Source organism: Pelodiscus sinensis, chromosome 8 (genome assembly GCF_052426305.1).
Source record: "Pelodiscus sinensis isolate ZL-2025 chromosome 8, ASM5242630v1, whole genome shotgun sequence".
NCBI classification, from domain to species: Eukaryota; Metazoa; Chordata; order Testudines; family Trionychidae; genus Pelodiscus; species Pelodiscus sinensis.
In genome coordinates, this window is record NC_143059.1 from 28,281,968 (window position 1) to 28,353,606 (window position 71,639).

The window sequence follows — 71,639 nt, forward strand, 5'->3', positions numbered from 1 at the left end:
TAAAGTCATTGGGATAATGTTATACTTCAAGGTCTAACTTGAAGTTCTGGCTGGAGAGAGGGAGATTGTTGTTCTTTTCATTTGCATTCCTTGTTTGTTTTGGTGTATAAATGTAAAGGTCTGGCATTGGAACAGGAGAAGAAAGCATCAGTGGGAGATTAGTTCTGCAAAGCCAGCAGAAATAAGTGATGTTTGAGGAGGGCTGGAAGCTAAGTCAGTAGGGTAGTTTGGTGAAAGAGAAGAGAGAGAGGCTGTTGGGGAGCCAATATGAAAAAAGATCAGCAAGAAGTGAGGAGTGGGCACAGTGCACCACAGAGAGAGAGTCTCCTTCCAGAATTGTTTAAAGCCCTGAGTCAAAGACAAGAAATTTGAACTTACCATAAAAAGTTACAGGAAGGCTGTGAGAAGGGACTTTAGGGGTGGTGAGGTGATTGAAAGGGTAGGCGAGGAAGATGATTTTGGCTGTAATGGTTTGTCTAGACTGGAGAGCTGGGACAGACCCGGCTGTACATACTTGTATTTGATAATATCTCTTCCTACCCCTCCTTTGCTATCATTCCAACCTAAGCATTGTTGACTCGAGTCCCATGACTTGAACTGAAGTCTGACTTAAGTCGCCTAGGTGACTCGGCTTGAGACTCAACTCGGGTTCATTGTTTGTGACTTGAGACTCGACTTGAGACTTGCTAAGTTTGTTAAATCGACTTGGTGAAAAAATTGTCCGAAAATGCCGATATTGATGACTTGTACAAAAGTGACTTGACATTTTTTAAATTAAGACTTGAGACTCGACTTGGGACTTGAACTGTAGTGACTTGAGACTCAACTTGGACTTGACAATGACAACTTGACAACAACACTGCTAACCTGTGTGTGAAATGTGCCTGTTATATGGGGGGCCCATAAGGGTCTGAATGGGACTCATGACATCCCACTCTGGTGAATCCCATTGACCACCCCGGATGTCCTGGGAATCTGCTGCTGGGAAGCATTGGTTTTATTTGCTCTGGGATAACAGAAATCACACCAAGACCTCAACCTTCCTGTCTGACCCCTTTACCTGATTGTCTATAACATCATGTTCTGATACTTAATTTATTCCTGGTTGACAATATTAGTAATTGCACAAAGGCCAGGTTTTCCCTAATGTGGATCAAACATGGGAAGTATTGGCCATACATAACTGCAATTGAAGTTAATGGGAATTGAATGCCCCCAACTTCTTGTGGGCTCAGGATCATTGAAGTGTATACTCCATCTGCTAAAGAACCCATCACTAGAGCCCTTCAAATCTACAAATATCTGCTTTATAGCCACAGGTATCCGCATTCGCAGGTGTGGTTGCAGATATCCAAGGCTCATTTCGAAGATATGGAGGTGGGTCCAAATTTCTTACCTAGAACCCAGTACAAATTTCATATCTAGAGCCTGGAAATTTTGTGGCTATCAGCTTTATATCCGTGGTGTGGCTGCGGATACCAATGGATCATTTTTGCAGATGTGGATGCAGATACCAATTGTGTGTCCACGCAGAGCTCTACCCATTACCTCCAGTTTTCATCCACTACCTTGTTCCTTGGCTCCTCGGAAAACATTGAAAGGTGATTGTACCACAGATTCATTAACATTCCGCTCTTTCTCTTTGTTCAGGGCTTCTGTGAAATTCCACTCTTCAACTGGACTTCAGTACACATTTAGCTGAAGCTACGCCACAGAGCTTGCCAGAGGACTGAAACTATAAACCTTTTCCATATGCAGTGAACTTCTCCCACCATCAGGCCTGATAATGTATTTTTGTCAAGTGCTAAGCCCATTTCCTGTTCAAAGACTCTAGTTAGAGTTTTTCTCAGTTCAGGTAACAACTGCTTTCTCCAAGTGGGTCCTAATTAAATATATTCCCAGAGATTAAAACAGTTTTCTGTTTTCTATGCATATAACTATGTGTCCTGTCCAAATCTGAAATGGTTTGCAATGGTACTCATATATATCTTTATTAAAGGCAAGGGTAGTGGGACACCTATTATTAAGTTTGCCTGATACTTTCCATTGTAAGACCCCATTTTCAGTTACTTATGATTTTGCCAAACTTTAACCACTTGAGCTGAAATTTGCCATGCCTGGTGTTTGTGTGGTTTTTTTTTTTTAATTTCAGTCAAAGCAGCTCAGTCAATGCCAAGAACTAGGGGAAACACATTGATAAAATACACTGCTAGGAAAAAGACATTGTTTTGCCAAGTTAAAAAATTTTGGTGAGCTTTTAATTTAATAGTTTCAGTGCCCCCATACTTTGGAGCAGGGACTTGAATTTTGGCCTTTGGGTCAGGGATACGCCATTTAACATACCCATGAAAAAATCTGTCTAAATTTGCGCATGCTATAAACCTTTAAAAATAAATAATCCCTAGATTCATCTTAGACTTTAACAGCAAAACACCCCAAAGATTCTGGTTTCACTGGGCATGCTCAGCTTGGGGCTAAGAAGGCCTTTCTCTACAATTGCAGCTCTGTGCTGCTATGGACTGGTCCAGTCCAAACATCTGGACTGAGAGCAAAGAAACAATGTTTTCTGTGCTCTCAGTGACTCCTCTCCTGGGCCCAGGCAGTGTACAGGAGGAAGCCCCTTGATTTGATTGGAGAGGTGACAAAAGCCAGACATTTGTGGAGAGGAAGGGGAGTAGATTGGGTCAAGAAGCGTTAGAAGAGAGAACAGAAAGACTGGATTCTAGAAGAGAGAAGGGGGGCAACTGGGGCTGGGAGTTGGGGTGCAGGCCTGGCCAAAGTGTTTGCGGGGCCCAAGGGAGGAGGCTGGGAGCGGGGCCCTAGGCTCGGCCAGTGGATGGTGAATACTTAGCAGCACAGGACCCCGAAAGCATGGGACTCAAGGCATTAGTCTTGCTCACCTTGCCCTAGGACTGGGCCTGTTGGGGTGGGAGGAGATTGGTTAAGAGTCAGAGTGGAGATTAGGGCGGGAAAGTCCGGGCAAGGGAAATGAGACTGGAAATCAGGGAAGGAAATGGGTAGGGGAGATTGGGCTCCATTTGGTGGATGAGAAACTGAAACTGGTTGGGGAGACTGGCACTGATCATCAGTGTGGCTTGGGGGAGGAGTGGGGAGACAGATCAGATGAGAGGAATAGAGGTTCAGAGACAAAATTGGGACTGGCTAGAGAGACAGACTGGAAAAAGGAGGTAGCATCCTACAAGCATTTCAATAAGTCTAAACACATGCTTATCTACTTAACCTCTGTTTTAACAATGCTAACTCAGGTGAGCCAAATTGGTTTCCAGCTGAGCATTTGTTGATGTTCAGTGAGGCTTAGGGCTTGGTAGAAGCTGGTAGTTGGTCTGCCATCATCATCTACACTACATCGGGAAGGGCCGCTAACATTTGGAGGACAGGGTTAAAATTCAAAACAACCACAACGAACTGGAGAATTGGTCTGAAATCAAAAGGATGAAATTTGATGAAGATAAGTGCAAAGTACTTCAATTAGGAAGGAAAAATTAAATGTACGGCCACAAGATGGGAAACAACCGATTGGTGGAAGTACTGTTGAAAAGGACTTGGAGTTATAGCAGATCACATATTGACTGAGTCAACAATGTGATGTAATTGTGGAAAAAAGTTAATGTCAATCTTGGGTGTATTAACAGGTGTGTCATATATAAGACATGGCAGGTAACTGTCCCACACTACATATCACTGGTATGCTTAGCTGACATATTGTGTCCAGTTCTGGGTGTCACTGTTTAGGAAAGATGTGGACAAATAAGAGAGAGACCTGAGAAGAGTAACACAAATGTTATAAGGTTTGGAAAACCGGACCTGTGAGGAATGGTTTAAAAAAAATGGGCATGTTTAGTTCTGAGAAAAGAAAACTGAGTGGAGCCTTATAAATCTTCAAATATGTTAAGGGGTTTTACAAAGAGAATAGGAATCAATTGTTCTCCATGTCCACTGAAGGTAAGACAAGAAGTAATAGCCTTGAGGCATGTCTACAGGAGGGAGAAGATCGGCCCTCCAGAGGTCGATATTCGAGTGTTCAGTGGGTCTAATGTTCAGTGGGTCTAATGTTCAGTGGGTCTAATGTAGACCCATAAATCGAACGCTGAAGGCAGCTTCTGCCGGCGTCTGGTACTCCTTGTTCTGTGAGGAGTAAGGGAAACTGACGGGCGCATGTGCTCCTATTGGCCTCCTGCTGTGTGGATGCCACCATGGCTCGGTTCAAGGTATGCCAACTCGACCTGTGAATTTTGCATAGCTGGAGTTGTGTACCTTAAATCAACCCATCTGGTCTAGTATAGGCCAGGCCTTAATTTGTAGCAAGAGAGATTTAGATTAGATATTAGAGAAACAAAATTCTATCTATCAGGGTAACTGAGCTCTGGAATTGGCTTCAAAGATGGTTGTGGAATTCCTGTCATTGGAGATTTTATAAGAACAGGTGGAGAACATGAGAATGTAAGAACAGCCATACTGGGTTGGACCAAAGGTCCATCTAACCCAGTATTCTGTCTCCTGACAGTGGCCAATGCCAGGTGCTCGAGAGGCAACGAACAGACAAGGAATGGGCAACAGGAAAAAGTGGCATGGGAGCATATTATTAAAGATTGCCATATGCACAAGGGAGGAAAGGTTGAATGAAGGTTGCACAGGCAACTTTAGTTATGTCATTTCCTATCTTTTTTGTGCTTGACTTTGTGACTCTAATAATGCTATTTTACCTGAACGGTTTCTGTGTGTGGTTATAAAAATGCTAGATGCTCCTCTGCATGTTATATTTGTATTAGATTCTTAAGCCTTTTTGTCTTTCAAGTTACACTCATGTTTAGTGTCTTCATTTTACATGTATGTAAAAGCACAGCTAAAGGGCTAATTTTCACATCCCGGTTCTTTCTCTTCCTCCTCTATGACTTATGAAATGGCATTTTCATATCTTAAGAGATTCCCTTGATACTATCTAATAATTCACAAAGGAGTTTCAGCTTTGTCTCTATATCTTCTGGCAGTGTTTTACTCTGGGATTTGGAGAGGATATTATCCTTGGACAGATCTATGTATTCACTAGATAGGGAAAAATCAGTGTTATAGACTACAGCTTTTAGTAATTCATTGCCAAGCCTTGCCAATTCTCATGTGCTCTGGTGTGTTTAACCTTTGATCTGTGGTGCTTTCCTGTCAGAATAGAAGCCATTCCTTTGATTATTTTCAGAGGTCAGAAAGAATTGTGAATCTTTTTGAATGACACTTAGAAGCAGGTGAAGAGTTTAACAGCTTGTAGGAGTACCAGTTGGAGCCAATTATAACTTGATTGACCTGTTAGGACTTCAAAATGCCTAGAAAACATGGCTTTGTCCAGGATGGAGATTTTGTTTAGAAAGCTGATAGTTTGCTATATGTAAATACCCATGTAGTGCTCATTTAGAAATAATGACAAAAGGAGGGCTTACCCACATTTATCCTTACATCAGAATTCAGTATTTCACACCAGGCTGCACAAGGAAATTGGGGCAGCCAAACAGTTCACCTGGTGGTAAAAGGCTCCTTTGCCTAAATTGTATCTGTATCTGCCATTTTTAATTACAATTGCTCTTTAAGGCCCCAAATCAGCAAGATACTTAAGTACATAGCTAACTTTAAGCAAGTGATGTCAAGTAAATGGAACTACTGGCAGGCTTCAAGTTAGCCACATGCTTCAGTATGTCTACACAGCATGCTAAAGTAGAATTAAGCTATGCAGCTTCAGCTACATGATTTACATAGCTGAATTTGAAATAGCTTATTTTGGCTTTTGGCACTGTCTACACAGCGGGAAGTAAAAGGAAGAACACTCTTCCTTTGACTGCCCTTACTCCTCATGAAATGAGGGTTACCATGAGTTGGAGTAAGAAGTCCTCCAGCTCATTATTTTGGAATAAAGGCTTGTAGTGTAGATGCTCACTATGTTATTTCAGAATAACATCAGTTATTCCGAAATAATGCTGCAGTGTAGACCTATTTTCAGTGACAGGATAAACTGGGGGCCTAAAGGCCTGGTCCTCATGTACTGAAAACTTCCTGTACTTTCAATGGGAGTTTTGCTTTACTAAATTCTTCAAGATTAAGCCAGACATTTGTCTTGCCATTTAAAAGCATGACCCTTTGAAAACCATGGGGGTAGAGTATCTGATTTAAATAGGAACCCTAGCTCTTTGCCTGGAGTTTCACACAGCAGTACATCCATGCCCACACATCTATTCTCTATATACTGTGCTTTGGGGTTGGATCCTGCTGCCATTCAACTCCTACTGACTCATGTGATGGAAGGATGGGCACCTTCACCTGACAGCCGCATCTGTCACAGATGTACCCTCCCTCTTCTTGCATGGCCATGTTTTGCAAACAGTTGGGAAAGTGCCATGGTTAAATGGTTAAAGCCATTGAGGCCTCATCCTGCATTTCACACTCAGGCCTGACTCCAGTGTCTTCCCTCCAGCTTTTGCCTGTTAATAACATAGCAACTGCCCAGCCCATCCTGATACCCTTCCTAGGGCAGGTTGTCGTACTCAGCCCAGGGGTTACTCCCCGAGTAAGACTGGGCAGGATCGGGTCCTTTCCCATTGCCCTGACTCAGGCGGCGAAGCGGGGCCGGCTGCCTGTTGCTAGCTAACCTTAGTCTATGGAGCCAGAGCTGTTTTCTCCTGCGCGCCCCCTGGGCTCCTTGCGCAAAAGACGCGGGCGAACAGCAGGAAGCTTGACTGTGCTCACTGGCACTGGCTAGGGGGTTGCAACACGCTTTGCTGCTTCCCCCATTCACTGCTCGGAGGCGGGTTGCTGCCCCGCGCTTGACGCTTAGCCGAGTGCTGGGTGGTTTCCCGGGAAGCCAGCACGTTGGTCAGCGCGCTCGCCCGGGCTGGAGAAGCGCTGGGGCCCGGGCGCTGGCCTGGGGGAGGGGGTAGAGGAGGGGAGTCCCACCGACTTCCATTGCTCGGCGGCGGCTGGGTGAGAGAGGGAGCTGTCCCCTTTCCCGCCCCGCTCCTGGTAAAGTGCAAGGGGGAGGGGAGTGCGCTGGCCCCCCGATCTCTGCCAGTCTGTTTGGGGGGAGTAGAGGGCACGTTGGAGCGGCCAGAGGTGCCCTGGAGAGGCCGGTGCTGAACTGGGCGTTGGAGCCAAAGGCAAATCAGACTGATCTGGCTGGCCAGTCTCTGGGTTGAACAATGAGCGACGAGTGGAAGAGCGTTTGGAGGAGACGAGAAACCCTTCGCCAGCTCCGGCCCGGGCTAGCTGCGGGCCGGTATCTGGGCTCTTCTTGGTCATTCCCTGGCCGATGCATGACCCTCAGCACACGCTGGTGTTGAGTGTGAACGCGATCGGACTGGCATGTCAGTGTAGTGGCCTGTGGAGGAAAAGTCTCACTCACTGCTGAGCGCTTGGCTTGGGCAGGGCTGCCCTTGGAAAGGACGAGGCAGCAATGAACGCGCCTGCCCTGAGCAAATAATCCCACCAACCGGCTTCTCACGGACGCTGCCCTTCCTTCCCTGCCCCTCCAGCTGCGGGCGCTCCTCCGGGAAGCCCCGGGGCTCGGAAGGCGAGATGTGCCCAGAGTCTGTGTTCGAGCGTCTCCTCCCTCGTCCAGGGTGCGATAGAGACGGTGCCCGTTTGGTTACAGGGTCCCCAAGGCTCGCGCCAGCCCCCGCAGTTTAATGTCCGATTCCAGCACCTGTCAGTAAAAGCCCCTTTGAATGAACCGGCTCCCAGGCGGGGCCAAGTCTCCGGTCCCATCCTCTGCCTCTTCCTCCCCCACTGACTTGTTGGCCCGATGTGCCAAGCCCGGCCAGAGCGCTGCCTCTGGGGCAAAGCTACCGGGTTCTCTCCCGACCGCCCTCCGGGGATGTGGCTCAGCTTTCCCGGTGGAGAGGTCGGAGAAGGGGGCGCACGGAGCTGAGGGGACGAACTGATTTCTCAGCAGCGGCGGGGCCCGGACCAGAGAGGGCTTTTAAACCCGCTGTTAGCGCGGACACGTGCCATGCTCCTGGAGTGAGCGCTAAGAACCAGGCCTCCCGCTCTCCCAGCCGGCCTGCCCTTGTCTCAGCTCCGGGGGCGCAGCCTGGCACCGCAGAAGGGAATCGGCCCTTCATGGCACCTGCACATCTCCGCTTGGTGCTGGTTGGTTTTTTTCCTCGGGAAAACGCTGCTTGGATGAGCTGCCTTGCACAAAGGGGGGCATATGTGCACCTCTCGCCTGGCATATGTGGCCCTTGTGTCCTAACGGCGCGTTTGTGTATGTGTGTGGGTGGTGGTGGGGGGGGGGGGGGGGGAGAGGACGTACATCTGTTGAACTTGACAATAAAGTCACATAACAGAGCCGTTGTCAGCAAGATTAGTGGGTCTGTCATCTCAAAAGAAGGCGCAAAGATGCCGGCCACAGGTATTATATTATGGGTAGGTATGTTAGCAAGAGCAGCTGCTCTCCCCGGCGCTCTGAAGTGTGCACATATTCGCTAAACATATGTCACCACAAATCACAGTATCTTTGTAATAGTCTCGCACGTCCTGGCTGGGGTGGGGAGGGGAAGGAAGGGGAAGCAAGGCTCTGGGACGCCTCCGCTCCCACAACAGGTGGTACGGTGCGCACTGCACCTTTTCACGCGTTGAGCGCTGCCCGGCTCCTTGGTTTCCGCTAAAACGATCTCGAGAGTTTGTTTGTCATTTGCTGAATAAGGGAGTCGGGGGGGGGGGGTGCCAATAAAGGCTCTGGCCACTTTGGAGAGCCCCCATCGCTTGTGTTTCCCCTCCCATGTGCTCCCCGCGCGCCTTGGGCTCGTCTGGAAAAAGGCATATGGTGAGCCTTTCACCTATCCAAAAAGGCTCCCAGAGCGCATGGGGGCTGCCACTGGTGCAGACGGTTAATTTTATTTTATTAAATTGTATTTACCTTCCCAGTTTGTGGAGGGGGGGAGAGACCCAGACCAGCCAAGTGTTATCTCAACTCCCTTCCTTAAATTAAACAGCACCAGTTGGTCAGAGCAGACTGCAGGCAAGTCCCAGATTGCAAAACATCCCCAACGCCTGACAGATGAAAGATGGGATGGAGCTCAACTGGTTACCATATGTTTTCAATAAAATAAGACAAATAGGACAGGGAGATAGGGATTGCAGTAAACCTGTTATAAAGTAGCATAAAATAGTCTAATGTAAACGACATAAGGGCCCCTCCTGGAAGGGCCATTTAATGCCAGCTCTGTAGTGAAGCTGCCCAGACAGGTGTGAGTAGGAACCTAATGCAGTCCCCCCCCTAGATTTTTATCACGTTTGTGGTAATATTGTGCTTGTTATGCTAACTATGAGTAAACAGAACCGAGCAGTCATTGTGGCACTAGGAGAGAGTTATCAGAAAGTGGCAGTGTAGAGGTGATTTAACAATAAACTTGCCTTGTTTCCCAGCAGGTGATGGCTGCCCCCAGCCTCATGATTAATGTTTCCCAAAGCACTTCACTTTACAATCTCTTGTAATTATTTATTAAACGAAATCTATTTATTATTATTTTAGCAAACAGTGGTACCAGGTGGGGCTTTCTTTTCCTCTTCAGCTTTTGTTTGAAGGACGTTTGAAGTGGGCAGTCTAAGGGTTGGAAACTCGCTCACCAGATTTTTGTCAACCATTTGCACAAGCACAAAAATCTGCCAGGGCCTTGCTATTCATTTTCCCCTTGTTGCAAATCTAAAAGGGCACACAAAATTCGAGAGGCAAGAAAAGTGCCCCCTCCCAGTCCCCCCTGAAAAATGAACGAACAAGGCTTTCAGACCCCAAGCAGCCTCCCTTTTTAAAGGACTCACAGACACTCACCAGATGCACATGCCTTTGGGAGGCTCATGTTAACCCTGCCTCTTTCCTGCGCTTCTGGAGACGGCAGTGCGCAAAGGGGCGCCATGTGCCTGGGTTGGGGGGAGCCCACAGATCCCTGCTGACGGGGGAAAGCAGTAAGGGGCCAGGGACACATTTCCAGCCCTAGAGAAGGAGCTGTTTCAGCACCACCGCTTTACACATAGATATCCGTTACAACTCCCAGCTCGAATCCCCACGGCCATACTGGAGCGATGTCAGAAGTGTTTTGGTGAAGGAGAGTGAACTTTTAAAGGCTTCCAAACCACACCGTGTGTGCTTTACAAGCACTCTTGTCTCTTCCCCTCTCTGGTCGATAAGTGGCTTCAGGACAGTTAGAAATGTCATAGCCTTTCAAATCGAAACCTCGGGGAACTAAATGTGCCCCCCGCAGAGATAATTCCCGCTGACCAGTATAGCTATTGCGCAAAAACCCTGGGCACGTTTTGCGCACAGCAGTGACTGCTCCTGTTCCTTGGTGCTGCGCGAGTTCTGCAAAGGAAAAAGAGTTCAGGTCTCAAAATTGGTGACATCGCCTTTCCCCGGGGATTCTGGCCTCAGCCAGGCTCCAAACCATTCCCTGCATGTGCGGGAAGAAGTTCCATCCACTTCCTCCGTGGGAAAGCAAACGTGCAGCTGTGCTCACCGGACGCCTCCTCACTTCTCCCGGACCGCTTGCAGGGAGCACGCCCCCCGGCAGCGCTCCTGTTCACTGGGTTCCCCAAAAGCTAGACACGAGCTATTTGATTAGTGCAGCTGAGTCTCCAGGGGAAAACTTTATGCTCATCTTAATGGGGGATATTTTTTTCTCATGCACAGTCTGGAACGCCAGCCTTCTACAATGCAGAGAAAACCAAATCGTCCCACTACTGGGTTAATGTCTAAATGCCACTCCTGGGTTTCCATCATCACTGCACAAATCCTGTCTGCTGTCTCTTCCTTCGGGCTCCTTCCTAATTTTTAGAAGCCTGCCTAGCATTCTAGTCCCGAGCGTTTGTTGTGCTCTCCGCTCTATATAAGGTTAGGCTCTCACCCATCTAGGGATGCTCATTCAAGCTAGATACAGGCGTTGATTTACTTTTTCCTGGTTCGCATTATATATTAAATGAGGGGATGGGTGCTGAAGGGCAGAGACAAATTTGAAAGATGGTGCCTTGAGTCCTGGAGCTGCAATATCACACGTTGGGGCCTAGAAAAGAGCTTAGCGATAGATACAGAGCTTTTCTTTGGGGATGTGGAATGGCCAGGGAGAGGCCTCCCTATCTCGCTTTTCTTTATGGGGAGTAGGAGAGCACATTTCGGAAGATTCTCCCTGCTTTGCAGTCTGCTGCACAAGGAGATGAGGATGAAGTTCACAGGTGGCTTCCGTCCTTGCCTCTTCTTCAGTGGAGAGTTGGGAAAGGAGGCCAAAGGGACCACGGAGGAATGTGCTTTAGGAGGTCAACATAGTGGGCCAAGTGCCCCGTGGGCAAGGGGATGTGAACGGGAGGTAGTTAGGAAGTAGAGCTCTATCTTGGCCAAAGCTAATCACATTGCGCCTTTCCACAGGCTTAGGAACAGGGAACGAAACCATTCTCTTCTCTGCCCTGCGTAGGCTTCTTAGACTCCTTGTGCTGGGGTCAACAAAGAGAAAGTGAGTACACAAGGGACTGTGTTGGATGCCAGTGATGCATCTACACACATGGAACCAATTAGAAGCCAGCATGGGAACACTTGCAGAATTTTCTGGGTGCCCGTACACTGGCTGTCTTGCTGGACCACTCTATGTGTCTTGAGCCTTAGTCCAGCCAACTGATGGGTTCATATGGATTTGCTAGAAAGCTGAATATATCGGAGTGGGAGCCCTACATGAGGAAGCCCCCCCCTTAATAGAAGGGGGACATATAGGAAGTCGGATGTCCCAAACGAGAAGCCTACCTAGACCTGGTAGATGTCTCACAGAAGCAGCCTGCATGAGAGAGGTATGGCTCTCTCCGGGCGTATAGCTGTATACCCAGGGCATCCCGTTACTAACGTGCATTTCTTGAGGAACAAAGCGTGGGCTACATATAGGGTGCGATCTTGTAGGCTAGGCCACTGAGAGCTTCCCTATAGATTTCAGTAGGCACAGGATCTATCCCAAAAGAGCAAGAAGAACCGCATGGCCCTATTTTTGTCCGAGAAGGGAAGAAAAGCTAACCGGCAGTAACCTCCCACAAACACCCTCTGGAGCAGCCTCCCCCCCTAGAGCAGGGATGTCTTCTACTGCGGCAGAGATATTGGGAACCTTTCCCGCAGCTGCTCTGGCACACGCGGCCGTCTTTGGCATCTAGAAGTGAAACTGCCCAATCAGAGTGCCCAGGTGAGGGAGTCTTTGAACCCCTCCGTGTGACAGCGCGGGCCAGTCTGTACAGAAGTCACGGGAAGTGCGGTGCTTGGTGATCGCGGCAGTCTCGCTCCCCTAGCCGGCCCGCGAGCTACACACAAAGCGCTTGCTTCAGTTCGCCTCCGGATGCGCCTGTTCTCCTCCAAAGCCTGGCAAAGAGCCCCTGTGACCGTTGGCCCTCCCTCCTGCAGGGTCACCAGCTGAGAGGGGACTAGTAAGTCACAGTGGGCGGTATCCATGGCCTGTCCTCAGGGGATGCGCAGCGTTGCTGTAGGGTGTTAAGGGCTTTCCCCCTTTCACCCCAGAGATGGCTGCCGTCCAGTACTGTGGGGGAGTCCCAGCCTGCACATAGTCCTGCGAGTCTAAGGCTGTTTAGCTTGTTGGCTCTCCATGTAAGCTGTTAGTATTATTGCCAGTAATTAAGATGTAACAGAGGCATCGAATCCTTGCTAGTCAGTGCCAGTTAAGCTACCGAGATATTTCCCAACGCTCCCTGGACAGTACAAGTGTAGCAACCACAGGGATTCTCGCTTCTCCAGGCTACGTCTTTCCTTTGAAGTCTCTCCTTGCCTGTTTTCTCCGTGTTGGGGCTCCTTGATGTATTTGGCAAATATGGCACCTACATTTTCTAACATCTACGGACAGAGGGGCATGTCATTTTAATATAAACAATGTAAATACCCCTGTTCACTCTTGACCCATGATACGGATATTAAGAGCTGCAGAAAGGGCACTTTGGTGTCAGTGGAAGGAACTGATGGGAATTCTCTGTGATAAGACCGCGCCAAATAAACTAAAGAGCCACGTGTAGGAAATGATGCTGAGGCCCGCCAGGAGATGAGGGTCGGAATGCTGGCCACTGAGGAAGAGGAGGACCACGGCTCCTTCACACTGCTCACATGAGCGTGCTCAGGCGGAGGCTGGGTGCGAAGAGACGCCATGGGCTATGCAGTGAAATGGCACGAGCCATGATGCAGGTTGGCCCCATCACAGAAAAGCTGAAGCGTATCCGCTGAACTGGCTGGGTCATGGGAGATGCCTGGCGGGGGTCGTGCTGGCCAGAGAGTACAAGGGCTGATAGTCAGGGGAAAAAGGCCACCAGCCAGATCTAGAGAAAGGTGGGTCAAGGCACTGAAGAAGGCTGATGTCAGCTTGGAGGATGCACTTGTCAGGAACGCTTGGCAATGAAGAACAAGAGCTACCACGCAGGTCTGGCATGGCGAGGCAAAGGCCACTGTTATTTTTCTCATGGCATTTTTGTCTTCCTGTATTTTGTGGTGGAAACTCAATATTTCGTATGAGTCCATATTTTAAAAAAGGAGCCAGTTTCAAGTATTCATCTGTGGGAGCCGCTAGGGTTTGTGCTTGGTCCTAAAACAAATCATGAAGCCGCTTATTCTTTTGGGACTTACGTGTATAGTATAAGCTATTGCTTAAGTAACTGTGAGCATCTATCACGTTTCACCATCCTTAAAATTAGGCCGGCCTGTACGATGTAAAGAGTTTCCAAAGCCATTTACTAAAGAAAAGAAGCGGCGAGGGTGTTGTTTGTTGGTCCTCCCACCATTTCTTCCCCCCCAACCTCCTCGTGACTGGGCTGCGCCAAAGGGTCATATAGATGCCCAATTCTCGGTACGTGTTGATCCCAGCAAGAGCTGTTTTGCCCCCCTGCCAAACCTGAGAGCAAGGGATCAAGTGCGCTTAAGAATTTTGCGCCCTTCTTGTGTAGCTCTGAGTGCCTGTCGGGGTTTATAGAGGGGATCAGGGGCTGCTAGGACTTAGCTTGGATTGCAGGGCTCAGGGTGCCCCTGGGCCCCTTGGCTCAGGAGGAAAGAAGTGAATGAAGTGTGCCCTGGTGAGAAGCTGGCGTCGCAGCGAGGGGGCCGATTTACTTTGGCGATCTCTGTTGGCTCAGGCAGGGCTGGCAGCCCCGCGTCTGGGGACGCTAGTAAGTGGGTCACGGTGCCCTAGCCTCGGGCTGGTGGAGAGGCGAACCGACTCCCGGGGCTGCCGGCGCAGAGAGCGCTCAGAGCCGCGCCCTGCAGGAGCGGGGGCGGCGAAGGGACCTTTCCCAGCTGAAGGGCGTGTTCCCTGCTGACCCGAGCGCTGCGGCAATGACCCGTCCAGGCCTATTGCCGAGGCAGAATGGGGCTGGAGCCTCCCTTCTTCCTGCTCCTCCTCCCCCCGCCGGCCTGTGCGGGAGCAGCTAGAGGGACTCGCGTGGCTCTGCCCCAGGCCGCCGCTCTGATTGGCCGGCGGCGGGCAGCAATGAGCCAGGCACGCTCCGGACCGGGCCGATAAGATAAAGCGTGCCAAGGGGGCACACGCTGCATTGATCGGAAATCCCCATTGTCTCAGGCCTGCATATATAGGCGCTCAAAGGCAGTCGTGTGCCTGACGCGAAGCCTCCACTCCCCTGCACTTGAGCGAAGACTGCTCCGCGTCCCCACGGGGTCAGAAGACAAGGGACCCCTTTGGCCCGGCTCTTGCACCAGGGCGTCTCCCTCCGCGCCAGCCTCATCCCCGGGGGATCCAGGTAAGCGCCCCCTTCGCCCAGAGCTTCCTTGCGCACTCGGATCGATATCTGTGTTTTAAAGGGACCTGGGCGCCCCCGGCGCCCGCAGCTGCAGACCCAGGAGTCGCCGGGGACGCTGCCTGGTTGCCCTGAATTAGACGCGGGCTCAGCCCCACGGGTCCATGTGAGCAGATGCTGTGGGGCAGCGCGCCAGGCGCGGGATGGAAACTGACGGGTCCCTGTGCGTTGGGTTTCCCTGCAGGATGTCGCCCAAGACCGACTGCTCTCCCGGCGCCCCGGCGTCCAGCACAGGGGAGCGGTACTACGGCGCGCCTGCTGGTGAAGCCTCCCCTTCCTCCCTGGGCACGGGTAGCCTGTCTGCCTCGCCCAGCCCTCCCCGGAGCCGGCTGCAGGCAGGGGGCTGCCCTGCCGGAGCGGGACCCGGGAGAGTCCCCTCCCCGGACTCCAGGCAGTGCCCGCCGAAGAAGCAGAAGGCCAGACGGGGCCGCACGAAGGCCAAAAGCGAGGTGGTGCTGAGCAGGCAGAAGAGGAGCCGCAGGATGAAAGCCAACGACCGGGAGCGGAACCGCATGCACAACCTCAACTCCGCCCTGGACGCGCTGCGCAGCGTGCTGCCCACCTTCCCCGACGACGCCAAGCTCACCAAGATCGAGACGCTGCGCTTCGCCCACAACTACATCTGGGCGCTGACCGAGACCCTGCGCATGGCAGACCACAGCCTGCTGGGCGTGGGGCAGCCGGAGCCGGGCAGGGAACCCTTCCGGCAGCCAGTGGAGCTGGCCAGTCCCGGCAGCCTCTCGCCCTGTGAGTGGGACTCGCTGTACTCTCCGGGCTCGCAGGCGGGCAGCCTGAGCCCCACTGACTCCCTGGAGGACGGGGGCGCTTACCAGGCTGCGGACACCCTGGCCTGTCTCCGACCCAGCCCTCACGCCTTCCCCGAGTTTGTCTGAGGCCACCGCTGTGTCCTGGGGACTCCCGCTCCCCCTTTTCTGCCCCTGGACTAGTTTGCAGCTGCAAACACAAAACGACGCACGGATGGTCAAACCATGGACACGCACCGCCCGCGGCCCCAGGAGGAGAATGATCTTTGGAGGGACTTTCTGAAATCAGCTTTGCCTTAAAACATACTGGGGGTCAAACCCCTGGCTGTGCACTTTCTAGGGCTCCTGCTAGAGCCGGAGCAGGTAGGGGGCGCTAGGAACGCGGCAGGTTTAGAGAGGGATGCTTTTCTCTTTTTGTAATCCGGGACCCTCTCCCTCCGGTATGGGCGGTGGGGGTGTGTGTGATCCATGAGTCTCTGGCGGGTAAGTTTCAGACAAAGCTCTTTTTGATGTGAGATGGTCGCACGTCTTTAAAACAAATCAAATATTCGTACTGGGAAAAGGTAAATTATATTAATTTTGTCCCTCTTTGTATTTATTGAATATATTTCATAGCGGATATATATTTTGTACATAAGATTATTTTTGGCACCGGTTTAAATGATTGTACTGAACAGCTCGGGTGGTGATAATTAAAAAAAAAAAAAAGACAATAAAGCCTGTCTCCTCTAAAGCTGCTAGAGAATGTTTGGCACACACGCGGGGCTACTTGCCAATGAGTCATCAAGGAGCTGAGCATGCTACTGTACGTAGCCTATTGCTCAGCTTTACATGTAGAAACACGGGTTTATATATTGCCTTTGGTCCCTGCTTCCAACTCCGAGTAGTCTGGGGCCGGCCTTCTGTCCTGCAGTCGCCCCACCCCACCGACATAGCTCGGCAGATCTACTCGCCCACTAAAATATAGTCGCTCCTGATATACTCGCCTATACACATATAATGTCTAATCTCTCTCTTCTTATCATCTTTAACACGCAATACATTTCACATCACCGCTGAAGTTGCCTACCTGAATCCAGAGAAGATATATGGCACTAATCAAAACCCGGATGGGGGAACAGCAAACAGACGAATGAAGGGAGGTGTTGTTTAATGCCTGGGGATTTAATCTAATAACACAAGATTAATGAGTTATTGGTGGCCTATTGCAATATTCACTTGTTTACAGGACGAGAAAAGTGTGCACCTGGAAATGTAAGGCCGAAGGTTTTATAGTTCCACTGAACAAGAAATTCACAGAGGGAAGAGGGGTTAGGACCGAGGGGTTTGCTACCTTTTTAAAGGCAATTTTCTGGTGTGACCGCTTCAGCACTTGAGAACTATTTTCACTGACGAAGGAATAGGGTTTTTTTTTTTTAGCAAAATTGCCTCTAGAAGTATTCTTTCCCTACAAAATCTCTATTTCCCACTGTTTCGTTAACGATGAAATGATTAAAAACATTTCGAAGTTGTTACACTGCCCACTATTTTCACGCACAGAGCTTCTAAATTAGTCCGTGTCTGAACACAACTCATGCGTCTGTAAAACAGGCGATTTTATATTTCACCCCCTCCACAAGTGGCGGAGGTTACTTATATGTGTATGGGTCAACGCCTCTGGCCTTACTAGAAGTCCCATTAACTTCAATGGGGGCTATTTTTACTAATAAAAGTATCAGTATTTGGGCCTAGGGACTTAACTAAAATGCGGCTAGCTCTGGAGTGAAACGTGCTGGATATCCAATAGGTCACAGTTTCCTCACAATGTATGTTTGGGACAGGCACTGTATAACCTTTCCCTGGATAAAACCAATGCCACAATGCATTTCTCTTGTTTAGGCAGCGTAACTGGACTTCTCTCTCGCTTTTATTCTGTTTGATGAGTGACTGGAAATCATGGGCCATATGCTGTTTCCTTTTCTCCTGATCACTACCATTGAACTCAGTGGGAGTTCTGGGTAAGGCGAGCAGAATTTGGCCTCGGTATTGCACTTTCAAATAAAGCGGCATCTGAACTGCGTTTGTAGTCAACAGTGTCCTATTCTCTGAGGGGTTGTTCTGCAGAATTACATGTTTTTCCCCCGGGTGCCGTTATCACTGGTTTAGCCGAGCAATTAAAATCAAATCAAATCATCTTCTCATTGCCGCTATCCCATATTGCAAGTGGAAGTAACTTCCAGAACTTGTGTGCAAAAGAGCCTAGCAAAGCATGATTAATGCTTATAGTGACAGACAACTATAGGTATGTAAAAAGTCGTGACAAAACCTGCATTATGCTAGTCAGGCCCTTACCCCCAAACAATTTCCATCACACCAATGCAGAGGCACCGCACTGGTGAGGAAGCTGCTCTGCGGGTCAGAGTGGGCGGGTTTAAAGTTTGTCTTTTAATTTAACTCGGTGCAAAACAGTAAACGCTGAAACACGCTTCCTGGGATTTTGCAGGATCCAGACGCCAGTTACCTGCCATGTAAAAAAATATCTTCCCGTTGAAAGCACGCTTGTCTTGTCAGGCGTCTTTAAAAACATCTCACTCCTAATTACAGTGCAGAGTTTCTCCAAATCCCTGGGTTTTGTCTGGGCCTTAGGCTGGTTATAAAATTGGTCTAAACCCATGAATCTTGTATTTGTTCCCCTTCTAGGGGCTCAATTTGTACTGGGTAGTAGATTTATGGCAGCTCTTTCCCCCTCTCTCCGCGGATTCTGGGAGGGCATTCTTCCACTGCCCCCTTGCACTGCGGCCGAGAAACAAAGAGTTGCTTCTGGGCCAAAAGGCTATTGTGATGCTAATTGTTCTCAGCTGAGCCCATTTGCAAGCAGCAAAGAGACGCTATTGAGGCAATTTGTAGAACAAAAGAAATTTGGGTATTGGGGACAAACCCGCACGCACAGCCCCCCCCCCCCCCAAGGCAACAGTGAAAAATAACTGCACAGGCTGGGAGCCTGTGGGGCCTCTTCTCAGATAGTGTCGCTGAGCCCCCGCCCATCCGAGCAACCTTCCTTCTTCACTGACGCTCCATCACACATCCTGGCCCCGGGGCGGTTGGAATGCGGGGCCTTTCCTGGGCGTGGGTTGGCGCCTCTCTTCCCCTCCGCGCTTAGCGCATGTGGAAGAAAGGGCCCATGGAAAGGCAGGAGCGGGCGTGGGCCCCTGGCCAGCCCTGGGGCAGAAGCTGATTTGTAAGGAGAAGCCCAGGACTCGCCCTTCCCACGCGAGCCGTGGCCCTGCCCACGCTGGCTAAGCTCCCCACGGAACTGTCCCTCTCTGGGCGCGGTGGGCTGCAGCGCATTAACTGTACTGCAAGCTGGTAGCAGGCCACAGCTCTGAGAACTGGGGTCCCAGCTCGCACAGGAATCCCCCAGAGCTGCTCTGGGAGCCCCCGGCTTCTGCCCAGTTAGAAATCGAGGGGGATTTGCCACGGATGCCCAAGGGAAAGGGGGACTGAAATAGGGGTTCCCTGGTGAGATTGGAATACAAGGTCATTGCCCCCTTATCCTCGGGTGCCTGCAGAGCTTGTCGGGCCCTAGCTAAGTGTGGAGAACGCCTTAAAGGTGGTTGGCCTGATTCTTCTCGCTATTTTCTTCCCCCTGCTCCAGGCACCAGCCTCTGCCTCCTCCCCATGGCTCTGAACTGCTAGCGACGGCGCACAGTTCCCGAAGAGCTGGGCTGTCTCCTGCAGTTAGCCCCGAAGGTCGCGGGTGGGTGAGAAGGGAGAATGAGGGCGGTGAGCATGAGAGGGAGGCGAGAGGATGGGTGAGGCGAGAGGATGGGTGAGGGGCGGGAGAGGAGGTGGAGGGAGAGTGAGGGCTGGGGGAGGTGGGGTCTGACCAGTATGAGAGGAAGGGGAGTGTGGGCTTGTGCTGCACGAGGAGGCGATGAGGCTCCGGGTGTAGGTGCCAGAAGGGGCTGGTGAGAGCCTCTGGCAGGCTTTGGCATCGTCTGTATCTTTCAGCAGCAGCCCGAAATGACCCTCTCCACCAGGCAACCTCCTCAGGCGCCCGGGCTGCGCCCCGGCCTGCGATCCGGCCCTCTGCGAGGACTGGCCCGCACGTGGCTGGCCCTGGGCTGCCATTCCCCAGACAAAGGTCCCGTGGGGGTTACTGTTTCACTTCCCATCTCTTGCCTCCAAACTCGTGCAAAGGCTACGAGCTGCACGGGGCCGGCGCAGAGCCCTGCCCACAGCGGCTCTCTTAGCCCGGCCCGGCGCAGAACTGCGCGGCTAGAGGGACCCCAAGGGGGAAGCCAGGCCATGGACTGTCCTTGCCGCCGGCTTTGGGGCCCCGGCAGCAGCTTCCCTTTCAGCCGGATTCTCTGAGCTGTCAACACCGGTGCGCGGAGCAAAACTGGGGCCAGCCACTGGCCATGGTGCTGAAAGCCGGGAGTCGTTCCGGTGCCTGGCGGGAGCAGGCAGGGCAGTGAGCGTGCGGCCAGTGGGGGCAGGAGGAGGGGGGTGGTTTGGGGTTCAGCTGCCAGCCCCACGTCAGCATCCTGCTCTCCAGTCTGCGCCCAGACGGGTCGTCACCGACACGCGCCGTGGGCCAGAGTTACCTAGGAGCAAGTAACAATGTGCAACCCGCACTTGGCCTGCCTGGAGGAGCAGCCGAGCCCCGGGCAAAGCACCCTGCGGCGGGGCCCTTCCTTTACCTAGCAGCCGGGGCTGTTGGTTATAGCAGGTTCCAGTCGCTCGCTCTGAGCGCGGAGCCGCAGGGAGCTGGCTCTGGTGGGGCCGGGGAGGGACGCCAGCGCCATGGGCGGATCAGGGAGCTGTGGGGCCCTGGTGCTGCGGGGGTGAGCAGCTGGCACTCGGGCCCAGCCTCTCCTCCGCCAGCTACTGCCCCAGCAAAGGAACTCTCCCCACGCTGCCCCGGCAGCCCGCCTTCCCCGACTAGCGCACAGCTCCCAGCCGCGCCTGGCCCCGGGGAGCTGCTAGCCGGGACAACGATTAGCACGGCGCCTTGCTGCTCACTGCCTCGCTGCAGGCAAGGTGCGGGGTCTCCTTCTTCCTCTGAGCTCCCCTGGACATCGCTCCCCCTACTGGCTCCACGCGGCGCGGAGCGTCCTGGCACCCCCTCTTCCCTTGGCCCTATGCAGAGCAGTGGTGCTGAGCTCCACTCCCCCGCCTGGGGCACAGTGGACCGGGAAGCCTCTTGGAAGGTAATTGGGGCTGGGAGAGGGGGAGGGGAGAAGAAGTGTGTGTCTGGGCGTGGGGTGCGGGTGTAGTCCTGAATGCTACCCATCCCCCACCTCCTTAGAGGCCTAATGCCATTCCTCCCTCACCCTTCTGGTTCCTTAGTAGTTTAGTTTCCATACTGCCAGTCTTTTGATCTTCCTCCCGCAGTTCAGCTTTTCCATATGCGCCCTGCCTAAGCCTGATATGAGACCAGGAAAAAAAGGACAAGAAATTATAACACTTTCAAACTCAGGCAACGGCTTGATCAAAATCGCACTTTTGCAAAAGTCCTGGTGTGAAGCTCCATGTTTGTATGAGTGGGAGGAGGAGAATGTGACCTAGAATACAAGTCACAGGTACTAGCAGAGGCCTGAAGGGCGATTGTTTGGTAAACTAGTTGTTTTTCTAGAAAGGATTCAGTAAGTGGGTTTTACTGCATCAGATCTCTTTTCTTTGGAGATTTAGGACGTCTCTGGTCTTTTAGCATTGGCTCTGTGTACTAGCAGGGAAATTTACAACCTCTGGATAAGTAGTGACTGTTTTAAGGTCTTGAATGCATCTTTTTTTCTTTGCCTCCACATTATTAGGTTAATCATTGCTTGAACTGGTTGCTATGGTTTTGGCAAACCCATGGATACTTGATAATGAAGACTGAAAGACTCCTTTTCCATTTATCTTTTTTTAGCATTTAGTGCATGATGGTTTCATGTCTGTTCACTGGGCTGTCCCAGGTCTGGTGTCCCACCATAATAACCAAGGCTTCTTTAATGGCCTGTGCACTTGAGGATGTACAAGAAACTGGTGGCCATTTGAAATGTGCCCATTCCAGAGATACAGAAATTTATCGAATCTCCAACTCATGCAAACAATATTTTGAAAAATATTTAGCACATGCACTGCCAAATGTGGCTGCTGAGAGACTTGTACAAAACAGGACTTGCTTTTAGTTTTGAAGACAGCCAACTTTCTGCAACATTTTGGTGCCTGACACACAATTCTAGGTAATATTTTTATGCTTAGATAAAAGGATTTGAACAATGAAAGGATTAGATAGAAACCAGAGGTGGCTGTATTTAAGTGATGGGAGAATGTAAACCTTTATAGATTATGCTTTGTAAAGCATTTTTAGGGATCCTTTGGGATGAAATATGTTATGTAAAGACAAGATAATATATATGCTAAAGGTGGGAATGCTTTACACATCTCAAATTCACACTTCTTCTTTCCTTAACAGAGTTCATTTGGCGTGTTCTGAGTTCCTATATTTGTTTTCAGCTATAAAAGATGTGCTTTTAAAACACCACAGGCTTATTTTTCAGACTACATGTAGCATTCAGCACTAATGCAGGCATGGCTCATTGCTGGTAGCTGGAGTTTATTTTCTTACCTAAGGAGTGCTCATGTATGTTTCTATCAAGATGACAAAAAGACAGTAAAAATAATGAACAGTGAAAACAGAGAAGGTAAATAATTTACATGGTAAAATGATAAGCAAGGCTAATTATTAAAAGACCTTGCCAGAGCTCATGACAGGGGAGTATGAAACTGATTAGTGGAAATTTTGTGTTTATTTTCCTATCAGAAACTTCATTACAAACTTTTCTATGCTGATCCCTGCTCCAGGAGAAAGTAGCTGGATCAAATTATGTCAGATAACAATTTAGCTAGATTCCCATATTTCCAGGACAATTTATTTGACCTATGGCCTTCAGTCCCCGCTTAAATTAGACTTAAGGGAAGTGCCTCCCTCCCACTCCATCTGGCATGTCTGCTCAGCTCCCATCAATAGAAAGCATCAAATTTTGTGAACTTGCCTTTAATCCCTTCATATAATTAATTATAGATTAGCTATCATTTCCATAAGTGCAGCCAACTCTGTTGTATTTTTTGTACATCTTATACAAACCAGTTTTGTCTTTAACCTGAGATAGCACCCCTGTGAAATATGTCTCCTTCATGCTTGTATTTCTCCTAAATCAATATTTAGCAGGGTTCTTTAATTATGAATAATTAATTAAGGGAAGGCCTTCATGCACAATCTGCAAATGCATACTTTTACATCTTAAAGGGTTCCTCCACAGTGAGGAAAAAGGTCTAAAGCCCATAGCTGCAAAGGCTAAGAATCAGGATACTTTCACATGGACAGATTTCAAAAGTCTCTCTCTTTTTTTCCAGCTATAATGACAATCCAAAGAGTTCCTGATAGGGGTTTAAAAGATGCTCATTCATTCACTGTCCACCAAGCATGAAAATCCAGCTCATTTGTTTCCATTCTTAGTGCAAACGACCTCACAGGGTTCAGTTCAAGCTGAAGCCTGTTGCCCAAAACTTGTCACTCACACTTTTTAACTGCTTTTTGTTGGACTCCTTTTCTTTCATTCTCCTGGGTCCCCACCTCCTTCACTGCCCCACCTTCTTCCCTCGTCACAAAAAGAAGTCTGGAAATCTCTTTAAAGCTGCAGAGCCCTCTTTTAAAATCAATACAAAAAGCAATAGCTGAAAAGAGATCACAAGTACATATAACAAACTTCATCCTGTCTGGCCAGTGGATGCTACACGCAGTTGGATTTAGAAAAGAAAATAGATCTGCTGCATGCCACAGTGCCTGAAAGCTGAGCAGTCATGACCACGAATGATTAGCTCTTTGGATATGAACCAAGTGTTGCAGTTAACATGAGTTGGGGCTTTCTTTATGAAAGGAAGTGTTGGGGTTAAGAAAAATGTAAGGAAAACACAGCAGGGTTCTTCAAAGGCAGAAATGAAGGCTTAGGGGTAGTGTCTGGAAGGATAAAAGCACCCCAGTGTGCTGAAGGCAGAATGAAATTGTGGTTAGCTTGTACCAGCAACAAGATTGGAGGGTTCCTAGTGGGGAAGGACTACAACACATTTTAGCCTCAAGTCTCTGTTTGTTTCACTTGTCAGCAAAAAACAAGGAACCATCTTATCTTTCAGAAGGTGGATTTTCTTTTCAGTTTGGTGTTATTGGATGTTTTGGCATATTATGCATAATAGTTGTTCATGCTTTCCTAAGGAAACCATAATCTGCTTTTCTCTTGGTGTCCCAGAAGAGTGGTTTTTTTATGGCTAATAGGCCATATTCGAGAATCAACAAGTAGTGAAGTCCGTTCACCGGAGACTTGTGGATGCATTGATCAAAAACCAAACAAGTGTATGTGTGCATAGAGAACCAGACTATAATCTGTTTATTCATATCTAAGCAGGGACTGTGAGATAAAATGGCAATGTTTGGTGAGAATATTACCTTTATTTCCCACATGTAGACATTTGACCAAACCTCACCACTCTGTGAGGAATAAACATGGTTAGAACCACAATATCCATGACTTCTTATTTCATTCCTTTACATCTTAAAGTGGGATTTTCAAAAGTATTCAGCATTGGCCTAATTCTGCTCCTATTGACTTCCTTTAAAAGTTCTACAGTTCATGTTTTATTGTCTTTTCTAGACTACTACTCATGAAGGTATCTGAATCAGCTGATTGTCTGCCTATGGTACAGTATAAAGAAATCTACAGTTCATTAGGTTTACAACAACATGAAGGTCAATGTCTCTGTTCTGAAGCTGTCATTTGAAGATGCAACTAACACTTGGGAAATTCTGGAAACTGAACTGAGTGGAAAATTATAGTGGGAAGAGAATGGTCATCTTCTAGAAGTCTGAAATGCAGAACTTCACACTGTTGAATGCTTGTTATAATGCAAAGCCTCCTGTATCCTTTTCTATTCCACCATCCCTACTCTGCTTTGCCGTCCTCTAATTTCTTATAAGTAGAAGTAGCCATGAGCCAATATCCCAGATATAAGCAGCCCCAGACTTTGGGGAAGCTGAATTCAAATATGGCTCAGATAAATCCCATTTCAATGGCAAGGACCAAAGATGACAATAGACTTTTACTGTCAATGTATCATCTCACAATAAGATTTTAAATAGAAAGAGCTCATATCCATGGTAGTACATACTCATCACAATAGAAAGCTGGGATACAGGCATAAAGGAGAGCTGAGGACCACTGTTCCTTCTAAGCTTGCCTTCACAGGTGATTAATCAGCCCCGCCCAGCCAGAGGCTCAGGGCTCCCTGCAGGGAGCTGACTAGCTGGGTGGGGCCGATTAATCACCTGTGAAGCTGTGCTGCCCTCAGTTTAGAGGGAACACTGGACCCAACTACTACTCATGGTTTTGAAAATCTGTTCTCCTGTTTCCCTTTGATATAGCCTCTCAATTGTCAGGTAATCATATTCTGTACAGAGTTTGCTATCAAGCTATTTTCTGAATTTGTTCTTAGTTATAACTTTTATTGCTGTTGTCCACAATTTGATCCCATCTACACACTTGTAATTAGCAGTTCTTCAGTTCTGTTTTAACTCCATTTTATACCTTCAGTTCATGCCATCTGTTTGAACCCATAATCCTTTAGTGAAATAGTTTAATGGAATTTATCTTCACTATGCTTGTCAGAATATCACACCCCTCAATCAGCTATTGTCTTTTCTAACACATAGAAATGTAGCTTTCCCACTTTCTACAAAACACCACAACCCAAACCCTCTATAACATGGGTTCCCAAACTGGGGGGCATGAAGAAATTCCAGGGAGGGTGTGAGGCAACTCAATCTCCCCTCTCCTCTTCCCCCTCTCCCCCGCTTCAAGTTTTGCTCCCTGGTCAGTTCCTTTTTTTTTTTTTTTTTTTTTTTTGGCTCAACAAGTTTTGCTGTTGGGGGGGAGGTGGCGTGAGGGTTTTTCAAAAATCAAAAAGGGGGTGTGATGCTGAAAAGTATGGGAACCACTGCTCTACAATATCTTTGCTGCTCATTGGGTTTTTAATTTAAAATATTTACACCATTGCCTGTGTGGTATGGAGACACCTGCATGGTCATGAAATTCCCCCTTCTCTTTCCAAAAGAAACAGACTGGAACTGGAGAAAAAAAAATCTCTGCCTGCTAGTTACCAATCTATCATCCATAAATGCTTCTGAAAACAAGAAGTGTCAGATCCAGCTGGTCAGCAACTGCAGATAGAGTGAGATGGGGACCCTACCTCTGATTTTGCTCAATCCTTTTGCTTGGTCAGCAAACAGTTTGTTTTAAATACGGAGATCTCATGTACATGGGCCAGAAGAAGATTAATTAAACAGGTGTTTTAAGCCCAGAACTGGAAAATTCACTGATAACGTTTCTCACTGATAGTTACAACCACTCTGTTGTATCCACCTGGAGAGTGTGTTTGGGTACGAGTAACATGCAGAGAGGGGAACAAAAGACTTGCTCTTCTTTGAGAAGAAGTAAGGATTAGTTTCTTTGTTTTGTATTCCACCTCAGGAACCAGACTAGGTTTCAGGTTTGCAGTGCTGTGAGACAAGAAGGAATGAGAGGAATATAAAGAAAAAGAAAAGAAAAAGCTTGTTTTCTTGTGGGTGGAGGAAAGGGGTTTGTGGAATAATGGAGCAGCGTACTCTATACTGGGGTGGGGAACCTGAGGCCCAGGGGCAGATATGGCCCCCAGCTTGCCTGGATCCGGCCCCCAAGACTCAGGGCTCCCTTTCCTGCATTGGAAAGCCTGTGCTGGTGCTCCATCCCAGCCTCCACAATACCCCTAAGGGGCTGGAGCACACAAAATCTACTAGTTTGGGTCCCGCTAGGCGCTGGTGTGTAAGGGGAATGCGGGGAGTGTCTTTCTCCTTCTCAGTAGGGGGCCACGACGGTGACGGGTTTTTTTTTGTTTTGTTTTGTTTTGTTTTTGCTTCTCACTTATGTGCGTCCCCTGACTGATTTTTCTGTGAATCAGTGGCCCTCAACTCTAGACACTGGAGAAGTGAGCTGAAATCTTGGATCGGAGAAGGATTTGGGAACTCCGAACTGAAACAGCTGTAGTCTTTGTTCCATGTCAAGGAAGGGATGCATTGACTGGAGCAGTGTGGGTGAAGCTTCCCCAGTGCTTACTCAATGACCAGACTTTGGCTTTAAGATGTGAACCATGTTTGAGGGGGGTGACTGGAAGCTGTACATCAGGAATCTCCAAAAGATTTCTAGCAGACTCAGCACATTCTGCCAGGAGGACTTGTCCCATGCTGGAGCGGGGCTCCTACAGCCGGTTGTAGTTGTCAACATGTGCTTTTCCCCACAGGTTTGGCCATCTTGCTGGCTGATGTGGACCATGTATGGGTGGGATAACCTGTGCCTCCTATATGCACAGCAGTACTAGTCCAGAGCAGTGCATTGTGAGTATGGCTGGTGCCTGCAACACAGATGTGAAGGGTATGAGATGTCTCTTGGTGCTCTCTTATTGGTCCTCATGCACACCTACATAGGATGAGCACAGTCTGTCCCTCCCTCCTGTTTTAGGGTCTGATCTGGGAAAGAGATTTTCAAGAATAGACCCTTATGCCTGAACAGAGCCCCATTGACAGTAATGGTTCTTGTCTTTCCATATGTCCTTATGGGGTCCTGCTTGTAGATACCTTTGCAAGGTTGGAGCCTTGGCCATACTTTCAACTTCTCATTTTCTGGAGAACCACATTCAGGCTCAAACACAAGAAATTAAAACAAAAGGACCTTCAACTTTAACATGCCTGGAATGGCTCCTTTAATAATAACTAATGAATTATTTAGCATCTATTGTTTATCTAGTACTTTTCATCAGTTGAGCTCAAAAGGCTTTACACAGGAGGTCAGGATCATTATTTCCATTTTTACAAATGAGGAAACTGAGGTGCAGGGAGGTGTATTGACTTGCCCCAAATCACTCAGCATGCTGATGAGAGAGGAGGTGGGTGTAAAATAATCCTCCTAAGCAGTATGTGATTGAGATATTAATGGAATCTTCGCAGATGGGCTATAAACTGACTGTGTAGATCTCTGTGTGTAAGTTAAAGAATTACCACATTAGTTTGATAAAGCTATTGGGGATATTAATGGAAAATTTATAGGAAAGCCAGAGGCACTCATATGAAGAGCTGGCTTCATTAGCTAGGATCTTTCCTTCCCAAATCTATTCAAGCAAGCACCTAACAGAGACATCATAAATGAACTATAGCTGTGCATCACATTGGCAAGGTAAGAGAAACTGACATGCTTTTTCCTGTTAGCTGTCAAAGAGCTGTATTTCTCTCCCTTTACTTTGAATGTTTCTTCCTATAGCCTGAAGGCATGAAAATGAAGTAGCTGGTGTTCTCCCACCTCAAAGTTGTATGAAGTGACAAACATGAACAGTGACAAATCCTCAAAAGTAGTTGGGGACTCTTGGAAATTAATAAATCCTTACATGTTAATATTTTAGCAATTTACTGACCTCACGGGGATATTAAAGAGTAATTAATTTGTATTCAACCACATATTATATTATTTATTTAGCAGATTTTCAAAGTATCCTAAGCCAGTTAGGTTTCTAAATCTCATTGACATTCAGTGGGAGTTGAACACATGATTTTTTAGTCTCTTTTGAAAATGATGAATTTTAACCCATTAACAAATTAGCATACAAGTGAGTGCCCGGGGGGGAAGAGAGGGGGGAGAGAAAGGGATATAGTTGAATGTACACTCAAGTCACTTCTTTATTGAGCTCAGCTTTGAAGATAGAGGAAGTTTTGCCCCTTTTTAGCCTGCAGATCTTTTCAACGTAAAAACTAAACCAGGCGAAGAAAATGCCACTTTGAGAAATGTAACTTTTTAAAAGGCATGTAAAACATGATCTGAGGAAGTGGGTCTGGCCCACGAAAGCTCATCATCTAATAAACCATCTTGTTAGTCTTTAAAGTGCTACATTGTCCTGCATTTTAGTTCACTGAGGTCTTCGTGCAGCATGGCTGAAGTTAACATCTTAAGGTTGTTTTTTTTTTAAAGTAGTCAAGATTCCAGTTTCTAATAGATTTTTGTCAGCTTTCTGTCAGATTTTCGTGGCTTCACTGAGACAGACTGAGACAAAACAGAGCTTTCACAGTTTGCATAGTCTGACCTTACAAGTTAAACCTTTCCTGCAACTGCATCTCATCCTTTTCTACCCAGAAAATTCCTGAAACCTTTCTCAGGGTGTGTATCACTCAGCCACTATGTGGTGGTGATAAATTGCATTTACTGTGAACATCTGATGGTCTCACTTGTGCTATGGCCAATAATCTATATCTACCAGGTTTAATTGTAGAATTATTGTCTCAGCAACTGGTTCAGTTGATTGCCATTATAACAGTAACAACAGCAGCTGGGGGAAGGAGGGGACGAAGAAAGCCGAAGAAATGTTCCCTCTCTCCTCCAATGTGTGTAACAAATTACAACAGCCTGAGGCACAGAATGGACAACAAACTCTTCTAGATTAGTGACACTTTCAAATCAATTTTTTTGTGAGCTATTGGGACTATAATTGGAGAATTTATATAATTATACAGAGGAGATTTCTAGCTTCCCAGTGGGACATAAGACAATTTTATCAGGAGTCATAGAAAAGCTATTTTAAGGTAAGATTGAAAGGATTTAAAAATTTGTTGGGCCTGATTTTGATCTCACTTAAATCACTGTGGATAGAGAGTAACTTGATAGAAGTCCCATGGCTAGATTATTGGGGTCAGCAAATCCCAGCTCAGCATAGAACCAAGGAAAAGGGAGCCAGTGGTGGCTATATGCCTGTTTCCTGGGAGAGCCTCCCATCATGAACTGTGTTATGCTAATTGTTGTGTAAGCTTGTGAACCCTCTGTTCCAAGGCCACGAGGGCAGGGAAGTAGTTTGTGTTAGAGCAGTAGAAAGCATGAATGTTTACGTGGTAGTTAGGGGAGACTGGAACTGGGGGTGCAGGAGCCTTGTGCCAAAATGGCCTTTGCATCCGACAGTCTGAAAGTGTGTGTGTGTCAGGAGGCCTTTATGCTTAACAGTATTTCTATAGAAGCTAAAAAAAAACCAACCCCAAACCCTCATACAAACAAGTCAAGAAAAGGTTGATTTAAACCTTAATGTGAGGCAGCCGGCTCAGTGTCTGACCTTGTGGCTCTGGTAATGATTTAACTCCCTGAACGAGACATTCGTAAACCTGTCAGGGGTGAGGTCCTTACTCCCTGTCACTGTGCAACTCCAGCCAAACACTTTAACTAAGGGGGAGGAATAGAGGGGGAAACCTTTAGCTTGCGGACATTTTCTCTGTCCTCAGGGTCCCCCACCTGGCCTCCCTTCAGCCATCTGCTCTGGCTGGCTGGTTCTATTGATCAAATTCCACTCAATAGCCCATCTCTCTGGCTAGACTGGGCAAAGCCAAGGTTTTAACCTCCCTCCTTATTAATGATTCCGGAGGGACTGCTGACTTTAAATTTATCACTACTCCTTTAAAAATAAAGGGGAATTTATCTCCTCTCTCCCTCCCTTTTCTCCTTCTGTTTCTTTCTTAGAGCACTGGTATTTCATCATTCTAACCATTGACTTCCAAACACTCCCCCATCCCTTTTCTTTTGGTTATTTGGGGTCTCCCCCACCTTCGCTTGGGGGATTGATGATTGTTCCATTAGTGCTAGTGACATATATATTTTCCTGTTATTTCCTGAGATTGTATCTTTTCCTTTTCCCCTTCCCTCGTCATCGCTAGCCTCCTGAATGGTATGTAAATGGCAGTCTGATCGGCATCTCTCCAATTCTGCCAGCTCTCAGCCCACAATAAAGCTGATCCATAACCTCCAAAGCACCAGGAAATGTCTTTTGAAATGGCTTTCTTAAGAGATGGAATTCTGATGGTCACACATGCAAACTTTGACACACAGAACAGTAGACAGAAAACAATATTTTAAATTGTGCCACCACTGAATTAGAGTTGGGGGTCTCAGTAGTGGAAAATTATGGGGTTCAGTTTACACAACAGCCCTAAATATTAGATGCTTGTGCCAACATGGGCACCCACATGACTTGATATGGTCTCCTCAAACATTACCTGAAAAGGGAATCCAAAGAGGATGGAGCTTGGTGTTCTTAGTGGTGACAGGTGAAGGACCACGGAGCAATGGTCTCAAGTTGCAGTCGGGGAGGTCTAGTTTGAGCATTAGGAAAAACTATTTCACTAGGAAAGTGGTGAAGCACTGCAATGGGTTTCCTTAGGAGATGAGAGAATCTGGATCCTTAGAGCTCTTTAAGGCCAGGCTTGACAAAGCTCTGGCTGGGATGATTTAGTTGGGGTTGGTCCTGCTTTAAGCGGGAGTTGGACTAGATGGCGTCCCGAGACCTCGTCCAACCCTAATCTTCTATGATTCTATGAACCTAATCACCAGTAACATGGCCTGAAACAGAGAATAATGTATTGTTTTTGATGCACAGCTCCTCCATATGTCAAGTTCCTTCCAAGTTCAAAAAGCACCACGGTTATCCACAGCTTGCCAAATGATTAATCATTCAATATGGTATTCATCTCATATTATTCCTACATATAGAACTATGCCCCACCCTCTAGAAGGTGTAATTGTAAGATTTGGGTATACTGCTGAATTTTCACAAAAGGTTTTCAAACTGAACCTTGATGGCAGGCTCACAGGGACTGGAAGAAAACTCACTCCTCTAGGGATAAAGGTAGCCATCCTGCAGCAAAAAAACTTCAAGACCAGATTTCAAAGAGAAACTGCTGAGCTACAGTTCATCTGCAAGTTTGACACCATCAGCTCAGGATTAAACAAAGACTGTGAATGGTTAGCTGAGCTACAGTTCATCTGCAAGTTTGACACCATCAGCTCAGGATTAAACAAAGACTGTGAATGGTTAGCTAACTACAAAAGCAGCTTCTCCTCTCTTGGTATTCACACCTCCAGATCAGCTGCTAGAAGTGGGCCTTATCCTCCCTGATTGAATTTACCTCATTATCTCTAGCCTGATTCTGGCCTGCATATTTATACCTGCCTCTGGATATTTCCACTACATGCATCTGATGAAGTGGGTCTTTGCCCATGAAAGCTTATGCTCCAATACATCGGTTAATCTATAAGGTGCTACAGGACTCCTTGTTGCTCCTGTAGGGATAGTTGATGGTACAAGACAGAACTCCTCACCTCTAAGCTCTATTGTTCCCTTCATCCTGTAGCAAACCTTAGGACTTCTTTACTTTCAGCATTTTAAGGGGATCCCTGCAACTTATTACCAGAAAAGCTGTCAGGTTGATTCAAGAGAACTTGGCATAGGGAAGTGAGTCTTGCTAGTTTCACAGTTCTGAGAGAACGGTAAGCTCATGGTCATAGAACTTTTGTGAGCATGGGTTGAGGTTCAAGAATGTTGGTCTACATGGAACCAAAGCTGATTTTAAGTACTTTGTGATTTGAGTAAAACCATTTAGCAGAACTCTAATAACTGATTTTTTTTCCTGTTATGCTCATTGATGATGTATCCCTCTGTGATTTTTTTTAATCTCTGAAATCATGTTTGTTAGAAACTTTCAGCTGAGTGGGTATCTAATGTTTTATTTACTCATTTACAATATAAAGCCAATGGGTTGAGTTTGCCATGGAGATGGAGCCAAACCCAAACTCTGGATAAAAAACACTCTGAAAAGGGGGGAAGTTTAGATAAATGTTTAGCTCCTGTCTGAAATCTTGTCTCTGTTGAAGTCAGTGGGAACTCTGTGAGAGGGGTTTGCTCTCTAGCCTTTGTGGCTTGCCTCCGTCTCTAATTATCAGTAATACCATGTTCATGGCACTTGTGAACCAAAACGGAGCCACAAACTCCCAGCTTGGCAGAATCAAACCTTTCCTACAGCAATGCAGTTTTGCAATGGGTAAGGGAAATACAGTGCAATTGGAGATATTGTGGTCACTTTTACAATATTAAGGGGTTTTCTTTTAACTTGGGAAATGTATTACTTCAGTTGTCCTTGCATTCTGACCATCTGCCTTGAAACACCAAAAGCCAAGTTAGCAGTATTGGCACGTGAACTTCTGTTAGTGAGCTCCTTATGGGGGATTCTCTATGAGGAAGGGCAGTCTTGGGTACCTTCCCGGTCTATCCATCTCACCTTACCACCTGCCATCGGGGCTTTTCCACTTCTCATCACCGCAACTCTCCCTCCTGATGGAGTTTCCACAGCTGGGGTATCAGAAACTGATATAAACCAGGGTCGTCTGGCCCCAAATATCTACGCATAAGAAATAGCTCTGAAAGGTGGAATTTATAAAGAAAAATGCTGGGAACGCTGTTCACCATAGTCCTGTTCCTGTGGTCATGGTGCTATATGTTTTATACAGTTCTGTATTGAATGCTGTTGTCCCTCACAAGCATGTCTAGCCAGCCAGTCCTAGGTTATGTTCAGCTATAATGCAGCCATGACATTTTTGGGGGAAGTGGATAAAAGAAGAAACCCAAGCCAGAGAGAAAACTATGGGATGGAGCACTGAATGGGCACTGTGTAGAACCAGTGCATGCTGGTGAGTGGTCTCAGCTTCCTGCTGGATGATGTGTCAGACATGTCTATAGAATGTGGCAGCTAATTGCGACTGAAAGGGAATCAGGAGGATCTCAGCTCCGGGAAGGGAGGTGTGCCCTAAAGGGACTAGCCTAGCTAGCTAGTTTCTAACCTTTTGACCCTGGAGATGCTGTTTGGGACTCTAAGATCATTCATTGGGTTGGAAAAGAATCTTTATCCTCCCCCCTTCACCCATTTTCTTCTGTTCCATCTCCACCCCCTAGCCCCTGCCCTTCACGGAGAAACCCCATTCAGTCATTCCGGGAGAGGAGAGTTCAATTAGCTCAGTCAATCGTCAGTAGAAGAAAGACACAAAGGGGCACAATGTGTGGGCCTCACCCAGGCCTGCGATGGCTTTGAAGCTGTGATTTGCTCACCCTGGGCAGAACCAAACGAATGCTAATTCACCTGCAGCTCACAGGGGGAGGCTAGGCGGGGGCTGCTGTGGGGGAGTTCTCTCAGGCTGTGGATGGTTGAACAGGCTGGCTGAATCTGACAGAGCAAATAGAAAGGATATCTTATGTGTCTCTGAACGGAGACCCCAGAATCTCATTACTTTCTTTTCCCCTCCTTCCCCCTCCCCCCCCCCCCCGCACCTCCTCCCTGCCGTCTGGCCCCAGCTTCATTTAGGGTGACTGATGAAAGATATAATCCCTTCTCCTTTTCATTCCTCTGTGCTGGTGAAAGGGAAGCAGTCTGCAGCCAAACAAGAGAGGCAGTAGAGAGAAAGCAGTGACTGATGAGGGTGTGCACTGCCACTACTCCTGCAGGCCTTGGCCATTGGTGGGTAATGTCCCATTTTAAGGCATTTCTGCCTCAAAGATCTGTCGAGAGAATGGTCCAGATTCCTTGGGCTGCCCTAGCTGAATTTAGCTTTTTCCTCCTGAATACTTCCCTGTTTCTGAGGTGTGCTGGGGATTGATCAGGATATATTAGAGGAATCTACTAGTTGCTGTAATTGTACCCAGCTGCCCATGGCCCCAAAGAGCTGTTACAGCATCTGGGAATTGGCAGGCCAATGGAATTCCTTGACCATCCTCTCTTTCTCCTGGATGTGCCTTCTGGGTTGAATCTGGGGAATACCTAGGAGTCACTGTGGCAACTGTACTACCATGAGCGGATTGACCCATGTAAGAAGGATACTCTTGGGGCTGGTTCTGTGAAATTTCTGGGAATTTTGCACTACTGGACAGTTAAAAAATAACTGAAGTGGGACTTGGACTTGGCGTGGTCTCTCTCGGGGGCATAGTTGGCCAAAGCTACTGTCCAGGCAACACATCTTCTCTACCCAGGTCAAAAAAGAAAATTTGCTTTGAAGTACTTTTTTGTTCTTATTGGGCCTTTCAAAAAAAGACTGGATTTGAAGACATCCCAGGGCTAGTTGCATCTGTCTTGGACTCATACAGGTAGCAATATTTTAATAATACTTTGGACAGCAACTTTAGTGAGGGCGTGTCAGATATTTTACCAGTAGTAAGTAACCCTAGCAACACTCCTATGGTTGGAGGGAGAGTATTACTACTCTCAGTTTTTAGATGAAGTTAAATCATACAAAGCAAAGTCACATAGCCAGGAGTTGGACCTAGAACTCCTGACTCCTAGTCCCATGTTCTCACTAGGGTCCCTCCCTATTTTCTACAGCATTTAATTATCTAATTAACAGTAGGAATTAAACTTTTTTGGAGCTTTAATGAGTAACTTCTGTGCTGAGGAAAAGTTTTAGTTACCTCACATTTAAGCATACATCTATAGATAATCCGCATGTTTTAAATTTTTTTTGGTACTTTGGCTTATTTTCAGAGATAATTGTGCTTACATAAGGGCTTTTCTTCCCTGACAGTCCAAGTTCTCCCTGCAAGGGAATATAATATTGAACCTGTCACATGACATCTGCCTTTGAGCCTGCTGATACCTTGTATTGCCAGTAGAGCCTGGGCAAGCTGCAGGATGGCTGGTCCCCTCTATAATTTGATGCTGAAGAAGGAACATAAAAAAGATGATCAGAGAAAGAAGAGCTGAAGAAAAACTTCCAAGAATAATAATGCCAGAGAGCAGATAAACCCAGCCTATGTGCATCACCTACTTTGGCTGGCTTTCTTTGCTTGTTCTGCTTTTTAAAATAGCTTTTGTGACCTAGGATTTGTTACACTCACCAGGATGTATTTTGCATATTCCGCTGGAGTTTATGGGTATAATTAGGGGCTGACTAGAGAGGGGGGAGACCTGTCTTTGTGGCTTTGCAGCATAAACAGTTGCCCTTTGTCAGAAGTGGGCTAAGAAGTTTGCAGAGGATGAAGAAAATAGGATTAATGTTAATTTCAGGCTTCTCCATATTGTTTGGGTCATGTGGCCACTGCATAGATGTGGAAGCTGGAAATGTCAAGTTTCACATCTCTGACTGGAATTCACGTGTCCATGGCTCTCTTGATGCTTTTGTTGATTGTACTGGGCAATGCTCATTCAGGAAGGTGTTTCTTTCAGTTTGCTCTGGCTGTGCTATAATGTATCCTGTAACAACCTAGCATCAGCACCACATTTAGGTTGGTTCCTGAAAGTTGCTTTTATCAGGGGCGTCATGTTTGCTCAGAGCAGAGAACAAACATGCTGCTGCATTCGGAACAAGAAGCAAGTAACCAAAATCATATTCTGCCCATCTTACATTCATTGCACTGGCTTTAAGTGTAGATTGATTTTAAATGGGTGTTTAAAGTCCGTACTGGAGAATGCCCATCTCTCTGACCTCTTTGAGCCTCATCCTGAGAGGAACTGACACCACCTACTTTTCAGGGCTCAGACTATCTCTTCTCATGTTACCAGGAGGGTCCAGGGAATGTGTAATTCATAAGCTAACACTCCTTCCCACTTTTACATACCATCTTAAAACTGTGACCTTCCCCCCAGTGAGACTCTTGTGAGCCTTTTTTATCTGCATCCACCCCACTCTGCCCTTTTCCTGTGTGTCACTGCTTGTTTTTGAGAGTAACAGTAGGACATGTCTTTATATTGAATTATTGAGCAGCACCCAAGTGCCTGGCTGTGATCCATGCTGAAAACAGAAACAGTCAAGATCTAGGCTGAAAACAGATATTTCCATGGTTGTTATGAATACATTTCTCAGTGGCAGGGAGACAGTGATCCTCCCTCTTCACAAGAAAAAGAATATCTTTTTGGAATCAAATGAAGACGAGCAGGAAGTTTATGTGAAAAAGTGCTGAGATTCTTAAATTTGGGACAGGATGGTCACATTAGTTATTAGTCTACAGCAGCCTAGAAATTTCAGTGTGAGAAGCCAATATTTTTTTCCCAATAGTACGAAAATTTTTCTTAGGAACTTTTTTTTTAAGCGTGACCCCAGCATCTGTCTGGCCTTAATCGAGTGTCATTGCAGCCGGCGGTTCCTTGCTATGGCCTGTTTTTCTCTCTACTGGAACGTTGCCCACATTGTTTCTGTGCTACGTGGACACGGCAGATCCCCTGCCTCCCCAGACTTGGGTTTGGAGAATGCTTCCCCACCTCTTCTCCCTCCCCACACACACTCTCCAAGTTGCATGGCCTATTAGGGAGCCCCTTTGTGATGTAATTGGATTTCTCCCCTTGTTAGTTTGCAATGAAAATGTCATCTATATCGCGGAGGCACTCATTCATCTCAAATTAAATTCAGTCATCTCTTTGGTGAGCTGTGAAACTATTCACTCTGCAACAGGCAGCTGCATCTGGAGGATTCCCTGACAATACCCCACGCTTCTGTCTGAGCGTAGCTTCCCCAGACCTGTAGGGCTGGCTTGCTCCCTACAGGGGAGTACTCTGTTTCCTGAAATCTGCAGATCCACCCCACATTTATAACCAGGTACTCGCATCCTGGACATACACACACACACTCAAAAGATTTAGAGGGATAGCTATGTTGGTATGTAACTAGGGAAAAAAATGGTCTTGCAGCACCTTAGACTAACAAAAAATGTTGATGGTATTATGAGCTTTCGTGAGCACAACACACAAAATAGAGAGGTGTCTCCATCTACACTTTCAAAAGTGGCTACTGATTCTATGTGTCCAACAAGAGGCACCTTGAACCTGCTCAAAAGAAGGATCCAAACTCAGTCCATTTTGAAAATGTCAGCCACAATACACTGATTAGTTTACAATCAGGGCAGTACATATTTAAAATTAAGGCTGTTGGTGGCTGACTACAAGATGTGATTAATAATTCAGAATTTTATTAGGCTTTTAGGGAATTTTATATCATGTAAAGATAAATTATTGTGACTTCCAGCCACATTAGTTGGAGCAAAATTACCAAAACAATCTGCAGGGATTGTTAAGGATGATTGGAAATAGCTTTTATGATACAAAGCCATGAAATTATTTCATATTTTTTCTCAGATACCTTGCTCTAACGTCACCTTCTAACCACCTTTTGTTATGTGCTCTATTTACCAGGAAACAAAGAGCCAACTATCTTTTACTAAGGACGTCCATGCACAGCTAAACTTTTTGGAATAGACAAAATATAGTAGATTAAATCTGATTTTCATGAAATTGTACATATGCATCTATCTGGGTAATGAGTAAGGAAAAATTTGCCTCTCATTTGTGACATTAATTTTATATAATTTTATTCCTCATTAACCAAATCAATAGACTGGAACTGAATTCTAAAAGCAGTATGATTGCCCTCTGGTGGTCAAATTACTAGTCATAATTTTTCATGCAATTTTTCATACCTGTTGAGTATGGGGGAAAGTTTGATTTAAATTTCAAAGCTATTTACTTTAATTCACATCCTATTACGACCAAATGCTAATCGAAGAGGCCATAGTTGCTTGTTTTCTACTATCAAATGATCACTACAATTTTAACAATTATCTTTTTCCTTAAAAAATACTCATTAATTAAACAACTATTCATATATATAACAAATATATGATATAACAAAGTTTATCATATAAACTTTAGTTACTAAGATGCATTGTAATGAAAAAGCAACACCAAACCAAAGTCTGTATTTTAGATTTAATTGATAATGGGGTAGAGGGAAACTCTGGAAGAATAAATAGGAATCTCTGTTAGTTGAAATGTATGGAGTTTTCTCTCTCTTACCCTAAGGGATAAATGGGCTCCAAACCAGTATGGCATTAGTATACAACACAGCTATCTAGCGGGATAGTTTGGACATTCTGAACCTTTTAAAATGTCCTCATTTTTCAATCACTAGGCTGATTAGCTGAGTGCTTTTTACTGGTTGGTTGGTTTGTTTTATTCTTTTGAGGTTAGTCTTGGACATGGTCATATGTAGTCTGGCTGAGATTTTATTTTTATTTCTCATAGACTCATAGACTTTAAGGTCAGAAGGGACCATTATGATCATCTAGTCTGACCCCCTGCACAGCGCAGGCCACAGAATCTCGCCCACCCCTCTTAGAATAATCCTCTCACCTATGTCTCAGATATTGAAGCCTTAAAATACTTTGAAGGCCCCAACATGCAGAGAGTCCTTCAGCTGTGATCTGTGCCCAATGCTACAGAGGAAGGCGAAAAACCTCCAGGGCCTCTGCCAATCTACCCTGGAGGAAAATTCCTTCCTGACCCCAAATATGGCGATCAGCTAAACCCTGAGCATGTGGGTAAGACTCACCAGCCAGACACCCAGAAAGTTCCCTATAATGAATGGTCAATTAGTTACCAAGATCATGTTATTTCATCCAACCATCCCCTTATCATAGAATCATAGAACTGGAAGAGACCTCAGAAGGTCGTCAAGTCCAGCCCTCCGCTCTAGGCAGGACCAATCCCATCTAAATCAACCCGGCCAGGGTTTTGTCAAGCCGAGACTTAAACACCTCTAGGGATGGAGACTCCACTACTTCCCTAGGTAACCCATTCCAATGCTTCACTACCCTCCTAGTAAAATAGTTTTTCCTAATATCCAATCTGGACCTCTCCCACCACAACTTGAGACCATTGCTCCTTGTTCTGCCATCTGTCACTACTGAGAACAGCCTCTCTCCATCCTCTTTGGAACCTCCCTTCAGGAAGTTGAAGGCTGCTATCAAGTCCCCCCTTACTCTTCGCTTCTGCAGACTAAACAGACCCAAGTCCCTCAGCCTCTCCTCGTAGGTCATATGCTCCAGACCCCTAATCATTTTGGTTGCCCTCCGCTGGACCCTCTCCAATGCGTCCACATCCTTTTTGTAGTGGGGGGCCCAGAACTGGACACAGTACTCCAGATGTGGCCTCACCAAAGCCGAATAAAGGGGAATAATGACATCTCTGGATCTGCTGGCAATGCTCCTCTTAATGCATCCTAATATGCCATTAGCCTTCTTGGCTACAAGGGCACACTGTTGACTCATATCTAGCTTCTCATCCACTGTAACCCCCAGGTCCTTTTCTGCAGAACTACTACTTAACTGGTTGGTCCCCAGCCTGTAACTATGCTTGGGATTCTTCCATCCCAAGTGCAGGACTCTACACTTGTCTTTGTTGAATCTCATGAGATTTCTAGTGGCCCAATCCTCCAATTTGTCTAAGTCACTCTGGACCCTATCTCTGCCCTTAAGCGTATCTACCTCTCCCCCTAGCTTAGTGTCATCTGCAAACTTGCTGAGGGTGCAATCTATCCCCTCATCCAGGTCATTAATAAAGATATTGAACAAAACCGGTCCTAGAACCGAACCTTGGGGTACTCCACTAGAAACCGACCGCCATCCTGACATCGAGCCATTGATCACTACCCGCTGGGCCCGGCCTTCTAGCCATCTTTCTATCCATCTTACCGTCCATTTATCCAATCCGCATTCCCTTAACTTGCTGGCAAGAATATTGTGGGAGACCGTATCAAAAGCCTTGCTAAAGTCAAGGTATAATTTCAATTCTCTTGTAATGATAGAAGCAGAGTAAGACTAATTTAAAGTGGAAAAGAAAATTATTATTTCAGTTTAGCATTAACTGGGCAGAGGACAACTGTTTCCAATACTAAAAGAAGTGTAATCCTCCTGTCCCTCCAATGTGTGTTCCAAGCATGTGTTTACTGAGGCATATACAGGTCAGATTCAGTAATGTTTTTACTGTAAACAGAGAGAAGGATTTTAACTAGAACCTGTCTATTCCTGCTACTGCTGATCCCATAGCTGAATTTATTATGTCCTTTTTTATGGCACATTGTCACTCCTGTTGCTATATATGTGCAGAGCACTGGTCATAGGACTTGGTAATGCTTTGTTGTGAGTTTGTGTACACAGAATATTGTAATGCTGCGTGAATCTATGTTGCTTTTCCCTCCCTTGTTATCTCTCTGCGAGCCAAAATTTCAAAAAATAGCTGCCCATGATCTGTTGTTTGCACATGACATTTTGAAAATTCAAGCTGATCTATCAAAAGTTTATGGGTCCTCCCAGTATCACAAAAGGCTAAACTGAACTGGCTTGAACACTGTGTGGAACAAACTGGTTAAAACTCTCTCAAAATGTTTTTCATCACTTTTACTCAGGGCTAATATGATCACATTAAGCTACTACAAAGTTGTCAGCATGCTTTATCTGGCCATTATAGACAAAACCTGAAGTATGTGTGGGGCTTGGAGCACAAACAGAGATTGCAAACTTTTATCTTTCATATACTTGCAGCTAAGAGTTAAAGCCAAACCCAAAGGGATTTCCAGAAGTCTGCAACATTGTTTGATTTTAAAAGTATGTGAAATGTTTGAGCTAAATGCCTGACAATGTTTCTTTGAGGATTTTTTTTATTTCTGAAGGAGTAAGGGAACAGATTAATGTTGTGGCCCTAAACTCCAAACTAGCTTTCCCCACTTTGCTTTTGTTTTTTGTTTGTTAGAGAAGAAGGCAGCAATCTGTTAAGAGGATGAGCCCCATCACTTGAGCTCACAATGGGGACCCCCCATCGAAGAAGGTCTATTTCTGTCTATTTCTCTGTTTTTCTGTAGTGAACAGGGTACAAGCAAAAGGAGAGGAACTTAGGACATGAATAGGATCACTCACCACCCCATCTTTCTGTCCATGTCATATGGACCCTCCCATTGCTTTCAACTAAGCTGATGCTAAAGAGCTGTAAATAGATCCAGAGTGACAAAACAGAACCCATCCTTATGCAAATAAACATGTCCCATTTAAAGTGTCCTGGTCTAGAAAATGAACTGTTACTGTGAATTCTACACAGGGTAATTTGGACTGAGGAGAAATGAAGTGCCTTTACAAAGCAAAATTTATGTCAGGGGACCTGACTCTGGTAGGACCTGGTAATGCCCTCATGGTGTTTTAAAGCATTATGTTTCTGTGGGGACAGAATTAACCACATTGCTAAACTGTGGTTAGTTAGTTAATGCCTATTATGCCCACTGGCACGTAGGGCAGCAATGAAGGTTCTCCATTTTTGTTTGTCTTTGGCCATTTTCTCCAGTGTGTCCCAGTTGTAGTTCACTCTCTTCATATCTGCCCCAGAGAGGACTTAGGAAGGCCATTGCACAAAGTTGTAGGAGATTTTGAGCCAGAAAGTTACAGCGCTGTAAAGTGCCAGTGTAGACAGCCTTGATCACAAGCCCTACCCTAACTTAAGCCTATAAGCTGGTCCTGAACCCTGATGATTTGGCCTAAAATTCAATCCCTTCCCCAGCCCATGAGTTTGTCCTAGTTTGAGGCACTCGAGCTACCCAGCAGATTGGGCTTTTGGGATGTGAGAAAGAGCTTTGTGACAGGCTGGACAGTCAAACAGACTTGGAGAGAAGTGGTGAGTGTTTCAGATTGTATAACCTGGGGCGCATTGCCCCTCATTTCCTTCCCACCTTCTCCTTGTGCCACGCCGACATTTCAGATGCATCAGGGTTAGGAGGGTTTCTAACCATCCCTTTAAAAAAAAAAAGCCTCAATTTGCATTATAGGCTTTAAAGATTCAGGTCAAATCTGAATTTTTCACCCTGTGCTTTGAGCATCCCTAGTTCTAATAGCCTGGAAGCCACAACTGCCAAATGTTAGAAACTAGATTCCTGGGATACCTGTTGTGTTTGTCAGTTTCCTCAGCTGAGTTATAGATTTGATTGGGTTATAGGGTTGCTTCGAGTGGCTGCAGAGAATCCTGCTGTGAGCGACCATGCGGGCCACGGGAGAGGAGTGCAGCGTAGCCTGCCAGCCGGTTCGGAGAACTGCACTTTACTGTGGTGCCTGAAGAGGGGTTTGCTCAGCTCCGGAGAGCCTCTGGCTAGGAGAGAGGCTGCCTGCTCACTCTCCTCGCTCAACTTCCTGTGATGTCAGGCTGGAGGAAGTAGCAGTGTGGGGACAAGTCTCTCGGAGTGTAGGAGTAGAGAGAGAGAGTCTCACCGAGGTGAGTAAGCGGTTTCTGACCGTCGGTAGGAAATCTGCTCAGGAAGCAGCACAGCCTCTTTTGCTCCCCCTTCCCCTGCTTCTTGCAAAATATCAAAATTCTGTCAAGAAACATGAGGCAGACAACCAGAATTTCCAAGTTCCGTGCATACTTGGATAATACCGGGCTCCTGCTCTGGCTAATCAAAACCACGTACTTGACTCAGAGGACTCTGCTAGTGCTTTGTCATAGGAGCAGCATGTTCTTGTATCTGTGCATTTATCAGCCCTCCCGGGAATGGGAGACACTGGTTTTCAAATGCCTATGGCAACCTGGGCTACAGGCCATTCTGAGCCTGCTGTGGTAGAGGGGACACACACACCCAGCTGACTTCCTCCTAAACAGACAGAGTCCGATGCATTGTGCACTGGGGTGGGAAGGCATAGCTGCTATGTTGGATGTCATTCATCCCCAGGCACTAGATGGAAATTTCTAACCATCCCTTTAAAAAAAATAAAAGCCTCAATTTGCATTATAGGCTTTAAAGATTCAGGTCAAATCTGAATTTTTCACCCTGTGCTTTGAGCATCCCTAGTTCTAATAGCCTGGAAGCCACAACTGCCAAATGTTAGAAACTAGATTCCTGGGATACCTGTTGTGTTTGTCAGTTTCCTCAGCTGAGTTATAGATTTGATTGGTCATACCAATTTTTAATTCTTACCACCAGAAACATATACAGATTGAACCTCGCTAATCCAGCACTATCTGTGGTCCAGCATGATTTTAGCTAGCAGGATGTTCACTTATCACGGGTGTGGCCAAATTTCCCCACAGTCAAATAAAGTTCGTTTACAGGCTCTCAGTGTTCTATGCTATTATTTAGTTCTAATTTACCCCAAATGTCTTCTAAGAGCCCAGTAAGCAGTGGAAGTGTTGGTAATGCTGCTAGACAAAACTGACCTCCAGTGGTCCAGCAAATTTTCTGCTTTGGCACTCGTCAGGTTCCAAAGATGCTGGGTTAGAGAGGTTCAACCTGTATTTGTTAAATCTCAACTAAAAATATTCTTCTGTGTAGCACTCTCCTGGGTGTTTTTTCTAAGGTTCTGCTTCTTAGAGATTTGCTGTTACAAGGGTAAAAACCTTATTTTAGAACCTTGTTTAACTCATAAGACAGCTGACTTAACTGCAGTTTCTAAAACTATGTTCATATGACACTCTCAGTAATTTTTACAGTTTTTTTGAAGGTTTTTGAAATACTTTTTCATGGCTACAGAATTCCCAGAAGAAGGTATCTTTTTCATTTTCTGAAGGTGGAATTTTTACTGTGTCCGTATTACCGTTATTAATAGATAAACAAGCGATATAGACACATTTATGTCTTCCCACTCCCCAAGAGGCTAGATCATGGCATACGCTGCTACCTTTGGTATGGTGTAAAGTGCAGCTGCATCACCCCAGGGTGTGTGCGAGGAAGAATGTGGCATGGTGTTTCTGTCTTCTCTGTGTGCACCTTCCTTAGGATGGAGCAGATTGTACATACCTGTTTCACTGGCCCTGCTCTGCAGGCTAGCAAGGAAAGTGAGTTGCACCATCCATGACCCCCACCTGCTCCCACCAACCCCTTGTCTTCTGTCTTTGCTCCCAGGTAGGCAGCAGAAATGGGTGGTTCCTACACTTGCTAGAGGCCTCTTGTAGGATATCCTTGTGCAGTCATGCAAAGAGTGGGGGAGGTTTGCTGTATGTCCATCATTGCCTGCGCTCATAGTATGGCCCAAGATGTTTAACTGGTTCTCCCTGAGCCTCTCTTGCCTCCTGAATCAATGCGAAGTGGCTAATAATGCGCAGCAGGGAACTACGTATCCTTTCTCTTATGTGTTATAGGTGTAACAAGGTGGGTATACCGTGTAACCCTAAGGATGGTACGGATTTTGGCCAATGGAGATATTGTACAGGATGATGACCCCCGGGTGAGAGCAAATGCTCAGCATCGGGAGAACATCTCCAGGCAGGTAAGGAAAGAGAAAACCGTAAGACATGTGGTGTATTTTTGTAATTGCTTAGATTTTTTTGCTGAAGTAAAGGGACGTGCATCTTGATTTCCATCTTCAGTAGATGCTTCATAATTAAAATTCCCATTAAACTGTGTGCGTGTGCAGCTGCACAGCAATCTGGTAGCTGAAGCACATCTCACGGGGCTGGAAGTGTGGCTCACAGCTGGGCCCTCCTGCCAGAACCCGCAGCAGCTTCTCTTTTGTGCTATTGAAAACGTCAATCCACAGGGCAAGGTAAGGAGAGAGAGGAGCCAGGTTGCCATTTAGGTAGGGCATGGGGATGGCTGTTTATGGCCCTGGCGTGGGACACATGGAGCCGCCTATGGAGAGAGTGGTCCTGCTACTGGGAGCAGCCTCCAAGGGTTACTAGTGCAGAAATGAGCCTGTAGGAACCTGACCTGGCAGGAAGCTGTGGCATGGGGGGAGGGATAAACTCTGCTGCCACCACTGCTGGTGCAGGAGTGCTGGGTTAGTAAATGGCAACTCCTTCCCAGGCACCCCAGTGTGGGAGGCAGGATCTCTTGGGAGGGTATGGCAGGGAGCTCCTTCCAGGCCTGAGACTCCTGGGAAGGGGTGGCTATAGAAACTTATGGTAGGAAAATTAGGAGTCATGGCTTGGGCAGTGGGTGAAGCTGCTGCTTGGGGAGGCTAGCTCCCCAGCCTGTGGCCCTGCCCATATTCCCCTCCCACTTTGCCCAAGCCCTGCCCCTTCCTACTGTCTCTCTCTTTTGTTCCCCGTCTTTCTGCTTACCCCTTCCAGCCAAATCCCTAAACACAAATGTAGCAAATCACACTTGAAAACAACACTCTTCTTTCCAAAGAAGATAGAGCATGTTTCCACTGCTTGACCGATTGTGAAGACTGGCCATGCAGAAGGTGCCTATAGAAAAGCACTACATTTAGGAATAAAAACATGTCAGTCACAGGTTTTTGGATATACTCTGAAGTTGGTTAGAGATTTATTTGCAAAAGCTTTGTAGTAAGAGCAAGTCAGCTGTCCTGCTGAATACTGCCTTAAATATTATGGAATACATGATGCATCCCTTCTCTGTTTTACATTTTCTTCATCAGCATTTCTAAGCTGATTTTATATTTTAAATGTAGCTTTAAGCCTTTAAAAAGTAATAATTCCCGATTAATACATATGTAACACATTGAAACAAAGACACTATTTTAAGTTAATCAGAGCAGTTTAGTGTATTCGTAGAAAAGTTCATTGCATTTAGAAAAAGGGAATACACAATTTATTTTGTGTGATCTCCATAACAATAGACATATTTATGAAATGTCACAATATGTGATTGTGTTAAAATATGTATATTTTATATCTGACTAAAGTGCAGGTTTTGGTGGAGGGTTCTCTTTAAACCTAGTTAATCAAATAATCAGAACTAAAGAAAGGGCAACTCATTTGTCCAGCAATCTGGAAGAAAAGGGGTATTGTCCCTTTAAGGGTTCTCAAAAGGAGAAAGAGTACAGCAGCAGGAATGGACAGAAAGGACAGGAAGACTTTGGAAGCAATTGTTTGTACAATAGTAATTAAAATCACAACATGTATTTTAGATAAGGGTGTCTTTTGAAGAGTATTTAAAAAACTATATGCCTGAAGATCGAAGCCTTTAAGGCTGAAGCTGAATATTGAGATTGTGCATCTGAAAATCTATGCAAGGATATTTTTTTAGAGATGTGATTTTTATAATCTTCAGCAACAAACTAATTAAATGTTTAAAGCAAAGTTTAAGCTAAGATCCTGTAGACATTGTACACTATTGCACGACTTCCAGAGGGGTAGCTGTGTTAGTCTGTTTCAGCAAAAACAACGAGGAATCCTGTGGCACCTTAAAGAATAACAGATTTATTTGGTTCAGAGGATAGCCATATTAGTCTGTAACTGGAAAAACTTAAACAACGAATAATCCAGCAGCACCTTAGAGACTGACAAAACATGTAGATGGTATCATGAGCTTTCATGGGCACAACACTTCTTTAGCTGAGTGATTTATTTGGGCCCATGAACACTTATGCCCAAGTACATCTATTAGTTTTTAAGGTGCCACAGGACTCGTGGTGTTTAAAGCACAACTGCCTTTTTGACAGTAAATTCAGAAACTGTCAGTATATATGTTCAGGTTACAACATGCCTGTTAAATGGCTTTGTTACCACTTAATGGCTCTTTCACAGGTTCAATGTTAAGTAAATAGGTCTGGCAAGCTGGAAGACTTTTCACTTTTAAGATAATTGATCCACTCCTGGGAAAGACTCTTACCAGGCTGCGACAGCTAGCTGGCGGTGCGTGCAGAGTCAGAATAGGGATAGGAAGAGCAGAGAGGTTGAGCACTAAGACCCAGGGAAGGCATTGCTTCCCGTTGCTTCATATCTGCTGCCCATGGCTTCTGGTTTCCAACATGTGTGTTTCTTAACTCTGAACTGTTGAAAGTTAATGGGCTCTCAACCACTGTGATGTGTGCCCACATGTCCCATATGCATGCATAATGCTAACATGTTGCTTTAAAAATGGCTTGCACTATTCAATGCAATATAGTGTAAGATGATTTTTTTTTAAAGTCTAAGATTGCCCAAGGACAAAAATGTAGCTCTCACTGGAGTTTGAAACTTGCTCACAACAAAGAAAATGTAGAGGGATCATTTGTTCAGAGGGCTAAGCAAGACAGAATTGGGAGAAGGGAGCACATCACATTTTACAGCAAAATACTGGAAAAACTATTGGGGTAGGCATGAGAAATGACCAGTGCTGGTGCGGACGCAGTATTTGGGTAGGAATCTGAATTCACATTAAGAGCCCAACCACCCTTGACTGCTTGGCTCTATAATGTGGGCCTGGAGATGGAATGACTACGGACGCCAGGGATCTGCAGGACACAGAGACTTAAGCTCTCTAATTCCCAGATGTCAGTTCAGGGCCAGTTCCTGGGGTGGGTGATCACAGTAATTGCTTTGGATGCCAACTTCCAGAGGGGACAGTGCTGCTGTGCTGCTCTTTGCTGTTTGTTTGGCTGCTCACAGGTCACAGAACATGTGTTCTGTCATGGCCAACAAAATGCCTGTGGCAATTCCTACATTAGTTGCCCTTCTGCCAGCCCTCCTGGAATCAGCACCTCTAAACATGGCTGTGGGGGAATTTTGTTTCCATTTGCTTGCCTACTGAAGTGGTGCTTGTAAGTCCCTTTGAGGGCAGTGGTAATGTGCTGGGGGAGCTAATGCTGATTTGAACAGCATCGACTCCAGCTTGGATTTTAGAAATCTGGTAGTAGTGGAGCATGCTCCTTGGCTCTACCTTCTCCTCCTCTTGCACACCCCTTTCTTCTTCAGTTCCATAAATCCCCAGCTACGCAGAGTGTGTAAAGGCTTCATGTTCTTAGGCAAGGAGCTGATGTTCCTAGCTGTTTCCGCCTACCTGGGCTTCCCTGCATCTGCCTGTGAGTGTGTGTGTGTGTGTTGTGGCTCAAGGGATTTACGTATAGGGTGGTGAGTGAAATTATGTACTGTGAGGTGTAGCCTGAAAGATGCCAGTCCCTGTAATAGACCCAACTTGCTGTTCTTCTCTCCCCACAATTTCTGCATAAAAGCCACGCAGTTCCTAAGAAATGTTTGTGAAAGGTGGGGCAGTCAGTTGTGGTGACCTCGGGATGACATTTTACTCTGAATTAAACAAACAGGAACATTTCTGAGAGTTTGCCTGGTTCTTTCCTTCCGCTCCCACTTCTTCTGAGAGTCTGATTCAACAGGCTGAATTCCTTCTCTCTCATTATGTTTGCAGGAGTTTTTCAACGTGGTGCCTAATGCAGGCCATGCTCCACCGCAGCAGCAAGCTGCCAGGCCCGGGGGGCGCTCTCCATTTTCCGAACTGAACCAACAGCTAGTGAACATGGGATTTCCCCTCTGGAACCTCGGTAACCACGTGGTGGAGCCAGTGATGTCCATTCTGCTGCTTTTCCTCCTCATGATGGTGGGCGTGCGGGGGCTTCTGTTGGTGGGCCTTATCTACGTGGTCTCACACCTCAGTCAGCGGTGACAATGTCCTCTTACAGGCCACCACGGCTACCTGCTCGGTGACGATTTCCTTGGCAGGCGTGTGTGTGTTTGTGAGTGAGTGTGTGTGTGTGTGGGGGGGGGGGGGGTACACGTGTGCACAGGGGCATAGCTGTATATTCTGAAAGTGTCCGTATGTACCATTGCAGGGGAATTGAAGTGAGGCTTTTTTTTTTCCCACATTAAGCTGCTCTGTTTTAGGGTTGTCCAAGCGAGGCCTGGCTTGCCCTGGAGCTTCCATCCCCAGCTAGAGAAGTCACGCTAGAAGTCCAGCCATAGAAAGGGTCTGGCATGTCATGTTGTGTCATCCAGCACTAACGAGATCCAGTGTCTCGCCCTGAGGGGACCTGACCTGGGAGCTTCATTTTCATCTGCAGGTGTGAAGGGCAGGAGGGGTCTCCAAGGAGCGATGAAACAAACATGATGTGAGACAATTTGAAAACGGCTTGGAGAAGGCAGGGTTTGCCATGCAAATTAGTGATTTGATCTTAGAGGTGTATTAGAAGGGAAATGTCAGTTAAAAGAAGAAGAAATATTGATGGGCTTGACTGACAGCACGTCTTAAACGCATGGGACTGGAGGGCTATAATAAGGGCCTGAAGGGGGTTGTTAAAATAAAAAGTGGAGAGACCAGAAAGGAGCTTGAAGAAGATTAAAACAGGGAAGAAGAAAAGTGTCTGTAAAACAGATGATGCCACCTGTGATTTCGTCTTGCCTGGGTTGTCAGGGATATTTGTGTTTGAACAAGAACTTGCTCCCTTTCTTCTGCTGTGTGGGACTATTGTCACTGCAGGTGATATCTTTGCCCTTCTGCAATGGAAATGATTCCAGCATTCAGAACCAGGGGAAGTTGGACTTGGAAATGTGTGGCTGGAGGAACCAATTTTTAAACAATAGACATGGATAATTTGCAAAAGTGGAAATGAAACACATCTGCTAAAAGATCATATTAGAGAGGGGTTGTGTTTGGTGTGGTGTATTTTAAAGCCTTCTTCAATCCTTTGTTAAGGCTAAGAAACAGAAGAACTTTCCCCTGGATGAGCTGAGAATGAGTGGGCAATATTTCTCCTCCATCTGATAAATAGGATTGGGCCCCAACAAAAACAGCAGATCCAGACTTGGGAAGTTCACATCCCATCTGATCCATATTTCAGGTCTATTTGTCATTATAGTGGGCCAAACCACACCCACAAATTTGCAGGGAGTATTTAAATTCTGTGAGGTTTGGATTCAGATCTAGATACAGTTTTGAATTCTGACTTGGGACCATATTGGCTTATAACAGCTTTATTCTTAGTGTTTTCGTGCACACGTGTGTGTGTATGTGTTGGAGAGGAGGAGCCTTGCTGAACACTTGTGTAGCGTGCATGGACAGAGTGGTTCTTGTTTTTGTTCAATAAGCAGAGTGAAGGAAATTGTGTATCACAAATTGACTGTAAATTTCAGCCTTCCCCTGTGGAGGGTAATAATGCCAAGAGCAACACCTCAGGTTCTCCTCTGGTTCCTGTGATAATGAGAACCTTCTGCTGAAACAACAAGGAGAAAAAACTGAAACATGACATTTTATAATAAAATTGAAGTTGTTCTGTGACTCTGGTACATAAACTTCTTTCCAAACTTCCTGTTCTCTGAATTTTTTTTTTTGCTCTTGGGCCTGTGGTGAGCATGCCAGAGCTGGTGAAAGTTGGTGATAGTTTCCCAAGCAGGGCCCCTACAAATGCTAAATACTAGGAAGTCTGGGAAGACACAGCAATGGTTTTACCAGTTTACTGATTAAATGCAACCCTAGAAATGAACTGACTAGCTTAGGTGATTGGAATAGTGAGCCTGTCACGCCAATGGAGTCTAAGAATCTCACAGGCTCGCTTTATAGGGCTGGGCTGATATTTCGAAAGGCTGCTGCTTTTAAGATGAGAGTCTCAGCCCCCCGCCCTTCTAAAACTGATGCCCTCTTTAATTGCAGAGTTCTGGCATTAACTGAAATTTGTTACCTTCTGATGGTCATTTGGTGGCTTATAAAACATGATGCGATGATCTCAGCTTAGTTCCTAATGAAAAACTGTCTACATTCAGCATACATGTCAATTGCTATAAGAGTTTCATGTAGAGGGCAAGGACTGAATGGCATTCTGGGACTAAACCATGCACCCCTGTGGAGAATCCCTCCAAAGCTAACCCAAGGAGGCATATTAGCAGGTTAATGCTGGGTTGTGGGTTTTGCATGGAGAGTGGGCTAATTTGGGAAGCCAGGTTGTTATATTGTGTAGAGATGGCAGAGGCTGACTGGCTTCCAGAAGCCCCTTGAACCAAAGCCAGTCTCCCTGGTGGAAAACCAACATAAGGGACTAATCCCATGGGATTTCTTCCTGTCTGCATCACCAGCTCTTCCTCCATAGGAAGGCAGAGCCTCTGAGAGGGACTCTGACAGAGATGGGACTTCAACGCTGGCGGCCTCCCATTGTGAGCTCGAGTGACGGAACTAATCCTGTTAGTAAATCGTGCCTGCTTGTTCCACAGAAGAGAAGCTTCTTGTGAAAAGAAACAATAAGGGTGAGCATAAGGGATTTGGGTGCTTCTACAACAGACGTGTTAATCACTAGACCTAATCTCCTAAACGACTGTGTTCTTGTGTCAGGTTGAATTTGAAGCCTGAATGCTCAGAGTGAGTTTGAGGGCTTGTGCAGTGGGCTCCATTCAGTCAGGAACTTAATGTATCCGAAAAACTGATGAATTAAAAAGAATTCAACCCTGTTAATACCTGCTCCAGCCTGGTTGCTCTTACTGTTTTTTTGTTACTGTTCCATAGCAGCTCCAGTCCTAAGCTCCTCACAATACTCAGCTGCTGTGTTATTCTTAATGTAAGGTCTCTTCTACCTCAATAGGCATCAAGGGTGTGTTGCTGCCAAGGGTGCTGTGCTTTATAACCTGGACGTATATCTTTCCCCAGCACCCACGAATTATGTTAAGGCATACTGTGCTAGAGGAGGTGCTGTCCATTTTAACATGGCTAGTCTCTGCACTCCAATGTCTTAGTCAAGTGCGACAAGACATTATGTAGCTGATTTTTTTGCAAACCATATGCTAACACAATTTTAAGAGATATTGGGCTTATTGCAGGTAGGTTAATGAGTGTGATAATTTTGTAAGGATTTATATGGGTAAGAGTTTGTGAAAGTAAGCTCCTAGACTTAGGTCAGAGCCTCAACATATTTAACAGAACACAAAGCCAAAATGGACATTGTACAAAATCGGTAGAGAAATATTTTAAGGATCTTCCAATGTCTTGAGGATTGATTTTTTTGATTCACCTAGGCTACGTCTAGACTACGTGGCTCCGTCAATGGAGCCATGTAGATGAGTTTACTAGACGTAGGAAAATGAAGCGGTGATTTAAATAATTGCCGCTTCATTTCCATCAAAATGGCCACCGCACTGTGCCGATCAGCTGTTTGGCGGCACAGTGGGGCAGTCTAGACGTACTGTGGTTGACAAGGGGAGCCTTTGTCGACCATTCTGGTAAACCTCATTTTATGAGGCATACTGGAGCGGTCGACAAAGGCTTCCCTTGTCGACCGTGGCGCGTGCAGACTGCCCCGCTGTGCCGCCAAACAGCTGATTGGCACAGTGCGGTGGCCATTTTGATGTAAATGAAGCGGCGATTATTTAAATTGCCGATTCATTTTCCTATGTCTAGTAAACTCATCTACATGGCTCCATCGACAGAGCCATGTAGTCTAGATATGCCCCTAGAGTATTAAAAACAAAGGGGTTGTTGGTCATGTCAGTCTTAAAACATGGAAGTCACCCCTTTCAAGAGAAAGTAAGTGGATGTTGGTGAATGTGCATGTCAAGGGAGTGAGTGTGTGTGTGTGTGTGTGTGTGTAGCACACCTCTGGTACATGTCTCAGGCATATACATTCCACAGGACTATTTTCATGCATGTCTGCTATGTGCTAATTCTACATAGCTGAGTGACCTTGAAGAAGACCTTTCCTGTATGTGAAGGTATGTCAGTCATGCACGTTTTTGCTGGTGCTGGCCAGACACCTATGCCTTCACGTTGGAGCTCTCACCACCAATTTTGAATGTATTAATATGTTAATATAGTTATTGAACATGAAATTAATTAGCTGATTAGTTAACAAACTCTGTTAAGCTCTGACTATAAGTAGGCCTGAAACACTCAGGAGAGAGGTGGGAAGTCTGAAACACTCAGGAGGCTATTGAACGAGTTTTTGGAATTTGCACCCCTTTCACATAAAGGCTCCTTTTCTGCTGAATCTTTTAGCTGAGCTTTCTCTTCTGGGGTGCTCTTATGAACGCACTGCTTCAGCCATGGCCTTCAGCTTCCCTGCTACTCCGCAGAGTTTGGAGGGTTGCTATTTTTCAGGGGTTAAGGGGTGGGCTGGGAAGTGTAATGGATGTGGGTAACAGAGGGAGCACGCCAGCCCTGTGGGATGGGAGCTGGGCTTACAGAGAGCAGTGTGGGGTATTGTCAAGGAAGCCTCCAGTTGCAGCTGCCTGTTGCAGAGTGAATAGTTTCACAGCTCACCGAAGAGACGACTGAATTTAATTCGAGATGAATGGGCGCCTCCCCAATATAGATGACATTTTCATTGCAAACTAACAAAGGGAGAAATCCAATTACATCACAAAGGGGCTCCCTAATAGGCCATGCAGCTTGTGTGTGTGGTGGGGCTAGAGGCTTCTCTGCCACAACAATCCATTGCAGAGGGAAGCCATGCAAGCCATCCATCAGCCACACAAAGCCTGGAGAGAGAAACACTCACCCAACCTTTGTGTGTGCGGGACTAAAAGAGCATCATTCGAAAGTCCAAGAGACACAGAAACAGAGTGAACAGCCTTTAGCGGGGAAGGGATTTAAAGCAGCCTTTCCAACCAAACACTTTGTGCGCATGCAAGTGCGTGTTTACATTTTAGTTGTTGATTGAACAACAAGACTTTGTGAGCCCTTAAGTGTGGGATTCAGGAATCCAGGCTCTTAAACTCCCCCTCCTTTTGCTCTTAAGTTTCTTCCTTCCCTTCTCTCTCAATTGAGCGATAGGAATCTTCCTGCCAGCATCCAGGACTGAACGGAAGGCCAAGGAGCTGCATCTGTTTATACCATGATTGCATCTGGCCTTTGGTTTCTTTCTTCTTCCTTCACCCTTCCTTCATGTTTCACTTTCACTCTTCCTCCACCTTCCCCAAGAATCTTTCTCTCTCCTTTATACTAGTCTGAGTGTAATATACTGCACCCATCCCCATCATATATACTCCTCCTCTTCTGTGCTCCATGCTTGCAGCAAAATCCGTAACCCCACACTCAGCTTTTGTCAGCAAGCTAAAAATACCTGGTGCTAGATCACTGAAATAAAAGGATAAACGCAACATAAGAGACAGATTTTGGCTATTGCACAATGACTCTAACTGCAACACTATAGCCTGTTCTTGTCCACAGATAATGAAAGATTTTACATATTCATTAACTTCCAAGATGCATGTAAAGTCCAAGGATAAAACCAGGAAATTTTGCTATGAGCTGAGGAAATATCAGTTGAAAGCGACAGAGAAGGAGAAAGATCTGGGTGTATTGGTTGACCACAGGATAACTATGAGCAACCAATGTGATGCAGCTATGAAAAAGGCTAATGCAGTCCTAGGATGCATCAGGTGCAGTATTTCCAGCAGAGACAGGGAATTGGTGAAACCCCATATGGAATACTGTGTGCAGTTCTGGTTTCCCATGTTTAAGAAAATACAAACTGGAAGAGGTACAGAGAAGGGCTACTAGGATGTAAAGAGGAATGGAAAGCCTATCTTACTAGTGGTGATTCAAGAAGCTTGGCTTCTTTAGCTATTTCTCCATACATACACCAGAGTGATAAATACCGTGCAGGGAGAGGAGTTATTTATGTTAAGCACCAAAAGAACAAACGAATGAAAACTGATCATCAACAAGTTTAGTCTCGAAAGTAGACGGTTTTTAACCACCAGAGGAGTGAAGTTCTGGGACAGCTCTTTAAGGGGAGCAATGCAGACAAAAAACCTAACTGGCTTCAAGACCAAGAAGTTTATGGTGAGATGATATTATGGGATTGTCTACAATGACAAGTGGCCTATTGGCAACTGCTAGTAGCAAATACCCCCAATGACTGGAAATGGGACAATAAATAGGAAAGAGACTGAGTCACTACAGTGAATTGTTTCCCAGGTGTCTGACTGGTGGATCTTGACACCATGCTCGTGTATAACTAATCTCCATATTTGGGAAGGAATTTCCCCCCATATCAGATTGGCAGAGACCCTATATTTCTTCACCTTCTTCTCCAGTATGGGGCACAGGACACTAGCCTGTTTAAACTAAAGTAAATACTCTGTAACTTGAAGACTTTAAATCATGATTTGAGGATTTCAGTCACCCAGCCAGTGATCACAGTGGTCCCTTTTGCCCTTAAAGGCTGAAGAGATATGAGATCCAACACACAGAGGTAGATGCAAATTTGCCCCCCATAAGAGTTAAGGACAAGAAGCAGTGTGAGAACAAAGCTTAGTGCAGCAGGTTTGGTGCAAGCCTACCCTTCTCTCAGTTCTTGCCAATGCACCTCAGGCTTTACCTGCAATGACTTCTGCTAGCCTAATCCTGAACATTTCAGGGTTGGGGGGTGGTTGCAATGATTGGACCCTGAATAAAAACAGGAATATTAAAGAATCACTGGAGATCTGTGGATTTCCCCCATAACTTTCCAAAAAATACTGGTCCTCCAGATGCATAGGGATGGTTGGATGGGGAACACCTTTGTCTGGAGCCTAGCAGAAGGAGAGTAGAAACCAGAATTGGATATGAGTGGAGAAGAGTTGGGAAAATTGGCATCCTTCTTTCTGGATTTGGGACAGATCTGAATACACAATCCAGATCCAGTGCAGATGGTACCTATAAAATCACACAGGGATTTTTTTTTGTCTGAGTCACTTTGAAAAGCAGGATTCAGTCTCCTTAGTTACTTTTGAAAATGTTAGCCACGATGTATGAGCTTGTAAATTGAGACTGTACTTGCTCACTCACAAGGCTAGAAAGAAGTGTGAAGAAAATGGAAATGAAAAAAATCAGATTCTGACTTGATTCTGGCCATGGGAGATGGCCCCTGAGGAGTCATGTGACGTTGGTAACCTGGGAGGAAAGGAGCACTCATGAGTCATTCTTTGTGGATCAAGAGTCAGGGAAAAAGAAAGAACAGTAAAGTAGTGAGGCCCAGATTCTCAAAGAGTTTTAAGCATGTAACTATCTCTTTGGAGAGATGACGAGAGAACAAGCACCACATGACTGACATGTAGTTACATTGCTGGCATACTTCTGTAAGTAAAGGGTTGCTGGCAGTGTATTTCAGAATTATGGGGTACGTTTCAAATGTTCCCAGTCTTGACATGAGCCTCTGGGAGTGGGTCCTTTCTCTGGTCCCTTCCAAAGGCTGCTCTCTCCAGAACCCAGGCCTCAGGCCTGTGGAGCCTGCTCAAGTTCAGTGTGGGCGCTGGAAGCTGACTCAGAGGCTGACACAGCTGTGCACCACCAAGGGTCGGGGCTTAAAGAAGGGTGTAGCCTGGAGGAAGACAGTAACTGGAGGAAGCTTTGTGGCAATTACCAGTGTCAACATTTCAGATTTCAATGACAGGTTCAACTGTCAGAGGAGCAGCCAGGCCAGATTTCAGTGGCATTGCCATCCAGTGCACCAGCTCATGCTGCCAACTAGAAGCATGTTACAAAGCCAAGCGCCAGACAACAGCTCTGTCCTGGATTTCAGTCTCTAGTGTGACAACCCAGCCTGCTCCGACAGCACTACACTCTGAGTCCTGGCTGGAACATGGGATAAAAGGTGTCCCATCCTGATTTAGAATGGAACAGGCCATGTTATTTAACTAAGAGATGACCCTTGACTTATGAGATATGGCAACCCTGTGAGGATGGGCACAATATAAGAACTGCTATATACGCTAGAACAGAACTCACATGGGTTTCTGAATCACTGTCCTTTGGAGTATAATGAGCCCAGGGTAAGGGGATGGCTGACAGGAAATATTGAGTCAGAGCGCCATCTGGTGGATCGTGGAGATGTCAATACAGTACATTGTATGCAGTTTATTGTATACGTTGAATGAAATAATTGCAAAACTGTGACTATTCTGTCCCTTTAAAATAGATTTAATATAGAGTTGCATCTCCTTCTTCTTATCCCAGCAACTGGGATCAGGTCATTGTGCGAGTATATGACACCTTCCTCTGTCTAAAGTGGCACTATGTTCTATTTCCTTATCTTTGATGCAACACATCCATCACTCCCTTGGCTTTCCTCGGTTCTCTTTCCTAGCCACCCTCTCCTGCCATGCTATCATCACCATGTCCTCTTCAGGTGTCCGAGTGACTGAAGTTGAGGTTCATGGATTTTGTCAGCCATATCACAGAATTTAACCTTCATCCTAATACTTTTATTACAACAGCTGTCTTAGTTTAACTCCGATTACGGGACAAAGACATCTCACCTCAAATACGTATAGGCCTTGAGTCTGCACACTCTTTATTATCCAGGCTTCTGCTCCATACAGCTTTGTGGGGAGCACCACAGTGCTATGCAGTTGGCTTTTAGTGACATCTGGTTGTCATACACAGTCCTTGAAATTTTATTCCACAATTTTCCAGCATGCTTCAATATGGACTGTATCTTACATTCAGACTTGCTGTTTGCCATGACCCAGACACCAAGGTACTTGAACTGGTCAGGCTGGTTTAGTCTCACTCCATTAATCTCTGTTCACTTTCCTTGTGACACTTCTTCTGACCCATGTAGTCCTAGTCATGCTCACTTTCAACCCACCCCAGTTTAGTCAGTCATACTGCTGATTTACCATGTTATCTACTTCTTCTTTTGAGGATGCCATATTGCTATGTCATCTGCATATAGGCTTTTCTTACCTTTTCCCATTGGGGTCTTCCTGCTGACATAGTCGATCAATATGAGACACAGGCATGGATTTAGGGCAGACTGGTGCACCTTCGGTGCAGTCTGCTTTTCACGTCAAAAAGAATCCTGTCGTCTTGTTGCTCATAAATGCTGTGCAGCATAGAGACCATAGCAGAATGTTCAGAATATCTTCATTTCCTTCAGAGGATAAATACATTAGACTAGAAGGTGCTGATTCTACAATCATAGAGGTCATAGAAATATCTAGTTTGTTCACAATTTATTTCTGTTTTTATGTCTTTTTTCACCATGTGTCTTATGATCACTTTAGATGATGCACTGGGCTGGATCCTCAGATGCAGTAGACTGGCAGTGATCCATTGATTTGTGTTCATTATGAATACAAGTGACTTATCTGTGTTAATTTTTAGAGGGCTGTTGAGCATGCATTTTCCATTTACTATCAGAAGGTGGTGCTAGTCTCCCAGCTGCTGACTTCTGCTTGTTCAGTGCGGATGCAATTTCAGAGCAAGAAAGGGGACCCTCAGATTGGCCCCCATGCAACATTCATAAATAAAGCCGTGACAAATGGGGCCCTCATATGATCATAGGGTACGTCTACAGAGCAGTGTTATTTCAGAATAACGAGAGTCCGCATCTACACTACAAGTAGTCATTTTGATATAATGTCAAAATAATGGCGAGCTGGAGGACTTCTTACTCCGACTCCTGTAACCCTCATTGTACGAAGAGTCAGGGAAGTCAGAGGAAGAGTGCTCTCTCAGACTTCCTGCTGTGTAAACAGCACCAAAAGCTGAAATAAGTTAATTCCACTAGAGCTACAAAATTGACACAGCTCAAGTTGCGTAACTTAGTTCGGCTTTAGCCCTGCTGTGTAGATGTGCCCATACAGTCCTGCGTAGAATATGTTTCCCTTGGGATTCAAGTGTTGTTGAGGTGACCTAAGCACCTTGGAACATTCATCAACCTTCTTCTTGATGTGGTTTTGCTGCTGAAAAGTGATGGTTTATGGTGCCAGAAGGATCGGGGTCCAGTGCCAGAGACTGTAAGATGCCTCACAGCCTGTTTCACTATCAGTTTAGTGATCAAAAGAAACTACAGCAAGAATAAAATTCATCTGCTGGCTTGTTTCTGTCACAAGGGCTCCTTCCATGTTTCTGTCACAAGGGCTCCTTCCATGCCTTCCAGCTGCCTCTTGGAGTGGGACTGAAGCCAAGAGGTGTAAGGTGCTACCATCTCTCTGAGCCAGGAGCAGCAGCCTCAGCCCTTTCTTTTTCTGACTGGAGCTTGAGCAATGCCCCAGTACTAACCTGCTGGTCTCTGTGACGAGGGATGGCAGATGCAAAATGTAGCACTTACAGGAGTTTCTGCAGGTTCCAGGGCTGAGTTATCACTGAAAAGTAAGATACAGGTTGAACCAGAGAGACAGACCTGAGCACACAGGTCTGAACTTCGCCAACATTTTCTCCATTCTTCGCTCTTGTCTTGAGGTCCATTCTTCTGTGTTTCTTGCGTTCTCTTCCATTTTCCTTGTTTTCTGGGATGAGGCAGCAGGAGACATGGCATAAAACATTTCCATGGTGGCTGAGTTGGAAACCTAACATAATTGACTGGTCATGAACCTCTGTCCAAACCTTAAACTGCAATAACCTGTGCCCAGAACATTTTCATGGTAGGTTTCCTCTCCCACTGACCCTTGGTTCTTTGGTGAAATCTGTCTGGAGCTGCAGCCTGTCTGGCTGGCTCTGCTTTGAAGCCAGACCTGCATTTTTGCATCTGATGTGGGGGATGGCATGACAATGAATCCCAGGGTGCCTCAGATCTAGGGCAGCCCTAGCACACTGGAGAGTTGAATAATGCAACTGGCTAGAGGCAGAGGGCAAGACCTGTATCCTCCTTTCCCTCAATGAGCTACCAGCAAGATTTGCTAGGAAGGTGAGAAGATGATAATGATGTCAAGGGAAGTGAAGAATAGAATTAGGGAAGGTAAAAGAAACTCATTAAACTTAGAGGGAGGATGGAAATGGATGAGACTTGGAAAATAAAGGAGACAAAAGAGAAGCATCTAAACGGAGCAGCATAACTCAATTAGGGTGTGTCTACACTGCAGCTGGGAGGGTGTTTCCCAGTGTGGTAGACAGACAGGTGGTAGCTCTGCTGGAGCACTAAGAATGCCAGTATAGTAGCAGCAGTTCAGGCTAGCCACATGAACACACACCCACAGGCTACAGGTGGGGGCTCAGAGGTAGGCCTCTAGCCTGAGCCAGTGCTGTGCTCCTATTTTAAATGCATTAGCTTGAGTACAGCATGTGCATGCCCATTTATCTGCACACTGTAGGCATACCCTTAGAATGCAAACTCCTCCCTCAGCCAGGGTCAGGTCTTGCTCTCTATACCACCTAGGTATGCTGGAGAAACAGAGTAAGAAAGGAATAATTCAGTTGGATTTGGATTCCTGTAGTTCACCAGTCACCTAAGAAAACAGATGATGTTTTTCTCCTCCATTATCACAGCGTTTTAGAGCTAGCATGGGAAAGGACAGGCTGAGCTCAAGCAGCACTGAGTCACCCAAATAGCCATATCAATCTGGGATGCACCCAGAGGCACTAGTCTAGGGATGGCCAACCCATTAAACGAAGAGAGCCAAAACAGTGGTGGAAAAAAAAAAAGAAGCTGCCCCTTTAAAAACCACAGGTTTGGCTTTTTGGCCATACCAGGCTCCCACCATCTTGCTGATGCCATTTTGCCATGCTGGACAGCTCCCCTGAACCAAGTGAGCCCAGAGAGCCGGAGACCGGGGGCCATTTGTAGGGGCTCATGGAGCCACGCTTTCAGGGGTGAAGAGCTGCATGCAGCTCGTGAGCTGCAGGTTGACCACCCCTGCAATAGTCAGTATCAAAGACCCATTGGACCAGACAGACGCACATGAAGACTGGGGGTGTCTGCCACGATGAGTTTACATTCTGCAAAAATGAGCTGGATGTCCATTAAAGGTCAATGGAAATTTTCCTTGTCCCCTCCATAGTGGGAGAGAGGGAAACCATTGGTCATGGTTTGCTTTTGGATAGGACAGTGGCAATCTTGTGTCTTTTTTATGCACAAATTTATTTGCCCCATGATATGGAAAATGAAGTGTTGGGAGGAATGATGCCGGATCATTTCCAAGCTGGTCCCAGTGTCTCTTCAGACAATGCCAGAGGTTGCCAAGCCTAACCCATGTGGTTTGTGTATCCAGCTTCTAATGGCTGGTCCACAAATTATAGACATCCACTATGGCTACTGGCTAAAGTGGTTAGTCTTTTAGCAGCCACTGTAGAGCTGATGCTTTTAGTGTTTGTGGGACAAGGTTTAGTCAGTGGTAGTGACTGCCAATGGCCATTACAGCCACCAAGAATGCAAGGCTAAGCCCACATTTCTCAAGCTAATGGCTGATGCTCTCTCAGAAGTATTGGCCAGGTGTATGACAGAGCTACAGGGCTGGAGTTGCTGCCTACATATGGCAGCATAAACCAGCTGTATTTCACCTGAAGTCAGGGGAGTCACACCTAGTAGAAATGTATTAAGCGGAGAGAAGCTGGTTCACTGTATCTTCACTGCACAAGAACAGCTATTTTGTTAATGTGCAGTAACTTGTAGAGGTTACTTCCCCCCCCACCACATCCTTGCTTCACTCTTAATGATCAAACCCTTGCTTTTGTATGTGTTGGCATGACCAGACAGAGGCCATGTGATACCGCTGGCCAAGCAGGAGGCAGGCAGGATTTCTCTCTCATAGTTAATAAGTAATGCCAGGAAATGAGAAAGGAGAGCTAACCATAAAGTAGGGTCTCAGCGGGCAATTCAGTGACACAACCGGCCCTTTGTTCTTAGCGTCTCAAACCGTCAGTGCTGGTTCGAGAACGTAAACACACTGTTTCAGTTATTCACCCTCTTCCCAGCACAGCCCTGCAATAAATGAACGCCAGAGAGCTTCTCCCAAATGCCTCGTCACTCCCACATCTGCGGATACTAATTGGGATTATTATTGGAAATCTGCAGTTATGATGTGGTTTCCATGACAATGGTGCCTCTTTCAGCTTGGCTGTTCCCAGCCTGGGCAGGTTGCCGCAACCCTCACTTCACTTGTAAGTGAGTTGTAGGGTTGCCCCTGGAGCATTCCTCCTGGTATAGATGGTATTTTTCCATCAGATCCTTCTTATTAGTTGAAGTTTGGAGGTGATAAGCAGGAAAATGTTAATTTCTTCCCGTTGCCCATGTTGGTCTCTTGGAAACACCTTCTTCCAGTACATCTTATATTTGGCACAGTGACAAATCACTGGCAACTCAGAGCTTGCCCATTCACTGTGGTGTGCCCAATAGTGTATTTTCCAGTTATTTAGTCAAATATATGTCATCAGTAGTGAAGGGCAGGTACTGTGAAAGAGTGTTTGCAAATAGTCATCTAACTGAAAGCCACAAATTGCTTGCGGCACTGTACGCACACCTGTTTCCTGTCCGGGTAGATAGTAGGAGTGCTGATCACACACTTACAGTCTGGAATGTCCAGTTGAAAAGGGACCCTGTCATTTCTGGTGAACACTGCTGATGAGGCTGCCAAAGTCAGGGGACAAGGTGCAGCTAGCTTTAAGTGCAATAGAATGTGTCAGTGTGTCCACCTAGCCAACATATTTCCTCTCAACCTGCTTTAGGACAAATCTGGGACACAGTACAGGTGAAAAAACTTGAACACTTGAAAATGTGTTGGGTAGCAGGATGTCCATTAAAGCCTACATTGAAACTGACATCGCTATTCTACATTGAAACTGACACTACAGTTTCAGTCTGGAGCCTCTGGAACATGGAACAGTATAACTCCCCCTCCCGCTATACAGTTCATTGTCAGGTAGGGAAGGACTTGGCCAGTGGTTGCAGCAATTCTGGATCCCCTAATACCAGGACATTTGGGTGACAGCTTAAAAAATCAAGCTCCTGCAATTGTCTCTTTAATCTCACTCATTGTGAGCCAGAGGATCTTTCTTGGGGGGCAAATAATTGGTGAGGTGAAGGGTGTTTGAATCTCACAATCCATTTCCCACATTCCAATTGTTGCAGCTTCTGGTGTTTTCTTGGGCCTTGTAGTGAAAATGAGCAAATGGGAGAGTGTTTGTGTGGGGCAGTTGAGCGATGAAGGGACAGGTGATGGGGCAGGGGTGTTCAGTTTTCTGCCATTAGAAAGTTGGTAACCCCACTAGCAGTTAGAGCCCATACTTCAGCGCCTAAGGACAGGGCAGTGTGGCCTAGTGGCCAGATCCAGAGGCCACACCAGATGGATTGAACTAAGGTACCTTGGAAGGAGAAAGAATTGAGTAGGCTCTATCTGGATTTGATCCTGAAGTAACTGGGAATCTAGGCATTTCAAACCTCATGTTTAAGTCATTAAACTTTCCTCTATTAGGCAGAGTAATGATAAATTACAAAAGAACACAAACTGTATCTAAGAAAGAACCTGAACACAGGTCATTCAGTTAAGAGAAGCCCCTTTACCCAGAGGGCCATTAATACATAGAGCAGACACTAGCAAAGACAACAGTACAAGCTGTGAGCAGAACCACATTCAAAAGATTCAGACACACTCTTAGAAGGAAAAATGGTCGCAGGGAAGGTAGAATCTTAGAAATCTAACTGGATAGACATGAATTAGTCTGGTTCCTTGGCTCCTTGCCCTCTAAAACAATGCATGTTCTATATCAAGCATTTGTTTTGCCCAAAGATGGCCAAAATTAGGTCTGAAGATTTAATGTAGGTTTTCTGATGCCCTCCTAGAACCCCAAATGGATCAGTTGGGAACTTCTAAGTTTCTCCCGGTGGCCCATCTCTTCCCCATGACACTGATGAAAAAAGTTTTTCTCTGCTCCCCTTCTCAGATGACATAATCTCCGCTGTCAAAGAAACCCTGCAAAGCCACTGAACACAGTAGTAAGACAAAGGCCAGTGTGTGATTGAGCTTTGACAATGTCCTGGACTGGCCAGGCTGTTTGCCAGCAGGCACTGCTGTCACATTATCAAACTAGGTGCCAGCTTATGGCAAGATCTCCATGACTCAAATGAACAGTAATAGATACGTAACTAAAATTTGGCTCATTTATAAGATAGCTACCGTAGAACCTCAAAAATATGAACAGAAGCGTTACAGACTGACTGGCCAACTGGACACCATGGGGAACCGGAAGTAATCAATCAGGCAGCAGCAGAGACAAAAAGACGTGCAGATACTGTGCTGTGCCTGTACTGTAAGTCAAAAGTAGATGCATCTGGGCTGCCTATCCCCATCCCCCGCCATGGTGCAGGGTAGCCACTTACAGACAGGAGGTGGCACATGTTGTTTTCCCCTCTGTCCCCCTTCTGGCTGGGAAGTGGCCCAGCTTGCAAGCTCAGAGCCTAGGAAAAAACCTTGTGGAGCTGCTACTGGGACCTGGCCCAAAGCATAAGCTGCTGGAGCCAGAGCCTAGCTCCTGCCTGCATGTTGTGCTGTGGAACAGCAGCTCAGTTTTGAAGGGCTACAGCCTGCACCATGCGCCCACTGACACTGCAGTGCCCTACGGTGCCTCACACATCACCTTTGCTAGTGGGGGGCTAGAACCAGTTACCTGTCCCCACCTCCATTCTCCAGGCCTCCCCTGTAGAGCTGTGAGTCCCTGCTCTGAGCAGTCTGCCTTGAGGAGCATAACAGCTTGCTTGAGAGTTATGGACATTTCAGAGTTACTGATAACCTCCATTCAGGGCCGGATTAAGATCTTTAGAGGCCCTAAGCACTGAAAAGATTATGGTGCCCCCCCAAATGTAATTCAAAATAAAAACAATACTATACCGTAAAATCTCATTTTTTTTTGGTGCCCCTGCTTTGCTGGTGCCCTAAGCACGTGCTTAGTCTGCCTATTGGGTAATCCAGCTCTGCCTCCATTCTTCAGGTGTCTGTAACTCTGAGGTTCTACTGTATTAGAATAGTGAGACAGTGTTTTGGGTTTAGACTCCCTTGAATGTGAGTGCGTTTCTGCATGCATTAATCTTACTTGTAACATCCACGTTCCATACTGTAACACAGTGGTTCTCAACCAGGAGTACTCAGAGATCTTCCAGGGGGTACGTCAACTCATGTAGATATTTGGCTAGTTTTATAACAGACTATATAAAAAGCACTAGGAAAGTCAGTACAAACTAAAATTCCATTCAATGACTTGTTTATATTGTGGATATATTGCATGTGGAAATGTAAATACAATATTTATAATCCAACTGATTTCTATTATAATTGGTAAAATGAGAAAGGAAGCAATAGTTCAGTAACCATGTGCTGTGACACATTTGTTTTTCTATGTCTGATTTTGAAAGCAAGTAGTTTTTAAGAAAGGTGAAACTTGGGAGCGGAGGGTGTACAAGGCAAATCAGACTCCTGAAAGAGGTGCAGTCGTCTGGAAAGGTTGGGAGCCACCGCTGCAATGTAATATTTGAGTGGGTGTAGTATGAGCCTCTATAACTATGAATTGCCACACAGGCACTGGCACCAGAACGGAAAGGACAAGGGGGACATGCCCCCCATTTTTTAACATGAGAATAGTTTGGGGAGTGCTGCTTCCCTGCCCCCTAAACTGCAAGCCTTGGATAAGCACAAAATGGTGCCAGCAGGGGAATGGATCACCATTATCAACATGGCCCTTTGCTCCACCCTACTAATTGCATATTAAAAGTGGGCCACAGGTGCGGCCCCTACAACTACAGTTGTTCCAGTGCCCTCACACACAGGGGCAGGACATCAATTAGTGTGAGGAGCTTCTCCTCTGCAGAAAAGTTTATGCCCCTCTCGAATGAGGAGACCTAGTGATACCTGACAGCCTCTGTTTGGATCTCACAACCGGCAACTCTCTGCATCCAAACTGAGGCATTGTCAGTGAAAGGACTAAAGACTCTGGTGATTGTTCTGTTTCCTCCCTGTGAATGGACTCCTCCCACCAGCTGAGTTTGCTGTTGCAGTGATGTGAGCACATGGCACGAAGAGGATAAAAATCGAAAGATCTCATGTTGCTGGAACTCTTCCTAAGAAAGAGCTCTCCCAGATGCTCAGCCTGGGTTAGCTTAGCTCTGAAGGAGCAATAGAGCTTGCTGGGTACATAAGCCTATGTTACTCTTTAAAGCCTAAAACTGTGACTCATTTGTGTGTCTTTATTTGCTTGCTTTAACTTGGTAAATAATTCTCTATCTTCCTTTTCCCATTTAGCAAATCTTCAGATTGTTATAGGGCTGGATACAAGCGTTGTTCTTGGTGGGAAATCTAAGGTGCCATTGACCTGTGATAAGTAACTGGTCCTTTGGGACTAGGAGTAACCTGAATGTAGTTGTGATTCTTGGTCTTAAGGGCCATTATCACAGAGATACATTCACACACAATCCATTCCCTGAACTGGTCACTGGTCTGGTGAATCTGGGCCACAGCAATGTTGTCTGTTACTTCTTGGTACAAGGCATCCCTGCTATAAGTTGCCCCGGTATACATCCGTTCTATACTAAAGTTGTTGATGCTTGTAGGAACTGATGTTATAAATCCTCCCATTCCCCGCTTTTAAGTCACACACAAGAAAACACCTACCCCAATTTGTCAAATGGAAGTCAGCTGTGGGAAAAAACTCCCCACTTTAAGTTGTTTTGCTTTAAGTCCATGTTTTTTGGAACATATTTTGGACTTGTAGCAAGGACGGCCTGTAGAAAGTACTCTGACTGAAGCTGAATGTCGTTCTGTACTCTGACTGAAGTTGAATGTTGTGCTCTCCTCCCACCACAGATGTATCACAATCTGACTGTAGTTCCTCGATCAAGCAGCTGTGTGCTTAGCAAAGGACTTCTTGTTGGTGGCTATTGTAAATTCAGGAGACAGTTCACTCTGCTTGCAGCTTAGCAAACAAAATGGAAGGGTTAAATGCTTAATAGCTGCACAGCACCAAATTTCAAAATAAACTGCTATTCCAAAATGTCCCTTAACCCTCATGAGAGTTGCAGGGATTTTGGAATGGTGAGCCTGTTACTGTATTTCAAAATCTATTTCAAAATAATGGGCTTGCTCAAAAGATGGAATAGCTATTCCAGGATATTGAAATAGCGCCGATGTCTAGATGTACCCCTAAGTCTCAGACGGTGTAAGTGCCTTTTTCCATTTCATCCAGCCCTGTCCTTTGAGTCACTTTTAATTAAAATGTGAATTCTTTCACTAAATTTTTCTCCTTCAAAATACTAGAGTATCATAACCAAATGCCTACAATGCAATGGATGCTGCATTTTAGATTCAAAAGTTGCTAATTTTATTATCCATAGAGTACTGAGAGTCAAATAGAAAGAAATAATATTGATAGTCATTTATTGATGGTCATTTCTTAACCCATTCAAAAGATTAGGGCTTTAATTCTGATGTTACTTATACGGGCTTTAGGCTTGTATAATCCCTTTGATTTCAGTCAATCTGTTCCTAGATTATAATAGGCACTGTGACTTCATCATTCTGATCTTTGGATGCACCTTCCTTATGAAAGTCAGAAGAAGGGATGTGTCTTGTGGTATGATTGATTTTAGATCCAAGGGAAACCAGGATACGTCAGAGAGACAACCACTTTCTTATTCATTGCAAGCTTTAAGCAATTAAAATAGTTGTATAAATTTCACAAGCCTTAAAAACAATTACTATACAATAATAAAGCCTAGTTCACTTACACTTCACCCTTATACTACCTACAATACCAGGCAGGAGGGGCCCAAGGTCAGCTGCAGCAGCTAGCGCTCTAGGTGGGGCGGCGCTGTCAATGGCCGTGACGTCATCACGGGGCACCCTGTGACATCATCATCGAGTACCCAGGCCAGCAGCGCCCAGGCAAGAGGTTGTGGTCCCTTTGATTCCCACCCATCAGGACACCATGCACTGATGTAGCCAGTGTGAAGGGTCCATTTACTTCTAGTTACAATGAGCAGGACCTGTGGGTCAATCCTGCTCACTCCCTCCAAACAACTCTTCTTACTAAGCCCATTTTATAGCAAAGCGAGACTTGGTTGTTCTAATAATATTCCCCAATTGATTACGTATTGTGTAAGATATCTAAAATGCCCAATACACTTATTTGGGGTACATCCTGCTATTCAGGATGATGCAAAAATGTTCAATCCTCTTGCCCAGATTGCTTGTTGTAAGAAGTCAGTGGTGTTATATTAATTTACACCACATATTTCCAGATTGGAAAATATAAGAACAAAAGAAAACACAAAGACAGACTACTAGATCTCATGGACTGATTTGGTATAGTAATGCCTATGTTCCTGTGCATTCTGGGCCTGTATCAACACCCATCTGAACTCCCACTTGCTCATTAAATCCAGACAGATGGGTACAATGATATACAGTAATAACCTTTGGCCTTACCAAATTCTCACCTACCATATTGTAAGTCCAGATATATAAGCCATGTCCAACCCATTATATATGGAATACTGACCCCAAAACAGTCCTTCCTTAACTTCAATCAGCCACACTTTGACAGAAAAAAACATCGCTATCTCTTTTCTTATCCTGAATACTTTCCAGAAGAGATTTTAAATCCACCATATTGCTGCGGTTGTAGTGCACTACAGCACCTTTTCATATATGGTGCAGATAGTCAACAATAAGAGACTATTCCCTAATCACCTTCTTGATAATTATCCAGAAACCACACTATAAAATAGCTTTAGTTATTATATACATTTTAAACTCTATGTACACCTACTATATGAACTCTACAAAAAACAACAAATAATTCTGTATACCTGCAAGTAAATTCCAGATCAATACCAAGCCAGAATTAAATTATTATTTTGTGCCTAAAATATTCTAATACAGTTTTTACCCCCCTACATAATTAGTTAATTGCACCTTTAACTATTCTTTGTAAAGTGCATTTTTGCCTAGGAACATGCCTTTTTCTTTTTGATGAAAAGTGTTCTTTTTTTTAAAAAAAAGCCACCCCAGTGTTTTGGTTCACATAGCATGATACAATTTCATAAGGCAAGAAGGTTTCTTGACATTATAAATTGCTGGTTGATCTTTAAACTGTGTTTTAAATAACTTAATTGGACTTGGGGGGCCTTTTCTGCTGGCATCAAGTTTACTTCTCGAAAATGACTAATCTGCAGTTCCTGGCAGCACAGGGGCTCATTGTTGCAGATAAATTAATTTCCACCATCCAGTGTTAATACTGAATGGACAATGTGGGAAACCCCTCTGTGTTTAACAATTTCATTTTTTCACCTGAAGTTCCATCAGTCATAAAGTTGAATGGAAACTGGTTTATGATCTTTGAATAACTTCTCCATGAGAGGCTCACAATAATTGTCCAGCATCGGTGAGAATGAATCTATGCCCTTTCTCGGCTATTTATTTGTACCCTGGACCTCTTAACTCCATTCATCTGAAGAATTGGGTTGTGCCCATGAAAGTTCATGATACCATCTATATTTTTTGTTAGTCTCTAAGGTGCTTCAGGACTATTAGTTGTTTTCTAAGTGTTATCTGTGAGAATGAATATCAACAAACACTACTGAAGAGAAGAGCTCCATAAGCATCTGCAGTTTGAAAGGTTGGCCCATGGACCTTGGAATGAATTGTTGGATTACTAAATGGTTCTGGTATACCTCTTGCCACATTTCATCCCTCTTGATTCTTGGTTACATCTTCGATCTCCATGATTGGCCTATAAATGAAAAGCTGGAGAGGTATCAGCAGATGAGCTAGAAGAAAAGAAAGAAAAGATTTGAGGTGGCAGTACTTAAGTCCATCTATCTTCCTGACTGTAATGTTCATTCGAAGGTTGACAGAACTGGAACTGTTAGGACCTCACTCTGAGTACACCTTGCAAGGTGCTGAGTGACTCAACTCCCTGTGACCTAGACTTTAGTAAGGCATTTACACAATCTCGCATGACCTTCTTATCAATAAACTAGGGAAATACAATTTAGATAGGACTACTATAAGGTGGGTGTATAACTGGCTGGGTGACCATTCTCAGAGAGTAATTTATGGTTCACAATCCTGCTGGAAGGACATAACAAATGCAGTTCCACAGGGGTCTATTTTGGGACCGGTTCTGTTCAATATCTTTATCAATGATTTAGATGATGGCATAGAGAATACAATTATTAAGTTTGCAGATGACACCAAGCTGGGAGGGGTTGCAAGTGCTTTGGAGGATAGGGTCATAATTCAAAATGATCTGGACAAACTAGAGAAAAGGTCTAAGGTAAATAGAATGAAGTTTAAAAAATACAATGCAAACTACTTCACTTAGTTGCACACATAGAATGAGAAGTGACTGTCTAGGAAGGAGTACTGCAGAAAGGGATCTAGGGGTCATAGTGGACCTCAGGCTAAATATGAGTCGACAGTGTGACACTGTTACAAAAAAAGCAAACATGATTCTGGGATGCATCAATAGAAGTGTTGTGAGCAGGACATAAAAAGAGGTGGAGTGGGGGCAGGGTGGGACAGAGCAGAGGTGAGGTGGGGTCTGTGATGGAGAGAGGGGGGTTGCCTCAGGCCCTGCACCTGCAGCACAGAGGGGAGGTTACCCCAGACTCCAGCATCCCCATAGGAATGGCCCTGCTCATATGACATAACTTTTGTAAAACCATGTTCTGCTTCCAATTACTGTTTGCCTCTATGGCTAGGTCTACACTACAAAGAAAAGTCCGAAAAAGATATGCAAATTGAGGTATCTTTTTCTGCTTTTCTTTCAAAAGAGGATTTTCTGAAATTTGGTCCATCTACATGGGGATAAATTTCAGAAAAACCTTCTCTTTCGGTGCATCCCTTCTTCCTCATACAATGAGAATTACAGGAATGGTGAAAGAACGCGTCCGCTTTTTTGGAAATTGTTCCGAAAAAGAGGCCGCGGTCCTTGGAAAAGCTCTGCAGTCTAGACATAGCCTATGTCCTTAACTACTTTCTCTTTCAAAATTTGTTCCAAGATCTTGCAAACAACTGAAGTTAAACTAACAGGCTGGTAGTTTCCTGGATCACTTTAATAAAATAGGTACTATATTGGCAATCCTCTAGTCATAGGGTACAACCCTTCGCTGTGTCTAGACTGGCCACTTTTTCCGGAAAAGCACTTGCCAGCTGTCTACACTGGCCGCTTGAATTTCCGTAAAAGCACTGATGATCTCATGTAAGATTATCAGTGCTTTTGCGGAAATACTACGCTGCTCCCATTCGGGAAAAAGTCTTTTTCTGAAAAACTTTTGTGCAAAAGGGCCAGTGTAGACAGCAGAGATTTGTTTTCCACAAAAAAGCCCCGATTGCGAAAATGGCGATCGGGGCTTTTTTGCGGAAAAGCGCGTCTAGATTGGCCATGGTCGCTTTTCCACAAAAAGTGCTTTTGCGGAAAAGCGTCCTGCCAATCTAGACACGCTTTTCCGAAAATGCTTTTAACAGAAAACTTTTCCTTTAAAAGCATTTCCGGAAAATCATGCCAGTGTAGACGTAGCCCTGAGTTTACAGATTCATTAAATCCCTGCTATTGGGCTTACAATTTCATGTGCCAGTTCCTTTAACATTCTTGGATAGAGAATATCCGGGCCACACAGTTTAAATTGAGTTTGACTTCACCTTGGGTGTGATAATTCTCCTTTCATATCCTCTTTTCTATTTGCCACTCTGACTCTACCCCTCAGCTTCTCGTTACTCTTACTAAAAACTAAGGTAAAGTATTTGTTTAGGTGTTGGGCCATGTCTAGATTATCTTTAATCTCTAACCCATTCTCAGTTTATTTATATGACTATAGAACCTTTTACTATTGGTTTTAATTTCCCTTGCCAGGGCCAACTCTGCTTGGCTATGTTGTCCCAAATCCCTACAGTTTCTGGCCTACAAGATCCAAGATCCATCCCAAATTCAGACTGACAAACTGCCTTATTCTGGCAGCCAGTCTCCAAAGTTTGAATATCTTACACTTGATTGGACTAGAAATCTAAGGAGGAATCTCCCACAC

General features: G+C 45.6%; 2 protein-coding genes across 3 annotated transcripts; both read left to right on the top strand.

Annotated features, from left to right (window-relative positions):
• Positions 1-14,963: 14,963 nt before the first annotated feature.
• NEUROG3 (neurogenin 3) lies at positions 14,964-16,354 on the top strand. The gene has a single exon (XM_075935630.2). It carries the CDS (start codon positions 14,964-14,966, stop codon positions 15,711-15,713), a length of 750 nt encoding a protein of 249 aa, XP_075791745.2. The 3' UTR covers positions 15,714-16,354.
• An 8,665-nt stretch (positions 16,355-25,019) lies between these two features.
• FAM241B (family with sequence similarity 241 member B) lies at positions 25,020-50,247 on the top strand. Of its 2 annotated transcripts, none has more exons than XM_075934943.2 (3): positions 25,020-25,041; positions 44,410-44,537; positions 48,359-50,247. In XM_075934943.2, the coding sequence occupies exons 2-3, from the start codon at positions 44,445-44,447 to the stop codon at positions 48,611-48,613; spliced, it is 348 nt and encodes a 115-aa protein (XP_075791058.2). In that variant the 5' UTR covers positions 25,020-25,041; positions 44,410-44,444; the 3' UTR covers positions 48,614-50,247. The 2 variants fall into 2 exon arrangements, with proteins under 2 accessions (XP_075791058.2, XP_006121587.3); XM_006121525.4 differs by lacking the exon at positions 25,020-25,041 and adding an exon at positions 42,277-42,549.
• The last annotated feature ends 21,392 nt before the right edge of the window (positions 50,248-71,639 follow it).

What these genes read in the sequence shown, in the direction of transcription:
- NEUROG3 (XM_075935630.2), top strand. Translation starts at nt 14,964, where the DNA reads ATGGAAACTGACGGGTCCCTGTGCGTTGGGTTTCCCTGCAGGATGTCG.
- FAM241B (XM_075934943.2), top strand. Translation starts at nt 44,445, where the DNA reads ATGGTACGGATTTTGGCCAATGGAGATATTGTACAGGATGATGACCCC. An exon ending in GGGAGAACATCTCCAGGCAG is followed by an intron (nt 44,538 to 48,358) that starts GTAAGGAAAGAG and finishes TTATGTTTGCAG; the next exon opens with GAGTTTTTCAACGTGGTGCC.